The 72,089-nt window shown below is 42.0% G+C and overlaps 2 protein-coding genes across 2 annotated transcripts; one reads left to right on the plus strand and one right to left on the minus strand.

Annotated features, from left to right (window-relative positions):
* Nucleotides 1-10,046: 10,046 nt before the first annotated feature.
* Nucleotides 10,047-38,583, plus strand: tomm34 (translocase of outer mitochondrial membrane 34). Its single transcript, XM_034231659.1, has 8 exons — nt 10,047-10,351; nt 15,497-15,646; nt 16,302-16,401; nt 21,207-21,359; nt 28,916-29,088; nt 32,077-32,224; nt 34,335-34,461; nt 36,907-38,583. Exons 2-8 carry the CDS (start codon nt 15,517-15,519, stop codon nt 37,003-37,005), a joined length of 930 nt encoding a protein of 309 aa, XP_034087550.1. The 5' UTR covers nt 10,047-10,351; nt 15,497-15,516; the 3' UTR covers nt 37,006-38,583.
* An 8,582-nt stretch (nt 38,584-47,165) lies between these two features.
* Nucleotides 47,166-68,686, minus strand: ywhaba (tyrosine 3-monooxygenase/tryptophan 5-monooxygenase activation protein, beta polypeptide a). Its single transcript, XM_034231647.1, has 7 exons — nt 68,527-68,686; nt 61,737-61,897; nt 60,092-60,232; nt 55,273-55,396; nt 53,597-53,760; nt 51,490-51,585; nt 47,166-50,277 (listed from the first exon to the last, which is right to left on the minus strand). The coding sequence occupies exons 2-7, from the start codon at nt 61,887-61,889 to the stop codon at nt 50,221-50,223; spliced, it is 735 nt and encodes a 244-aa protein (XP_034087538.1). The 5' UTR covers nt 61,890-61,897; nt 68,527-68,686; the 3' UTR covers nt 47,166-50,220.
* Between the last annotated feature and the right edge of the window lie 3,403 nt (nt 68,687-72,089).

A 72,089-nucleotide genomic window follows, 5' to 3' on the forward strand; every position in this document is an offset into this window, starting at 1 on the left:
GGTGATGTTAGCATAGCAACCGAAGCTAAACTGACTACTTGCTATTGCTATCCTATTGTGGCATAAACCGTTTTCTACAGGCACATTTTACCGGCGTATTTTTATTATGATTCTACTTGTGATAGTCGGACACGACAACCTGTGCAGCTCATGTATTGATTCCATCCGATAGCTGCTATAATACAAAACAACACGTCTGCCTCTCTCCACAATGATCAATAACAGTGAACGGATGGTCAAAGTAAGGTACAAATAAACAGAATCACACGAAGCCTGGTTAGTGTTGCCTGACTTTATAAAGTGTGTTTACAAGCACTACTGCTTGTAGGCAGGCATGACAGTCGACCCATGTTCAGGGGAGGTGGGTTTAGTTTCCTGCACGCCTCGACGTAAGAGAGACCTCTTAGCTCCGAAGCTCTTGCCTCTAGACCGACAATTTTTTGGAGCTGGAAGTGAACCGGATTCCGGAGCTAAGAGCCGGCGCCGCTGCGGTGTGAACAGGAAAAAACCGGCGCTTTTCAGGCTCCAGCTCCGAGCCGGAGCTGAAAAAGCGCTGGTGTGAAAGGGGCATTGGAGAGAGAGGGGAAAAGGAGGTCAGTGTGTGGGTGAAAGGAGGGTCTGGTGACCCAGCGGTGAGTAGAGGTGAGTCAGAAAAAGAAGAGCGAATATCATCAACCTTTTTTTCAAAGTGGTTAACAAAGTCGCTTGACAGAAGGGAGGAGGGGGAAGGGACTTTGGGGGGGTCCAGGAGGGAGGAGAAGATGGAAAATAGTTTTTTGGGATTGGAATAGGAAGATTGGATCTTATCTTGAAAGAAAGTGCTTTTTGCCTGAGAGATCGAAGCAGAGAAAGAGGAGAGGAGAGCCTGATAGGTTAGGAGGTCGTCTTGGTGTTTGGATTTCCACCATTTCCGCTCTGCTGCCCGAAGGACGGTTCTATTAGCACGCAGTGCATCATTCAGCCAGGGAGCAGGAGGGGACTGACGAGCCTGCCGAGATGTGAGAGGACAGAGAGAGTCCAGAGAGGATGAGAGAGTAGAGAGGAGAGTTTCTGCAGCAGAGTTTGGAGGTAGGAGTTGGAACGAGTCAGAGGAAGGGAGGGCTAAGAGCACCGATGAGGCAAAGGTAGAGGGGGAGAGGGAACGAAGGTTACGGCGGACAGGTGCAGGATGGGAAGAGATTAGTTTGTTATGTTTGGAAAGGGGTAGAGAGAATGAAATGAAGAAGTGATCGGATGTGTGGAGCGGGTTTACAGAGAGGTTAGAAGTAGTACAGTTCCTTGAGAATATGAGATCAAGGACATTGCCAGCTTTATGAGTTGGTGGGGATGGAGACAGTGAGAAAGCAAAGGCGGTTAACAGAGCTGTTAGTTTGTCTATCTTCCCCGTCTGGAGGTTGAAGTCTCCGAGAAGTACAGCGGGAGGGCCAGTTTCAGGGATGTGTGAGAGGAGATGATCTAATTCCTCCAAGAAGTCCCCCAAGGCGCCTGGTGGACGGTAGAGAACAACAATGGTTAATTGTATAGGATGGGTTACTGTGACGGCATGGAATTCAAAGGTGGAAGGAGTGAAGTTAGGTAGCTTGAAGAGGGAAAAGCTCCATTTGGGAGAGAGCAGGAGACCAGTGCCACCTCCTCTGCCAGTGGGTCTAGGTGTATGGGAGAAGGAATATGCTGTGGAGAGAGCTGCTGGGGTGGATGTGTTGGATGGAGTAATCCACGTCTCAGTGAGAGCAAGGAAATCCAGAGACTGCAGGGAGGCGTAGCCAGAGATGAAGTCGGCCTTAGGAACAGCTGACTGGCAGTTCCACAAGCCGCCTGAAACTAGATGTTGGATGTCAGTGGAGCATGTGGGATAGACGAGAGCAGGCCGGTTATATCGATTACGAGATACACGGGGCCAGTGATAATTGCGAGAAGACACATAAACAGGAATGGAGAAAATACACATGATTATAGCATGAGGGGCTAAACAACCAAAGAAAATAAAACACCAGCGATACTTAGCTCAATCAGAGTAGGATTTGCCTCCTCTTTGCCTCCCTCGTGACTCCAGCAGGACTCTAATGTCTTTGCCAGTCTTAGCCTGTCTGACATTAACATGTTTAAATGCAGGGCTTTTGTAAGAGAGTGTATGGTCTACTTGACTTATTTAACCGAAGTGATCGTAACGTTACTTTGCAAAACGTCATCTGGACGTTGAATTTTATACACCGAAAATGTTGACGTCAAAAATAAAAATTCGGAGCAAAACAATTCAGATACATGATTTTCAAAGTAATTATTTTCAATGCTATAAATTCGGTGTTTAATACAATTCAAATACTTCTGTCTCTTGTTTGCTTCCATAGTTTGCTTCCATACTCCCCACTTCTCTGAAACCGAACAGCTGCTGCCGCCTGTCTAATGATGCGTTCAAAGTATGTGGAAAAGCAACACACTTCTAAAAATGTACTACTTGCTTCAAACCTATGACAGGTGTAAATGTAATTATAAGGGAATATAAATGTGTCTCACTATTAGATTATACAAAACACAATATTGTGGTGACACGTTATTGGACATAATTCACCTTGCTTATTGTGTTGCCACACGGACCCTTTAGTGGGGAACACCTGTAGCTTTAGCTGCCAGTCCTGCTAGCTCATCAGGCAGAGCAGTGCATGGGTTAACCTCTCTGAAAGTAATGGATAATAAAGATTGGAACTCCATTCTTAATACACCGCCTCCGACTCTCTTTTCACGGCACTACACTGGTGACCCTGACTTTTCCGAGAAAGTTTCCGGAAAATTAACGAACATGGCTGAGCGCGATGTTTTCATAAAGCTGCCGGAATTCTGGGAGCACACCGCGGAGGCATGGTTCGCACACGTGGAGGCACATTTCGCCTGCCGACAGGTCCGTGACGGGGACCTAAAATACTACCATGTGGTAGCAGCGCTGGGGAGCTCCACGTCGTCCAGGTTGGTGGGATTCATCGCAGCCCCCCCACATCATGGCAAATATGAGGCGATTAAGGCCCTTCTCCTTAAGACATTTAGCTTATCTGCTAAGGAGAGGGCCCGCCAGATACTTGACATTCAAGGCCTAGGAGACAGCAAGCCATCCCAGCTAATGGAGAAAATGCTAAATCTGCTAGGGGGGGAAGATCCCCGTATTTTATTCACGGAGATTTTCCTGCGTCACTTGCCTCCCCGGGTACAGACGGCGCTGGCCAACACGCCTGTCACGGAGCCCCGTGCTTTGGCTGAGGAAGCGGATCGTTTTTTCCTGGCTACGCAACAGCCCGGGGCAGAGACGTTAGCCGCGACGCTCAGCGGCCCACCGGCAGTCAAGAAAGCGTGGCGGAGGCCGGACACGGCTGTGGCTAGCCGGCGTGGAGACGCCGGAGAGTGCGTTTACCACGCACGTTTCGGGACAAGGGCGAAGAGATGCATCGCTCCGTGCAGCTACAAACCCCCGGGAAACGGAGGGGCTGGCGCTCAGTAGTGGCTCTGAGCGTCGGCGGCACGTGCAGGCTCCTCTTCGTCAGCGACAGCGTTTCGGGGAGCCTGTTTCTGTGTGACACGGGCGCTCAACGGAGCGTAGTTCCAGCGTCGAGTGAAGACGTCGCCCGTGGGGGGCACGGACCGCGATTGACGACGGCTAACGGCAGTCCCATTCGCACGTATGGCGTGAGGCCTATGTGTTTGTGCATCGGAGGACAGCGTTTCAGCTGGGATTTTGTGACAGCGGACATTTCTTTTCCCCTCCTCGGAGCGGATTTTTTGTGTGCTCATGGACTCTTAGTGGACGTTAAGAATAGGCGTTTGGTTGATGCCTTAACGTTTTCTTCCCTCGTGTGCACACTTGGCAGCGCAGCGTACGACGGGCTGTCAGGCTCGCTGTCAGGTGCAGACACGTTTCTCAGACTGTTGGCCGAGTTTCCAGACCTGTCGCTACCCACCTTCTCTGCGCTTACCACTAAGCATGGCGTGGAACACCACGTCACTACCGGGGGGCCTCCTGTCTACGCCAGGGCCCGGCGGTTGAACCCTTCTAAGCTGGCTGTAGCGAGGGCGGAGTTCGCAACCATGGAGCGCCTGGGCATTGTCCGCCGCTCCGACAGTCCTTGGGCTTCCCCCCTGCACGTCGTTCCCAAATCGAACGGCGGGTTCCGCCCGTGCGGGGATTACCGCCGACTCAACGACGCCACTACGCCTGACCGCTATCCGGTGCCGCACATTCTGGACTTTTCGGCGCATCTGGCCGGTACGGGGGTGTTTTCCAAGGTGGACCTGGTGCGTGGATACCACCAGGTGCCCATGCACCCCCTGGACATTCCCAAGACAGCAGTGATAACGCCTTTTGGACTTTTTGAGTTCCTGCGGATGCCTTTTGGACTCAAGAATGCCGCTCAGACGTTCCAGCGCCTGATGGATTCGGTGCTGCGGGACCTGCCGTTTGTGTTTGTTTACCTCGACGACATACTCGTCGCCAGCGCTTCAGGCTCAACGAACACGGATTAATCATCAATCCTGCAAAGTGCCAGTTCGGGGTGTCGGACATCGATTTCCTGGGGCACCGCGTCACCAAGGGCGGTGCGACACCTCTGCCAGCGAAGGTGGAGGCTGTTGCGGCGTTTCCTCGCCCGCTCACAGCCCGGTCGCTCCGTGAGTTTCTGGGGATGGTGACTTTCTACCACCGTTTCATCGCCCGGGCCGCACACATCATGCGGCCGCTGTATGAAGCGTTGAAAGGCAAGACCCCCGTCCAGGAGATCGACTGGACAGCAGAGGCGGACGGCGCTTTTGCTGAGGTCAAGACCGCGTTGGCTCAGGCGGCTTTGCTGGCACACCCATCATCTACGGCTCCCATCTCCATCACCACGGACGCGTCAGACTACGCGGTCGGCGCAGTGCACGAGCAGTGGGTGGAGGGCGCTTGGCAGCCGCTCGCCTTTTTCAGCCGCCAGCTGACGCCTAGAGAACGCAAATACAGCGCCTTTGACCGGGAGCTCCTCGGACTTTATTTGGCCGTGCGGCACTTCCGTTTCATGCTGGAAGGCCGTGAATTTACGGCGTTTGTCGACCACAAGCCGCTCACCTTTGCCATGTCAAAAGTGGCGGAGCCTTGGTCGGCACGTCAGCAGCGGCAGCTGTCCTACATATCGGAGTTCACTACGGACATTAAGCACGTGGCTGGCAAGTCGAACCTGGTTGCTGATTGCCTCTCCAGGGTCGTCATCGGTGCCGTCCAGTTGGGCCTGGACTATACTCGCATGGCGGCAGACCAGGTCACAGATCCCGGCGTCCAGGCCCTGAAGGTGGAGAGCGCGGGGCTGCGCTTGGAGGACGTGGTGTTCGGCGACGCGGGCATTACTCTCCTGTGTGACGTCTCTACGGGCCTGGCGCGGCCTGTCGTCCCTGCCAGCTGGAGGCGTCCTGTGTTCGAGGCTGTGCACGGCCTGTCACACCCCGGCGTTAAACCTTCGGTCCGTTTGGTAGCGGCGAAGTTCGTTTGGCAAGGACTGAAAAGGGACGTGAGGACTTGGGCCAGGGAGTGCGTGGCTTGTCAACGCGCTAAGGTGCACCGCCACACAAAGGCCCCGTTGGAGCGTTTCCTGGTGCCTGAGAGGAGGTTTGATCACGTCAACATTGACCTGGTTGGTCCGTTGCCTTCCTCTCAGGGGTTTTCCTACCTCCTCACCATGGTGGACAGGACGACCCGTTGGCCGGAGGCGGTTCCGCTCGTTTCGACATCAGCCGCAGACGTTGCCCGGGCCTTCATTGCAACGTGGGTGTGTCGTTTTGGCACCCCGTCAGACATTTCCTCAGACAGGGGCTCTCAGTTCACGTCCGAGCTCTGGAACGCTGTGGCAGGCGGTTTGGGGGTTAAGCTGCACAGGACTACCGCTTACCACCCTCAGGCTAACGGTCTCTGCGAGCGCTTTCATCGCTCCATGAAGGCGGCCCTCAAGGCCGGCCTTACGGACGGTAACTGGGTCGACAAGCTGCCCTGGGTGATGCTGGGCCTGAGGACCGCACCTAAGGAAGATCTGCAGTGTTATACAGCGGAGATGGTCTACGGTCAGCCGCTGAGAGTTCCGGGGGATTTCCTCCCAAATGCATCGGCTCCCTGGTCGGCGTCGGCCCAGCGGGCTTTCCTGCGTGACGCCGCTGAGGCCTTTGTTCCGATCCCTACTACTCAGCACGGTACTCAGGTGTCCCAGGTTCCCGCAGAGCTCCGCTCGGCGGAGCACGTGTTCATCCGGCACGATGCGCACAGAGGCCCCCTGCAGCCCCCTTATGATGGGCCTTTCCGGGTCTTGGAGCACGGGGACAAGCACCTGGTGGTCGACCTGGGTGGCAAGGCCGAGCACGTCTCGGTGGACCGGGTGAAGGCTGCTCACCTGGACTTGGACCAGCCTGTGGTGCTGGCTCGACCTCCGCGACGGGGCCGCCCCCCGGCCTCGTCCCCTGTCACGGATTTAAGACCTGTTGTTCCGGTCCCTCCCCTTCCGGGGGCCGCACAGGCGGGAGTCACTTTTCCGACTCCCGTGCTCAGGAGTCGTGGGGGTCGGCGTGTCGTTCCTCCCCGCCATGCTGATTTTGTTTATGTGTGAATTCTGGGGGGGCTTGTGTGGTGACACGTTATTGGACATAATTCACCTTGCTTATTGTGTTGCCACACGGACCCTTTAGTGGGGAACACCTGTAGCTTTAGCTGCCAGTCCTGCTAGCTCATCAGGCAGAGCAGTGCATGGGTTAACCTCTCTGAAAGTAATGGATAATAAAGATTGGAACTCCATTCTTAATACACCGCCTCCGACTCTCTTTTCACGGCACTACAATATCATGTAATGTTATTTAATGTTAGGTAATATACAATATAAAGTATTTCAGTTTGGTATTCAAAAAATATTGAATGCTTTTACAAAAAAAAGGAGGATATTGTACTAAAAACATTTTAGTTATCAATCTAAGACAATATGTTGGGTAATTAACAATTGAATATCATCTTTTATTTGATTAAACAACTTTTGTTTACCAACCAATAAAGCATATTGGATTAAATTCAATGTGTAATGGCAATTGTAATGTTCCAATGTCCTATATCCTTTTGCCATTACTTCACAGGAGGGCTGGAGAGTGATCCAGACACAGACACAAACAGATGATTTTCCGGTCCTTTGCTGTAGTTTAGAATTATGTTTTATTTTTGCGTTTTACATACCAAGGTTTAATTACAGTCAATACAGTTGTGGTGCATCTGCCGGCTGGTGAATTCAGTATGCTCTTTCCTCCTGTGTCCTCATCCTTTCCTGTCACATATGACCCCTTTCCCGGTGCAGCTAAACCCCGCCACCAAGTGTTCAAGATAGTATTGCACTATACACATCAATTAAATAAACTGACATGCCAACAACACCCATAAAATGGCTCCTACACAATGTCTATAATATGTTTGACAAATAGCCTACACATAGTGCAAATACATGTTCAATTGGTAATAGTTAAACATTAGTTTGAGATGTTATTGGTTTGAACAGTAAAACAAAACAACAGGAACACAACAATAATAGAACATTATATTGTTATTTTCATCTATGAAATCCCACATCCATGAGAAGAGATGGACTGATTCCTGAGAGTCTTGTACTTTACATGAGTATTTACATGTTTTTCTACTTCGTACTTCTACTCCACTACAATTCACAGATAAATCATGTACTTCTCCTCCACTCCAGTTCAGAGGTAAATGGTGCACTTTTACCCCACTTCATGTATTTAATACCTTTAGCTACTTTACAGATTTTGATGAATGATGTGAAATATAATCAAGTATTAAATCAGACTTTAGTTCCACCTGGAGTAAATTCACAAGCTACCCTGCAGTATACAAAGTCATTCAAACTAGCTGCACCTTTACCAGCTTTGAGAACACTTTAATGATCAATCATTATAAAACATATCATATATATTATTCTGGAATGAACCAATCTGCAGGATGACTACTTTTACTTTTGGTACTTTAACTATATGTTGATGAGAATACAATTGTACTAATTGAATAGTATTTTGAATGCAGGACTTTTACTTCTAAACAGAGCCGCCGTGTGGACGGGCCACGCCCACGGCCCGTCCAGGGTAGGGGTTAGTTGAAGCTTCAACGCTTAGGTGACGTCACGCTTTGCCGAACTGCATTATGGGAGCGTTGCTTCGCTTTGATGGCGTTGCTCGCTTCAAAAGTTGAGCAATGTCCAACTTTTGAAGCTTCGGCGGATCAATCAAATCATATGCCAGTACAAACTCTAGCCAATCAAACTACGTGCTTGTGTGTCCGGGGCGAGAGATTTATATGGGCTCAGAACAGTCTCATAATACACACATGCACACAGAAGGATTCAAACTTGTATTTCCGGATCCATACTTGTGTTTTTCAATGCACACACAAATGTATTCCGATTCATATACATGTAAATAAAATCCAAATACAGACAAAAGTTTTACATGTGTATTTTTGATCCTCACTTAGTTTCCCGTTTAAATCCCCTGAACCTGCAAACACAAACAGCTTTCTGTGCACGGATCGCTTTGCATTCGTGTGTGGGTTTTTTGAGACTCCCCTGACGGTCAGCCGATTCGTACTTGTAATTTTTTCTATCTATAGCCAATCAGATGTCTCCTTCATTCTAAGCCAATCACATGAGCGCGCCCCCACGAGGGTTAGATTACTTCATATACGCATTTTGCGCAGTCCGGTCAGCTCGCTAAACAGAGGGCGGAGCATCAGCTGATCATGCAGAGCAGCGTGTCTCCATCAGACTCAGCAGCTGATCTGATCTCTCTCTCGCGTCCGGTTATACTTCACTCGCGTTTATGTCCATATCGATCAGATCCAGCTCTCCTGATCGGCCTTGATAGAGAGCACCGATCAAACTATTAAGAGTGAATATCGGCCGATAATGACCGGCGGACCCCCCGTTAACAGGTCTAGCACTGACTTCGTAGTGCACTGATCGATTAGGCTAAGCTAACCTGTAGCTGCTCCCTCCACACTCACAACAACTTCATACAGACATAAATAAAGCAGCTGTATTCGCCATACAGGAAACACACATTTAAAACGGTTTTGCCTGCCGTTTTTGTGTACACAAGCATTCATCAATGGTTCGGAAAGTGGCGCTGTAACTTAATAATATAAAGGCTTGTATTTGCGTGCATTTCCTGTTCGGAAAGTGGCGCTGTACTGAGAGTGGAGGGTGTCCTGAGATTAGCCGGACTGCGCAAAATGCGTACATGAAGCGCTACGTCATGAACGCAAGAAATCTACCCTCATGGGGGCGCGCTCATGTGATTGGCTTAGAATTGAGGAGACATCTGATTGGCTATAGATAGAAATAATTACAAGTACGAATTGGCTGACCGTCAGGGGAGTCTCAAAAAACCCACACACGAATGCACAGCGATCCGTGCACAGAAAGCTGTTTGTGTTTGCCGGGTCAGGGGATTTAAACGGAAAACAAATATGTGAGGATCAAAAATACATATGTAAAACTTTTTTCTGTATTTGGATTTTATTTACATGTATATGAAACAGAACACATTTGTGTGTGCATTGAAAAACACAAGTGTGGATCCGGAAATACAAGTGTGACTCCTTTTGCGGATCATGAAATACAAGTGTGAATCCTTCTGTGCGCATGTGTGTATTATGAGACTGTTCTGAGCCCATAGGTTCATGTTGGTCGAGTTTCAGACAAGCTTATCGACAAGCTTCAACGCACGCCGCCGTGTGGACGCTGCGTAATCCTACACTCTGGTACTTCTACTTGACTTTTAGTAGGCCTACTCCTTCCACCTCTGCTGATTCCAAACCGGTAGTTTCGGGTTTGCTGTTTTGTTTATTGTTATTGTTACTTTGTGCTTGCGGTCTTTGTGGGAACAATTATTTGTGTATTTCATGTTTGATTATATTTATACCGTATTAAACCGTTATAGATATTACATCCAATGTGGCAACCAGGGGGCGCACTTTGCTGTCCAAACTCCTACAATCTCCCTAGCACTTGAACGCAGCATGTAAGGGGAAGTGAAAGCAACACTGCTGCAGCTCATATTCATCCATGCTGTAGCTCAAGAAAAACCGATAAGTTACTACAGCTAACCGGCAAGTTTTATTACCACACCCAGTGTATAAACCCCGGCACCGGCAGAGGAAAACCCCGCTAAGACGAATACAAAGTTTAAAGAGTAATGTCAGTATTAATAACGCGTTCAGATAGTTTCGGGTACAGGTAGTCGCTTTTTCTGTCATTTGTGTCGTGAAGAGGAGAACTGTGTCGCTTTTTCTCCGAGGAACCGAGAGCAGGTAAGAAGTGAGCGAGCCTCCTGACGTTAGCATAGTTAGCTTTGGTAGCTTGTGCTAATTTAGCCATCTCCAAATGTAGCTTGAATTAGCATAATGTAGCTAGCGCGCTAACTTGGTAGTTAAACAACAAAAGAGTGCTAGCTAAAACAGAAACATATCTTTGGGATACAAATTCGATATATTTTCTCTTTATAAGTGAACTTTTAGTGCTAGTTTGATCAAATTGTCATTCTGCGTTTAGCAAATATTAGCAGCTACGTACAAGGCTATAACAACTTATTTTTTAAGCTAACATGTCATGTCATTTTAGGTAAGTGACATTTCCGGTATGTAAAAAGCTGGAAACCTCACTCGACCAACATGTTGCTAACGTATTTTTCGGACAAGCAAACGTTACATATTTGTTAGGCCGACATTGCGTCTATTTTATAGCTACAGTTTGTTGGTTCCACCTAGCTTATACTAACGTCGTTTAACACCCCTGAAATACACAATACTTGTATTTAGTTTTAATTGTTCTATATATGAAACATATTAACGTAGCATTAAATGTGTTACAGTTTTAAAACATGCCTGACGCACTTTTAATTGGTTTGCTGCAGGTTCCTGTTCTGCAGCACTGCCGAGTCGTATTACCAGCAAATTAAACAAAACAAAAACCCGACAGAAAAATTCAAGGAATTAAAAGGAAAACAATGTAAAAAGAGAGTCTTGGAATGAGATTTAAATCTGTGGCTGCAAATGTTGATTATATACAAGTTTGAAATATAATTTATATAATGTTTGCTTTAAAGTCATATTAGATTCAGATTAGAAATACTTAATTTAACCTAATTTGGAAAATTGTCTTTGTTAAAGCAACATGTTAACAAGGCATTGCACGAGTTAAAATATAAAAAAATAAACATAAAGAGTAGATGTATTAACAGTTGAAGGATAAATATCTTTAGAGTATCTAAAAATGCCAATCGCGAGAGCCGATCACATGACGTAAAATAATGACGTAAAATACATTACACTTTTGCTATGCTAACATCACCCATTTTATACCAGAGAAACTTTAATAACAGCGTTGTGATGCCAAACAGCGTCAATTCAGACTGACACACATTCACTTATGGGGAATTGGGGATATGTATCAGCTGCTTGTGTGACAGTCAGACAGTGAATACTTTAGAGTGGCCGCTGCCATGTGAGCTAACCCGGAGCTAACGGGAGAATAAACTCCAGTGGAAGAGCAGCACTGCAGCGGTCGGTAAATGCTGCTGAAACACATTAATAAACAATTAACCACGGCACTCTGGAGAACAGTATATGGTTGGAGAAGTTGCTATTTAATTTAATCTGGCTTCGTATATAATTAAAAGCAACACGATCATCGACCCAACGCAGTCCCCCATTGTTGTTGTAGTGAGTTGGGGAGAAAATCGTAAACGGTGACGTCATGATGATGATGCAGCAGCGGCAGCACCAGTCGGGTTCTGGGCGGTGTGAACAAAACGGGGGCTGAAAAGAAAAACCGGTTCCGAACCAGAAAAGCTCTAGCACGGAGCTAGAACGGGGACCGCGTTGGTGTGAAAGGGGCATAGGAGTTAGACCTAACACACTTGGCTATTTTATCTACCTCTGGAACAAGCTAAACTAGTTATAAATATATTTATTCTTCACTGTCGGGTCACTCATTACTGGATCAGTGAGCTGCATGAGATACTGACGGGCTGTCAGGAGAGAGAGAGTGGGAGAGAGGAAAAGAGAGCGCTTCTGCTAATTTCTCCCGTGTTATCATCCAAAGTTAATGTAAACTTGAATAATGTACTTCATTTGAATGTAATAATGATCAGGGGTAGACATTAAGGGTAAAAATCTAGATTTTCATTATCACTGGCCCCGCCATTGTAACCACTGGCCCAAGAGAATTCGTCCAAAAAAATCCACTCTAATAATGAACAAAATGAACATATTTGTTGCAATAGTAATTTATTTACAAACTACATTACTACTATACTACAACATTTCAATCGTCAGTTCTTCCTCATTTTCCTCCTCGGTCGGTTGATTTTGCCGTCCTCCTGATGACCAGGCTGTAAATCCTGGACGTCTGGCTCTTGATCCCGACTGCCACCACTGCAAAACAGCTCTCTTAGCATCAAAGGTATCCAGACTAGGCCCTTCAATGGTCAGGAACATGAGACGAGTGAGATTTTGGGTTGACAGTGAGGACCTCCAGTCGCTCTTCACCCTCTTCATGCAAGAGAAGCCTCTCTCACATGCTGCTGTACTGACAGCCATTGTTAGGTAGATCTGGGCAAAGATGCCTAGGTTCTTAAACTTGGTCTGTAGATCACCTCTCTGGAGTATTTCCAGGAGAGTGTCTCTGAGGGGCCCATTCCGCATTCTTGCCCAGATTTTATAGAGCCTGTACACTCCCAACACCTCAGTGACTGTGGTCCCCTCACGCACCAGGATGCTCTGGTAATGGTGGCACAGGGACTCAATATTTGCTCGTCCATGGAGGACAAAGGCTTCTTTGGACTCATCTGAGTTGTCCAGTTTTGGCCACACATTATGATCAAGAGCTGAGAATGTTTGCACAATGCTCTCGGTAGACAGCAGGTCTCCCAGACGGCTCTCAATATGTTTGGTAAGCATGTCTGTAATTTTCTTCCTGTCTGTAGCCAGTGTGTCTGTGGTGGTGTTTTTTTAGCTCTACCCCTCTATAGGTGCCATTCATTGCATCAACCAACATCTTCCTTTGCTGCTCTCCGGGCTCCAGACACAGCTCTGTAAGGCCAATGAGGTAGGCCTCAATGTACTGCACTGCTTCCCCTGGCGTCAGACTATCCTGCTGAAACTGGAGGCTCAGTGCCTTGAGAAAGTCCAGTGTATCCAGCAGGAAGTGCATGAACTGGACATTGGTGTGGCTTTTGAGGTAGTGGAGGATGTTCTTTGCCCTTCCCATCACTGCAGGTGAAGGTCGGGTTGTCCTCTCTGGGCTGACCTGGTCCTCAAAGTGGGCCACAAAGATTGCATAGCTATTACACAGGATCTGTGTTGCCTTGTGGATGTAGGGCAACCACCTGGACCCCTTCAGGTTTGTAGGCTTGAGGACCTTCTCCTCCATTGCATCTGCCAGCATCCTCAGCTCCCTCAGTGCCTTTGGAGAGTAGTGGTATTGCTGATGCAAATATTGCAGCTGCTTCAGCCTCTGATTCTCTTTTATTGAACACCTAATTCCAGCCTGTGTGCCACACATTGTATAGCAAGCAGGTGTCCAATCTCTTCCTTCAGCTTTGCAGCCACACCATTCCTCTTCCCCAAATTGACAGCCGCACCATCAGCGCAGAGGAAAACCACCTTTTCCTTCCAGTTATCCAGACGTGCTTTTTCAATCACTGTCTGCACTGCAGAAAGTACACCATCTGCATGTGCGTGTTTGACATCCTCAATGCCAAGGAAGGACTGAACCACTCCTCTCTCCTTATTGAAGAACTTGACATAGACAATCTCATTCTCAAGGTTCCCAGTATCAGTTGCCCCGTCAATCATCACACTGATATAGCCTGCATTCTTTAGGTCAGAAAGCAGTTGCTCCCTCTCCACATTGTAGATATCAATTGTGAATCTGAAGGTAAAAAAAAAAGGGAATTTCATTAATAATGAAGGAATTGTAAAAAGTTAATTAAATAGTAAATTTGGAATGTACAGTATTAATGTATTTGTGATTCTCACCTTAAACATGCCTTGTCTGACAAGTAACAATTGGTCATGTTGGAGCCAGTCCTACTGTTGAGCTGCACCAGGTCCGGAAAGTCAGTAAATGGCTTTTCTTTCTTGACAACATAGTACGCTGTATGAAACATATTCTGCATTCTATCCTGGAAACCTGCATCTATTTCACCATTAACATGAATCCCAGCTAACACAGCGGGTGTTTCGATTGCTGCCTTCTGCCTCCTCACACACACCTGGTGTGAGGTGCTTTTTTCATGCGGGTCAAACCCTGTGGAGCGTTCTGCTACCTGGCCCTTGAAGAGTGGAGAGTCCATAAACAAGCAAAACAATCTGCTGCTTATATATCATATGTAAATAGCCACTAGCTAGCCACTAACTAGCTAGGCCTACTATACATTTATATAAAGCAATTGTTCATATTTGGTTTATTAAAATAATTATATTGTGGTCATTTTTAAAATAAAATAAAAAGGATGGTGACATTTCTGCTATGAGTATTATTATTTGTATAATGCACTTCTGCCTTCCTGTCATTATCAGGAGTTAGACATGTAATGGCTATAATATATTAGCCTCTAGCCTTCCTTGTCCTAAACTGCTGGGACATTTCCCTATAGCGAATATACCATAATATGTTCTACTCTTCACTTACTTGTCAGCATAGGTCGGCATTGATTTACAGAGCCGACAGAAGACCTTGTTTATATTGGCATCATATTCAAGCCAACTCCAACGATGAAGCCAGTGTGCCTGAAACTTTCTCTCCCTCTTCTTCTCGTACTCCCTGTCACTCTCCTTTAACTCCTCCGGTGACTTTCTTTTATTTAAGGACTGTTTTTTGCCCGGCGCTTGGCCGGTTACTGGTGGTTTTAAAAACATTTTGCCGAATGGTTAGGTGCCGCGAAAGTCTGTAGTGAGCGTGCAGCGCGAGCACGGGCCTACTCCCGCTGCACGCGAACGAGAGCCTGCTCGCGCTGCGCTCTACTCCGCAACAAACAGCTGCAGAGTAGAGCGCGATGTTGTAGCGTTAATAAACGGAACAATCTAACAAAATTGCTTGTCAAAATACCAATATCACAGAACAATGTGAATGTATGTCTTACTGTTTTTAGTGGCCCGAGCGGGCAAGTGGAAAGTACGTTATGCTGGCCCGGGGTGTCTAAATAGTGCCTCCGGGCCAGCGGGCCATTTATAATGTCGAGCCCTGAATGATGTTGGTTGTTGTTTGTGAAAGCGCCAGTGAATGAGCCCCATTAACTGAGTTTTAAACATCACTTTAAATTGAAGATCCCCATAGGCCCCGCCCACTCGATCGGATCGGCGATCGGTATCGGCCGATACTGATTCCGGCGATCGGCCTCAAAATTGGCGATCGGAGCATCCCTAATGTTAACCAGTGTTTAATCTTTTCAGGTAACATTTAAAAAGCAGAGATGCCTCAGAAACAGAGGTCCAAGTCCTGGACGGAGCTGAAACAAGCTGGAAATGAAAGTTTCAAGACGGGCCAGTATGGAGAGGCCATCAATATCTACAGCCTGGCCATCAAAGAGCTGGAGAAGTGCAGTAAGTGCTGCTTATTACCGGTTTGGATACATGCAAAATATCAGTTGGAACTTAAACATGTTTAATACAAAATTCAGAAGATGGATGAACAGCACATATGCAGTAGATACAAGGCTATTGAACATTAGAGATGCTACCATAAGTTGAATAATGAATTATCTAATCAACAGAAATATAAATGCAATTTAATAAATAAATATATATATATTTATGTCACATAACATTGGTTTAAGTAATTTTTTCATGCAAAGCAGGAGATACATTTTTGTCACTATTTTTTCCATTTTATAGACAAAACACTTTAAATGATTACTAAGAAAATAATTATCTAGGAAATAATTTGCAGATGAATAGTTATGGGAAATAATTGTTGAATAATAAAAAAAAAGTGTCAACCGTTTTTAATAAAAAATATTTCCCATCAACATATATTTCACATTGAAAATACTAATAAACATGCCTACTTTGATAACAGATATATTTGAACTGACACTTTTACTAAATCTTATCATAATAACTGTCCATCTCATCACTTGGCATTGCTATTCTTTCTCTTTGTGTCCTCAAAATGGGAATTGCAAAATGATTATTGACTGAGATTACAAACCCAGTTTGGCAAAATGCTTCTCCTAAAAACTCTAATTTGTCTCTTCAGATAAAAAGGAGCCAGAGGATTTGGGCATTTTGTACTCAAACCGTGCAGCCAGCTATCTAAAAGATGGCAACTGTGCTGAGTGTGTGAAAGACTGCAATATGTAAGTGTAATCATCTGTGACTTATTAAAATGTTTTATGTTGTCTGTAGGGTTGGGTACCGATTGGATTTCACTGGGAAAAAATTGTATTAATGAAAACATTTGATCTAATGAGTATTCTTATTCACAAATCACTCTATACAGTTTAATTATTAATATAATTGCTGTTATTGTAATTAATATTATTGCTGTTATTGTATAAAAGGATTTAATAATCATCTCCATTGTTTTCGCATTAACAAGTTAGTTCTAAGTGGTGCAATATAAGAATTTAAAATTCCCTGGGTCTCCTCTGCTGTTACACTGCAACCTGCCTGTGTGACACAGTGTGTGTGTGTCCAACACATGTCCTGCAATACATATGCTACATAATACTGTCATTTTAAAGTAAATAAATCATATTTTCATGATTTGAGGAGCGCGCAGCAAAAGACACGGAGGCTGGTTTACTTAATAGAGAAAATGGTGGTCAATGTTAACAACAAAGGAGCTAAAACGCTTAATACCCTTCATTACGTGTTAGAGAAAGAACGTACGACGGGTTGATAAATATGAAGGTGTTTAACGGGCAGCGGAAACACTGTTTTTTTAAAAATTAATAATATGATTATTGATCAGAAGTAGGATTGGGGCGGTATGATAAAACACTTTTGCACTGTAGTTTTCCAAATCAAAATGGTTTTGCGGTCTTTATGTATTTTTCCATGATTGGAAATATTCCTACATTATACTTATTGGCCCCACAAACAATTTACGGCTGGTGGCCCTCATGAGTCTTATGTGGTGAAGGATTAAGAATGCATGAAACAACTCCACAATGTATGCCATTTTTTTATTTTACAAACTTTGCGAAACAAACTACAAACTAGTCCCTTTTCCATGGAACTGTAAAGTGCACATTTAGCACCATCTTGGGATGGAACATCAGACATGATGATAATTGTTCAGTGTTCCTTTTTTACGTCTTATTTTCCCGGAAAAAGCTGTGTGGGTTGTGCATAAAACAATCCTTGTCCAGTGTAAACAATCCTTAATCCATGTGATGATTATTCCTATGGTCCAGTTTCAGTTGCAGAGCACATTTTTACAGTGTCATTGTCTTCAGTGTCTATTTTTGCATTCAGCTACACATATAATGCTAAACACTTTGTAACTGCCGCGCTCTTGTGTGTACCCCAGCATGCATTTTTAGTGGTGCCAGTGTGAGAAAAAGTTTTTAGAGAGTACTTGTCCATGGACAAGTGAGTTTGTCAATTTACTTGTCCGAATACATTTTTCACTTGTCCAGAATGTACAAAAATTGGGGCCACTGAAATCTTCTTCTTCGTCATCGTGCATCACACATAGGGTTGGGTATCGTTTGGATATTAACGATTCCGGTTCTGCTTTTCGATTCCGGTTATTTTCGGTTCTCGATTCCGGTACTTTGAGAGGGTAAAAATAATTCAAACTGGGAGAAAAATATATTTATGAAAACTAGGGGTGTAACGGTTCACAAACATTTCGGTTCGGTACGTACCTCGGTTTTTTGGTCACGGTTCGGTTCGGTACGTTTTCGGTACAGCAGAATTTTTTTTTCACAAAACATATATATATATATATTTTTTATTATTGTTAAACTGTGAATAATGTATTCACTCAAATAAATACAAAATATAATAAAATAAACATTAAGGTGCAGCTTTTCGATGAACTGAAATAATCTGTATTTGAACTGTACTGTACTAGCACCTAAGCAGCCAGTTTGACATTAGGACTTGCTTGTCATTGTATTTTCATGTTGTTCTAAAGAGAAAGGAACTTGTCCACATTGCTTGCCGAAAGGGCAGATCTGCTGGCACTAACAATGTCTCCTGCTGTGGAGAACACCCTCTCTAGGGACAGAGGTAGCAGATACAGCCAGGTAGCGCTTTGCTAACATGGCAACATAAGGATATTTGGCGTTTGTAATAGCTTTGGTTCGGTCTGAACTCTCTGCGAGTGGTGGAGGCTTACATGCTAGTGGGAGTTGGGTTTGCACTTCAGTCTTTTTTCTTTTGGTACCGGTGATATTCACGTTCGGGTGATGCCTTTTCAAGAGTGTGCAAGTTTGATGTATTGCCAGCCGCGTAACCAATTTTAGTTGAACAATGCCGACAAACAGCTTTGGTTTGGTCCACCTGTCTTTGTCCTTCATCCTTGTACGTAACTGCGAAACCAAAATGTTCCCAAACCGGAGACTTCAATGATGCTGGAGGATTTTCGAGCTCAACTTTATCTGCGTTCGCCATTAATTTTCGACAGTTCCTCAAATTACTGACTACATTTGAACGCATCCCTCTGACCAGTATAGTATGCCTCTCATCCAATGAAATGACTTGGTCGCTCTATGACGCGTTGAACCCAATGTGAGCAAATTACTCTGAATGCTGCGACGCAGCACCTGAGATTACTTCCAAAAAGTTGTTCACGTTCTCAATTTTTTACGTTTAACGTTATATTCGTTCGGTACACTTCGGTACACACCTGTACCGAACCGAAGGGCCCGTACCGAATAATTTCGGTACGTGTACCGTTACACCCCTAATGAAAACATTAAGTCAAATCTGTATTCCTATTTACAAATCACTTCATACTGTTTAATTTCTTACGGTTATTATATACAAATAATCTCTGCATTGTTTAGTTCTAAGTGGTGCAGTTTGAGAATGTACAATTGGCCCAGTCTTCTCTGATGTTACACTGCAACCTGCCAGTGAGACAGAGTCCAACCACACATGTCCAACACATAGGACATAACCTAATAATAATACATTATATTTATAGCCTATCCTTGCGCTTTTCTATAACTCAAAGACGCTTGCACGCTTACACATGTCCTGCAATACACATGCTGCAGCTGCCCAGCTGCTCACTGTTTGTAAAAGTAAATAAATAGTATTTTCATTTCAATAATGTAGCTACTTTCTATACCCTGCTTCATAAACAATACTGACATCCCTGTGCTCCTCCGAGTCTGGGGTTCCGGGGATGTGAGGACAGCGCGAGGACACAGACAGGGAGGCTGCTTTACTTCATAAAGGAAATGGCGGTCAATATTAACAACACAGGAGCTAAAACGCTTAATAACCTTCATTACGTGTTAGAGAAAGAACATAAGAAAGTTTGACAAAGATGAGGCTGTTAAACGGGCAGCGGAGCCGCTGTGTGTAGAAAGAGAGAGAGACGCTGAGTTGCACCGTGCAGCGATCAGCTGATGCAGAGCATAGAGAGAGAGAGCTGCAGTCCGCGGGGCTCGGCCTCGCCTCCTATCCTCACAACTCTTATTAATCCCGGGACCGGACAATTGTTATTTGTTCCTACTCGGAACCGAGTTTTGTTCCCCAACCCTGCCACTGTGCTACACTTCCCGCCCCGCCCCCGTCTAACTGTACAGAAAGCGGCGAGATGCATTTCCTTAGGAATCGACAAACGGAACCGAAACTAACATTTCTAAACGAACAATGGCAGACACGTACAATTTGCGAATGAGTTCTGCCTTTTGTAAACTGAATGTATCAATAATTTGTCAATAAATCAGGGCGATAAACGTCACTTGTCCGCCGGACAAGTCAATTGAAAGATCTACTTGTCCGATATTGTATATAACACGTCCCGGACGGTGGGACGTGTACTTTTTCGCACACTGGGTGCAGAAGTGAAAGGAGTCCCCTCATAACCTGTTAAGCCGCAACATCTTGCAAGAAACAGCATCTGAGGGCTTCTTAACATTTAACAAACTATGAATGTGTCATACCCACTTAACGGGAAGAAACTCAGCTACCTGATGATATGAAAATGTTTTACCGAAACAAAACACAAGTCTAACGCAGAGCCTCTGAATTAGCACTAAGCTAACGCACTTAGCACTTAACTCACGGTATAAATAAAATATGTTATACTTCATCAGAGCTGCACAAACTAGATATCATATGAGATTCCACAGATTCCAACGGTATAAGTATCATCACTGAGCGACCAAAACTCGCGAAAGCAAAACCAGACAACACAACTCCACTTTACCTAGCCAAAACGGCAAATACTTCTTACCTTTGCTGTTTTCTGATCAAAAGTTGTGTTCAATGGCATTAAAACGCATATAAACGCTGCTGAAGATTAATCCAATCCCTTTGAAATTATTACTGATAATCCATCTTCATATTTATGGCAATAAGCCTAGTTTTCAGTTTTCATAGCGTGACATAGCTTTCGGTTTGGGCAAGTTGCGTGCGCATCACTCACTCCTCAATGGTAACGTGTAGGTGGATTTAGGAACTTCCCCTCGATTCTATTGGCTTTAACGGTTAAAAAGAGATGTCAATCACCAATTGTTTTTGGACGGACACTATAATTTACATTTTTTTACTATGTTCAATCTGAATTTACTTAAAAATAAAAACATCTATATTGATTCTGACTTTTCTACATCCAACTCACAGGTTTATCATTGCTTTGAGAAAAAATATTATTAATTTACCCCTTTTTAGAAGTGAAGATATACTCATTTGTTCTGGGCATGTCATTTTCGAGCCTGAAACCTGAAAAACAGGCTCAGGGCTTAACAGGTTAATAGAGGTAAAATTCCGGTATTTGGTATGATATTGTATACCGCCCAGCACTAATCGGAAGCATGTTTGATTTCATGCCAGCAGTAATTTTGTTGGAGTAAGGATGTTTTCTTGTGCATTGTCTCTTGCAGCTTTGACTTTTAGCGGAGATAGAGCCTTTTCTGTTTTCTTGCTTATTATGGATCTGACCTGTAAACTGTTGATATTTTTTTTCTCTCAGGTCTCTGGAGCTGTTCCAATTCAATGTGAAGTCCCTGCTCCGTCGTGCTGCTGCCTACGAAGCTTTGGAGCGCTACAGGCTGGCCTACGTCGACTACAAGACGGCTCTGCAGATCGACTGCAACATCGTAGCGGCTCATGACGGCACCAACAGGTACCTGGGCATTTGTTCAACCCGTTCTTCAGGGGATTGTTTGTATCCTTTGACGTGGGGATGTATGAGGTATATCTATAGTCAGTGTTTTACCTAGAGTAGATGGTGATTGGCATACCCCTAGTTTGAAGAAATGGACATGGGGACCAGCAGGAACCCTAACCCTGGACGGGGGCAGAGGCAAAACGCAAAAGAGACCTAAAAGATGGCCCACATAAAACAATATAAATTAAAGTATAGATTATATTCATAATTTTTTCACTGCTTCACTTGCATTAAGACGTACCTTTTTCAAATGCTAACTGTAGTTATCTATGCTATCTTAAAAGCCACACCACTCCATAGAGAAAAACCTCACAGATCCCTGGAGTGACTGGTTTAATGTTATAGTTTGGATTCCTAAAGCTTTTAGTCAACTATCCCATCATTCAAGGGTGGATTTCACTATAAGAAATGGTTTTCCTTTGGACGGACACAATCATTTACATTTGTTTTACTATGTTCAATCTGAATTTACTTTAAAGGTCACATGTCATGCTTTTCCGGTTATTACCCGTCCCCTTGTGTATTATGAAGGTTTTTATGCATGTAAACGGTCTGCAAAGTCACAAACTCTCAAAGTACACCCTGTAGGGAGTAAAACTCTAAGGGTGCATTCACACCAGCCTTTTATAGTCCGGTTGAATCGAACCCTGGTGCGTTTAGCCGCTTGGTGTGGTTCATTTGGGTCGGTGTGAACACAATCCGAGACCTCGTAAGGCGAGACACCCCAGGTGAATAGGGTAATTTTTGTAACTTAAAGGTATCAGCTAGAAATGTATCCAGTTAATTACTTACAATAAGGCAATTGTTTTTTGTATTACAAGTTTTCTGAAATAGCATGTTTAAATATGCAGATTATCCATTATCTCATTAAATATGCACATATTTTAACACATTTCAGGAATCTAAATCTGAACTTTGGATATAGCCAGATTCAAAATTATTGTTTCATTTTGTAGTCATATTAGTATCTAAGGCTTTTACAGAAGGGATATTGGATATCTCTTTTTATCACTCCATAAATCAGAAAATACTGTCAACAGCCCTAAAATATCCATTTTCGCCATGTTTTTAGGTATACAATGTTGTATAATTCAGGCTATGAATTATATATGAACAAACCCTTCTGTAAAAGCCTTCATAATATTGATAGGAATATAACTGGAAGGTTTGGTGTATGTACGTGCTACTGAAGTTGAAATTTCGAACTCAGAGTAGGAGAAAAAACTCATTTTGAGAAAACGACCTTTAAAGATTGCAGTGAGGCGCTAGCTAAACCCTCCTGTTCTTTGGATGATAGCTTGCGCCTCGACGCACTCCGTGAAGGTATTTCATGTTCGGGGTCATTTGTGTTTTGTATAACCTTGCTTCGTGCAAGTGACAATTGTTGTTGTCTTCAATGTGAACGTTTTTTTCGCCGTTCTTTTGACATTTTGAGATTTACATTTCTAGCGGAAAGCTAACCAGGAAGTGTTTTAGCACACCACGTGACGCATCTGAACGAATCACGTTGTCAGAAATTGACACCAGCCAATGAGATTTCGTTTCTTGTTTTAAGACCCCTTTGTGCTTTCACGATTGGTTGCTGATACAAAGGAAATGACCATATTTGGATCCGATGAGATTGTGCAGGAGAGACACAGCTTTCCAGCGATACCTCTGTTGACATGGTGCACACAGCGGTCACGGTACTTTATGTTACGTTAGAATGCTAACTTTTGGTGAATTTAGGAGAAATCTACAGACGCAAATAGACAAACTATAGTAAAATAAACACTTAAATGTGTATTTTGTACGTTTTCCTTCCAAAAGCCTGAAAGAAAACATGTTATGGAATCAAAATAGCACAAAATCTCAAAATTGACCAGTACTTGAAAAACGATGTTTTTGCCTGCCGTGTCTCGCCTTAAGTGAACTAAACAACCGGACTCCGGTCCGCTAAAATAGGTGGTCTCAGAACGCTTGCGAACTCTGGTGCGGTTCATTGCTGGTGTGAACGCAGTCCGCACCAAAACATAGGAAGCGTAGTATTTACATATCACAAGAATGTCTTCAAAAATCTTTAACAAAAGAGTCTTTCAAGACATCCGCGGTTGTTTAGTTAAAGAGTGAAGCAGAATTAAGTGTTGAACAGTGTGGTGTAAAGTAGGGCTGCAACAAACGACTAATTTGATAATCGATTAATCTATCGATTAATGAAACGATTAATCGACTATTCGGACTATTACTATTGCTCGTGTTACCGCCCTTACATGCTAAACTCTTATTGCACTTTTGGTAACGAGTATTCTCCACATCGAGACGGGTAAAGTTTAACCACACCTCGGAGCGCGTTCTCTCCGCCATCTCCGCAGTGTGTTGCTGCATGTAGCAGCTGCGTGTGTGTAAACTGCCCCGCCCCCTCGCACACAGACGGGGGAGAGAGATCTCGTCTGATCGAAATACATCATAGACGCATTTGTTTGTCTTTTTGCATATTAGAAACGAGTTGGCGACACTAAGACTGCGATATAATGTTTTTGTAGCAATAATACGTGACATATATTTTTTAAATGTCTCCAGTACCGATAAAAAGACCAATAACGTTGGAGCTTAACGGCGCGTAAAACACATGTGATGACGTCACCAACGAATCGACGACTGAATTAGTTGGCAACTAATTTGGTAATCGATTAAGTCGATTAGTTGTTGCACCCCTAGTGTAAAGTAAAAATGCTCCGTCAACTACATACAATTAAGAACACCTGTCGTCGGTGAAACGCCCCTCCTTACTGCAGAACGTCTCATTATGTGTTATAATGGTTTTTAACGGACGTTGTCTGATTATATAATTATATGCGCGGGCCGCTAGTGTCCGTTGACCTCCAGATTAACAGCAGCATGAGAATAACCTGCCGAGAGTGCCGATGCTCCATGGCGGAGGCTCCGGTAGAAATTGCCGGGATTTGCGTTTTTACCCACTTAATGTTGAAAAAAATATTTTTTCCAATAACTTTTGGAAACAAATAAATACATGTTCAAATAAGTATAGAAACCGAGTCGAATTGGTCAAATGTATTGAACTGGTGATCACAGTTTGACAGCTATAGGCCTACAGCTTTCATGTGCGGAGGCGATTCACAATCAGGCCAGCTGTAGAGAAGACCCTCTCAGCTGGAACGGAGGTTGCGGGTATAGTATGTATATAAGTTTAATTTAGCATAGTTTGCACTCTACACCGCACTCACTAACCTGGTCGAAATATTTCCACACATTACTCCTTTTTGACGCCATGTCTGTTGTGTAGGACTCTTCTTAGAGTGTAAATAATTACCGGACTATGACCGGTAAAATATATTGAATACCGGCAAAACTAAATCTCTCCTGTAAAAATGTCTATGTACTTTGCCGCCACACACGGTTGCCAAGCAGCGCTTATTGTTGTTTAGGCTGGCCACTCATGTGTCGCGAGTGTTGACAGGGGGCGGAGGAGCACGCTCATGAACTGTTAGCGCCGGAACCTCGCAACGGCTGCGGAGCGCATTTGGGCATAAGATGAGGTTTGAGTCTGCGTGATCTGCGTGTAGGGAGGGGCAGCAGCCATATCATTAGCTAGAACTAGCTAGATCTGATGGATTTGGACATAAACGCGAGTGAAGTATAACCGGACGCGAGAGAGAGAGAGATCAGCACCTGCAGCTCTGCCCGCTGTGAGGGACCGGTGAGCGGAGCAAAACACACCTTTAGACGTCACCTAACACATTTAGCTATGGCACTGTTGTATACATTGAATTATTCAATTTGATAATATGTAATCAACTTAGGCATCCCTCCCCAAAAAAAAATAAAATGAATTACTCATATTCGAATACCTGAATAATTTTGAATATTCGATTAATCGTTCCCATCCCTAGTTTATAGTCCGTTTGAGTTTTGACCAATCCGCGGACTTCCTCACACACTCGATCTTTTCTCAGCTGCAGCTCCGCCGATTTCTCCTCCCTGAGATGACGGGATGTGGCGAGGCTGTGAGTCGGTGTTCGGGCTGGGTTTAGCTGTGTCTCGCAGACTCATAGGCTCATAGGGAGGGGGGGGGGGCAAGAGATCCAACAAGCCGTTTAGGACAGAGTGAATACACATACTATACAGAGATGCTGTATGAGAAACCAATGTGATTTTGGAAAATTGCACAATGTAAATCTATTTCAGTAGACCTCAACAATGGAATTATGATCAGTGGAAATGGCCATGACATGGAACCTTTTTAAAATAAAAAAATTCTATATTTAGTGCGAATGCTATTTACAGCATTCCACTATAGTTCTTCAAATCTTTATTCTTCCCCTTAAACTTATTATTATTTCAGCCAATACTTTGGCACTCCATAACTTCAGCTTATTTTCAGCTACAGAAGCCATTCAAATATTAAACTATTCAGCCTGTTCAGGAATCGATGGGAAACCTTCAACTTTTTAAAAATCTTTCATACTTTTTGAAATATTCAGCTTTTTAAACTCTTTTTTTAACATTGAAGTCAATGGGAAGAGCCTTCAAATCAGCCAATAATTTAGCTCTCCATAACTTCAGCTTACTTTCAGCCACAGAAACCATTCAAATATTAAACTATTCAGCCTTTTCAGCAATTGATGAGAAACTTTCAACTTTTTCAAAATATTTCATACATTTTGAAATATTCAGCTTTTTAAACTCTTTTTTTAACATTGAAGTCAATGGGAGATGCCTTCAAATCCTGTTTTCCTACACCTTGCGCCAAATGCTTCTCCTTCCACATACTTTCAGCTAGACACTTCACTCCAACTTTCAAATGATCACAAGACCTTCAGCTATTCAATTCCTATTCAGATTTTTGATATCTTTTAAACATTTTGAGATATTGAATTTAGTTTGGAGCTTGGTAGAGAGGCCTTTTTCAGATTTTAACATTAGAGTGGATGGGAGCAGCTCGTTAACTCTAGAGTGTTTTGATCTCAAAACAGAGTGCAGGACAGCTCGAAATTCTCCCCAAAAATGTTTTAAACTTGCCATACTTCCCAAACCCTACACTCCTCAGACATATTTTTTCATGAAAAACGTAGGAAAACCTCTCCTAGGTTAAAAAAAATAAAAATAAGAACAAATATTAAATAAAATGCCTCTTGAGGGCATGAAGAGAGAAAAAGTCCAGCTAGCTCCCAATTGATTCCCATGTTAAATTGTTCCAGATCTTTCTTCAGAGCAGAGAGAACTACACTTTAGACAAACTGCTCCCATCTCCACATTTCAAACCCAAAACCCAAAAAACAAACATATTTCAGTTCATTGGGGTTCCCTGATGCTCACGGTCTGGTCATTTTTTTACAAGACGGCAAAATGGTCAGATATAATCCCCAATGCATTCTTATGGGACTCAGTGCTGCAGTTGGTTGACATGGTGTTGCTGGGCAGATTGGAGCCACACACACGTGAGTGACATCATCCAATCAGAGCAGACACCATGGAAACCTCTGATCTCTGGGTTTACACACACAGGTGTTTGTAAACATTCAATCACTACTACTTACATTTAATATCTTTATTTAACTCCTTCAGCCTAATTTCAGCTGCAGGAACCATTCAAATATCAAACTATTCAGCCTTTTCAGCACATGATGGGAAACTTTCAACTTTTTCAAAATATGTTATACTTTTTAAAATATTCAGCTTTTTAAAGTCTTTTTTTAACATGGAAGTTATTGCAATGCATTTGAGCTGTAACAATTAACACACACCCACTCTCACACCCTCTCACACACACCCTCACACACACCCTCTCTCTCTCTCCTCTCTCTCTCTCTCTCTCTCTCTCTCTCTCTCTCTCTCTCTCTCTCTCTCTCTCTCTCTCTCTCTCTCTCGCTTTCTTCCCCCCCCCCCCCCCCCCGGGGAGCAGTTTAGGGAACGGTGCCTTGCTCAGGGACACCTCGGTAGCACTTGGTCTTGCCGGGACTTGAACTGGTGACCTTCCAGTTGCCAAGTCCCTATCGACTTTGCCACCACCGCCCCTAAACACACACACACACATACCTTGTGGAGGTATTTTCTGTGTTAGAGTTTACTCGCTACAGGGTGTACTTTGAGGGTTTTGACTTTGCAGACTGTTTACATGCATAAAAACCTTCATAACACACAAGGGGATGGGCAATAACCGGAAAAGCATGACATGTCACCTTTAAATGAAAACAGAGGAGCGACATTTCGCCACAACTGCGCCGAGCACTTGACTTTATGCAGGCAGCCAGACAGTGGGACATTGTACGAAAAGTCAGCACACTCGGCACGGATAGTGCGCAACATGATTGCAGCGTCCAGGCAGCTCCCGTTCGAGCATATGCCTTGAGTTGCACATAGCTCCAACGATCCATCACACACACACACACACACACACACACACACACACACACACACACACACACACACACACACACAGTATTGTATGAGAGAGGTTCCAGGTTGTTGTGTTTAATATTCATGAGAATATTTGTCATTGTTCAAATGATAATAAACATTAGCATAAAGCATATTTGTCCACTCATATGTTGATAAGAGTATTAAAAACTTGAAAAATATTCCTCTAAGGTACATTTAGAACAGATCAAAAATGTGCGATTAACTATGGACAATCATGCGATTAATCGCGATTAAATATTTTAATTGACTGACAGCCCTACTAATAACACATTCAGCTTTTTCTGCATTTTCAGCTAAATTCAGCCATAAATGTTCACAGTTTACAGCATTTACACGCATTTTCTGCAGGAAATGCATTTTCTAGTGATTCTGGCTTTTCTACATCCAACTCACAGGTTTATCATTGCTTTGAGAAAAAAGATTATTAATTTACCCTTTTTAGAAGTTGATATAGTAATTTGTTCTGGGAATGTCATTTTCGAGTCTGAGGCCTGAAAAACAGGCTCGGGGCTGAACTGGATGAATTCAAACATTCCTTTTTTAATAACTAAAAAAACAACAACAAAACAAGTAACATATTAGCGCAAACGAACAAACCCATCGAGGCAGCGGTATTCTCCTGTGTACTACAAAGTAAAATGACAATGGAGTCTGGTGGCTTTGAGTAGAGCAGAACATATCTTCAGTTAATTCTAGAAACAGCCATCTCAGGGTAAAGTTATCAGTTAAATATAGTGTAAACTTTAGCTAAACAATGTTTAGCTTGTGCACCGTTTTACTGCAGTATATTGTTGGTACTCCTGTCGGTTTCTCCAAAATTGTATCTGCTGTTGGATAAATATGTTTCTTAAGGTTTTTCATTACAGAACCAAAAAGTTGTATTCACAATGTAGTGTGTTTTGTGCTTTTACATATCTTATCTATCTATATTTCAGGTTGTTTTTGTCAACCTGTTGTAGCACATGCTACTTTTTGAACTGCACTTTCTGATGGTGAAAGAAGCCTGGATTGTATCTTTACACCTAAAGAACTAAATAATATGATTCAGATTATTTTCCCATCCTTTTTACATTTCTTCTTTTATTTGTTAGGATGACGAAGGCGCTCACAGAGGCAGACGGTCTGTCATGGAGGGAAAAGCTTCCTCCCATCCCCGCCGTTCCCATGTCTGTCAGAGAAAAACTTGCTCAGAAAGCCCAAGCCAACGCAGCGCCACCAAACGCTACACCCACACAGAACGGCACCCAACAAACCAGCAAACCTGGTGAGGACATTTAAGATTTCTGTTGTGTCCTCTCATTCTGCACAATTCAACCAAATCCCAATATGGCAACTACACGTTTATGCAGCTCCTTCTTTATGCCCATGATCACAAATATGATTTGTCTTTTTATGTATCTAAAACAGGGGTGGGGAACCGTTTTCCTCTCAAGAGGCGCTTTCACACCAGAGTACTTTTCCCAGTAGAACTAGAACTTAGTTCATGAGAACCTTTCCACCCCCTTTTCCGTCCCTGCTAGAGAGCAGGTACTTTCATAGGAGAAAAAGGTTCCCATTTCTGATTGGCTGGGCAGATTCCAAACCACGCCCCATAAAACTCCCAAAAAGTTTTGTGATGCCGCCATTTTATTTGCTTGCATTATTAGCATTAGTCCAGCGCACCAACGGAGAGACTAATTTATGGTAATACAAAATAAAACATGGGAGCGGTGGAGTGATGAGGAGGTGTTGGCGGTCTGGCGATTTACTCGGAAGGCTTCAGTAGAAGCTGCTGGGAGTCCCAGCAGCTTCTACTGAAGCCAGTCCCCAACGCCGGGGACTTCGGGTGGCAGTATAAGCCGTGAAGTTGTTTGCAGCCTGCCAGTAAACCCAAAGCAGAAGAAGTGACGTCAGCGGCTTAATTTGCCTAATCCTCCCTCAGGGACTTATTCCGGTGTGAACGCGATCTGTACTTAGTTCATGAGAACTAAAGAGTTCTGATGAACTGCAAAGTACTTCGTGTGAAAGCGCCTAAGGGCCATTTCAATTTTTTCAACATTCTTAGAGTGCCGTACAAATTATTGACCTCTGCTTAAAAATAAAAATAATGCTGTGCAAAGAAAAAGCAACCTCTTAATCCAGATATCTTACCATGACTCGAGTATTCACGTGCACGGTTGTGGCATGACCACCAAAACAGAAAGATATGGACGCAAATGTATTTAGTTTCCTATCCATGTGAACATGATTTAAGTGGGGGGGGGAACCTAACATCCTCTAGGGCAGTGGTTCCCAAACTTGTTGTGCCAAAGGCACACCAAAGGACAAGTAAAAATCTCAAGGCACACCTATTGTGCAAAATAGCCCTTATAACACGTGTTATCACTCATATCATGTAAAATATCTGTAAATGTGCATAATTATTTACTAATGCCAAATAAAATGTGACAAAGACAACTATATTACTCATGAAATATTTATTAACGAAATATTTCAGAAATTATATATTTTTTATCCTTGGTGGCGCTGAGGAGAGGGCCACTCGCAAGTCCTGTTCAACAGAGAGCCGTGACCTCCTGTTGTTCTTCATGTAAATCAGAGTAGAGAATGCCAACTCCAGAGATGGGGTTACTATTTTTTTTTTAATATATTACATATTACTTTAAAAAAAGTAATATATTACACTACTTCGTTACTATCTACATAAAGTAACTCGTTACTTTACTCGTTACTTTACTCGCCGAGCACGTACGAACTTGCGCATGCGTGAGTGGCAATAACTCTCCTTACCAGCAGGCGGCGGTAGTGTGTATGTGTCATTCAAAACAGGCAACAACCGGAAGACAGAGAAGAAGAACAGACTGCGTGATATAAACAAACAACAAATAGCGTGTGCGGTAGCTTCACCTTAGCATGTGTTCTTTGCAGGTGCTTGTTGAGGTTTGACCACGTGGTGTTTCCAGCAGTGGATAACAGCTTCTGGCCTGGACACAGTTTGCACCTCACCGTCACATTCCTGTCTATTCTTCGGACGAACTCAAAGTAATGGGCAGACCTCCACCCCTCGAGAGTTATCGCTGACTCAGCCATGTTTATGCAGCACTGCACGTGGAGATGTGGACGCGCAAGTCGCGCAGATTACGTACTTATAAACCTACAAAGTACTGATATTATAGTAAATAAAAAAAATATTATTTTTGTGTAGTTGTATATTGCAATAATAACGTATGGTTGTCACAAAATCCCACGGCACACCCGGACTTGCCTCACGGCACACCGTTTGGGAACCACTGCTCTAGGGGGGTCCGGGGGCATGCTCCCCCGGGAAGATTATTATTTTTAATATTGAAGTTGAAAGCATCAACAATCTGGTGCACTTTGAGAGCAACATTAGTAGATCTATGGAAACATCTCTCAACATCCATATGAAACAGAACTGTAAGCAGATTTATTTTTCTTTATGGATATTTTACAAACCACTCTCCTTCCAAACTGTATTCTTGTTTATTAATAACAACTTATTTTTACTGTCATATAGTATTTTATACCTGTTTACTTTATTCTCTTATTTTTTTATAATGATCATATAAAGATGTGCCTTTACCTCACTGGTTGTAGAAAAAGCTTCTTATATTCGTTAGCATAGCTAGCTAACCAGATGCTAATAACAACAAAGTTATTGACTGTATGATCTGTATGACAGATCGCCACTGGGCTTTCAACTAAAGACACAGCCACGCAAAAACTGCGGCATGTGTACAGCTCCTTATGGGTACTGCAATTTATGAAGTGCCGGAGCAACGTTCTGGTGCTCTCCGTCAGAACTGCACCCCTGTCAGACGAGACATATACCACGTGATGACACGTTAGGCTCGTGTTGTGTTCAAGGACCCTGACCGTGGCCAGGAAAAACAGGCACTCGCTTGTTTAATTTTTTTGCGGCCTAGATTTAAAAAAAATAATTTTTGCATGTGTTTATAAATTACCTCGAAGGCCGTACCAAATGGTCTCGTGGGCCGTATACGGCCTGGGGGCCGGTGGTTCCCCACCCTTGATCTAAAATGTTCTTCTTTGTATAAGAGGTAGTTTGAGAAATTGATTTAGATGTTAATGCATGTTATGGCACTTTTTCACATTTGAGCACAATACTGCCACTTTAAAACTGCACAACTCTTCACCTTTAGAATTTAGATAAACTTCACTTATTTTCTGCACAAATTCTGAATTGGATCTTTTTCTGATATGACCTTTTGTTCTTCCCTCCTGTTGTCAGCTCTCAGTGATAAAGACGTGAAGAAAGCTCAGCTCCTGAAAGAAGAAGGCAACTCTCTGGTGAAGAAAGGCGAACACAAGAAGGCCATCGAGAAGTACAGCCAGAGCCTCAAACTCAACCCCACCGAGCCCACCACCTTCACCAACCGGTGGGTACCCAGAGTTTCCGCTAAAAAAAATGTTTTGCCGGTCAACATGTCCGTTAAAGTTGAAATCTTCCGGACAAAATGAGAAAAGTGCCGTCTTCTTTGTTATTTATTGAGCTTTAAAACAAATTGATATGATTCGATATTAAACAAACTAATTATAGTATATTAACTACATTATTCAAAAGTGTGCAGTAACTTATAATAACACGGGAATAATAAACGGAGCCCTCTCTCTCTCCTGATAGCCCGTCAGTATCATGCAGCTCGCAGATCCAGTAAAAATAAACATATCTATAACTAGTGTAGTAGTTTGAGAGGTAATTAAAATAGCTAAGTGTGATTTTCTAACCTGAAGTGCATGTTTTGCTCCGCTCACCGCTGCAGGTGATCATGCAGAGTTGGTGTCAACTCGTCAGCAGCAGCTGATTAGACTTCACTCACGTTTATGTCCATATCGATCAGATCTAGCTAGTTCCAGCTAATGATATAACTACCTGCTTATCAAGACACCTAAACAATAAGCGTCGCTATGCAACCGGGTGAGGCCGCAAAGTATAGCGCAGAATTATGCATTTGTTTACATGCCCACCGGAACCTCGAGGCATTGCCAACAGATCAACGCACAATCAACCCATACAGGATCTCTTTCTCCACATTAAGTGTTAGACATTAGAATTGACTATTCTTGTCTGTCACATATAGGGATGGGTACCGAGAACCGGTACTAAGTCAATACCGGTACCTGATTGGACGGTATCGGTATACCGTTAAACCGCTGGACAAACGGTGCTGCCATCGGTATATGTGTTACGTCTACTTCCTTAGTTTAACTTTAAACCATTCTGGTTGGTTGGGAACCCTCATCCCGTGTGATGTATCCGGTTTGAGACCCCTCTGATTGGCCACCGTAAATAAATAATAATAATAATAATCCTTATATTTATTATAGCGCTTTATCAAAGACTCTCAAAGCGCTTTACAAATACACATTACACATACAGATCGTACATGTAATGGTCCTCTACTGTGGACAATACCCACAGGAGCAAATTCGGGTGAAGTGTCTTGCCCAAGGACAAAACGGCCTGACGCAGTGGGGCGGGAGCGGGTTTCGAACTGGAGTTCCCCAACGCCCCCTTGATCTGATGATCAAACGCACAGACCACTGCGCCACCCGTCCCAAAAATGCCACTCGTCATCTCTCTCAACAACGTTCTTATTATTGTTGTGAGACTCCCGCAGGCATGGCGGACAGAGCGAAGCGATCGAAGGTCTGGGTGTACTTTATGTAGTGGCGATAGTGCAAGGTGCAATCTATGTACTCAATTAGTTGCTTGTAAAGGGGGTAACACAAGCAACTTAATGAAGCAGTTGCAAACGAGACACTCAGTGAATCTAAAACGGTGCAGCGTATTTGACATGTGGCTGCTAGCGATGCTGCTAGTTCTAATAGTGCTAGCGGGCTTCAGCCGCGCCGTGTGTAAATGTGACCTGAGCGAAGGCTCGCATGCAGGTTAGCTGCTGCGCACGGTTAATATGTTTACCTGAGTAAAGTCTTGCAGGCACATCGCCTTGTCTTTTTTTAGTTTAGTAACACTGACAGTGTATTAATGTGAGCTCCTACACCTACAATAATTTGGCCTTTCATTGAATGCTTTATAAACCAGTTAAACTTACAGATGTCATTGTGAATTGGAAAACTGCATTTAAATGTTGATAAAGGTCAACGTTTCAATGTATGGTTCAGCAATTGTTGGTCGTTTACTAGGAATTTACATATTTTAAGCTCAAACTTTGTTCTATGTTTAAACCTTCAGACACATTTTGACGAGTTTCAGTTCAGCACATCATTTATTTTGTGATGATTTAAAAGTGCAATCCAGAATAATATACGTACTCGCCTTTATTTGTTTGCCATCTTAGCCTTTTTACCAATGTATTCATATCACAGTTTTGCATGATGTCACTGTGGGACAATGTTTTAAGGATCTCTTGTCGAGCTAGGTTGTCAGTTTGAAATGTCTGGATGAAGATGTAACTGATTTACAAATGTTAATTTTTTTTTACTGTAAAACAGTTTGAATAAATTAGATTTTGTGTGTGTGATCAGGGCGCTGTGTTACGTGTCGGTGAAGCAGTACAGAGACGCCATCAGAGACTGTGACGAGGCTCTGATGATGGACAGCAGGAACATCAAGGCGCTCTACAGGAAGTCTCAGGCCTACCTGGGGCTCAAGGTGAGCGCACAACCTTCACACACATGCACAATAATCACATGTTGGTTTTAAAGGCGCAGGGGACACATTAAAAGCATATTCCCCCCTTGATATTTCCTGTAGTTTCTCCTCCAGCAGCTTCTACTCATCAGTATTCAACACTAGGGATACTTATCGTTAAGATTTGAATGGTACTACTACTCTTATTCGATCCGGTACTTTAACAGTATTTTAATCGGTACTTTTTGTTATTTTTTAAAGGGAAAAACTAAACAAATTGTAACCGAATTATCGTTGCTTTATTTAGATCTCAAATAAATAAAGTCTATATTATTATTATTTTGTATTGTACTTCAGTACAATTTCGAGGATCTATACTTGAGTATTTCAAAAATGTTGCTACTTTGTATTTCTACTCCACAATAATTCAAAGGTAAATCATGTAAGATAAGATGGTACTTTAGGGTATGTACTTTTGCTCTGCCACATAGGCCTGTCACGATAAGCAATGAATTGACTTATCGTGCGATAAATAAAAATGAACTCGATAACTTTTCTGACCTCGATAAATTGCCGTTTACATGCGTGTTTGTTTACATAAGGATGTGACCAGCATTTTAGCCAGGCGCGCTGTGAGGGGCGGGGCTCACACACAGCCAGGTCAGGACACTCCTCGTGCAACAGTGTAGCAGTCACATTAATAATATAGAGACAAGCGGAGACAACGTATGACTTACTCGAGGGGAATTTTAAGTTAAATGGAATTGTTTGCAAAACCTAATTCCACATCTCCGGTGTGGGAATATTTTGGATTAAAGACAAATCCACGAGGCAAACTTACGGACTTGAATGAGCTGGTATAGCTCATTCAAACACGGCAGCTGGTGATGAAGAGCCCCCACCTTCCCGACTTACTTTATTTTAAAAAACAAAACATTTTTACTACTGCATTTTCACAAATGCAATTGCGTGTTTTGGCCACAAGAGAGCTCTGTTTTCTAGCCTGAGTCTATTTAATGTATTGTTTTGGTTGTGTATGATTTATTTAATAAATGTTTTATAATTGAATTTATTTATTATATATCATTTAAATATTATTTAACATTTCATTTGCAATGTTGAATGTTCAATAAAAAAGGATGTACTTGAATTATTTTATATTATTGCCCACAATATTATCGTTTATCGCAATCATTTCTGGGAAAATGTATCGTCTAACAAAATGTATTATTGTGACAGGCCTACTACCACATTTATATAATCAAAACGTATAATATATATTCTCAAATTGGCCAATCTGCATAATGAGTAATTTCACTTTTGATACTTTCAGTATATTTTGATGCTCATGCTTTTGTACTTTTATTGAAGTACCATTTTGCAATGCATGACTTTTACTTGTAACTTAGTATTCATACACTCGGGTACTTCTTTACTTAAGTACAAGATCTAAGTACTTCTCCCACCTTACACGTAACTCGAAACAAAGCTACGAGTTATGGCAGTCGTTAACTGTGCAATTTTCCGTCTGAATATGAAGCCTTTGTGTATATTTTTTATTTATTTCTCCAGTACCAATACCGGTAATATCGGAGCTTATCAATATCAGTCTTTAAAAATGTAGCCCGGGGCCGTTTAATACCGGGTTTCGGTACCCATCCCTACGGAAAAGGGTACAGCTTATCAATAAGTGTATTTATCGATAGTTTTGTGCAAAAAATAAAGCCATTGCATGAAAAGATCAACAACTTGTATTTATTCTCTTTCATAAATGTCAACAGTTCTAGATTTTAAAAATAAATAATAATCTTGACGCTCCCTGGAAATATTTGAGATACTCGACTGATCTCCCTTGTGACCTCTGACAGCCGGGAGCTTCTGTCTTCAGCCAGCTGTGGGGGGGCTCTGCAGAGCTGCAGACAGCAGGCACAACATCTGGAAGCTCAAAGTGTGTCTAACTTACCTAGCAAGCAAGTTAGCGGTTTATGCTGTGCCAGCTATTTGCTAACGAACCTACCAAAACAAACTGGACTCTGTAGTAGTAAAGCGCTTTCAATCTTTTACAATAAAGTTGGATACGGCACGGTGACACTCCGCTGCATGTTCCTGTGTTATTGTCCCTCGTTGATGATGAGAGGCTGCACTGAGTCGCTCCAGAGCATAGACGGCACGTGAAGTGTAACTCCAGCATTAGCAGCCACTTAGTTCAACAAAGAAGAAACGGAATAGAAATAAAATAGTGCAAGATTATGTGACAAGACCAATGTGTAAGTAATGCAGAAGTGATATATACATATGTCAAATATAATACATACAAATGTTTACTATAAATGTAATCCAGAATAAGAGGGAGTAAAATGTCTAAATGTGTGGTAACACCTGCAACTAAATGTTTGATTTGAGTGTTACCGCTCTCCTCAGCCTCTTTCAGTTCCTAACCCTTAATGTCCTCTTGTATTCCTGCAGGACATCCGAGCCTGCGAGGACAGCATCAACGTGCTGCTCCGAGTGGAGCCCAACAACTGTGCTGCCATGAAGCTGCTGGAGGAGGCGCACAGGAAGTGAGGAGCGTCAAGGGGGGGGGGGGGGGGGGGGTGTGGTAGTAAGAGTCGCTCACTGCACTGCGTCCACAACCAAGAGGAAGCAAAGTCACTAGTTTCAGAATAAGAGCCCGGAAAACAGCCGTGCAGCGACACCATTCAGTCGCTTTAAGTCAAAGACTCGACCTGCGTTTCCCACAAAGCCTCACTCACATCGAGCACACGTTTGATCTGTTTACTGTCTTTGGAACAAACGCGGTTTCAGTGTCACTGAGTATTTATGGTTATTTAAACGAGCTGGAATGATTGCATTATAATTCTAAATCAGAATAAACCTTTACCGACATGATTTGTTAAAGTGGAGCTCCTGCTTAATGCAGACACTTAAATGTGAAAAGTCCACTTGTATGACGTCTTACATTTAGGTCACATGATCCCAGTTCCTTTTGCTGATGTCTGAGGCATCAAGTGCAGCTGGTTAGGTTCCAGGTAGGAGGGGGTGAGAATAAATACCATCTTATTGTGGTATTTATTACTTTATATATTGTGATGCAGTAAAGGTTAGGACATCCAATGTACAAAGGTGTGAAACAATCACAGAGCCAAAAGTACTGAGACGAAGTAAAAAGCACATTGGAAACAGTTGGACCCATTGTCTCTCAGTATAAACACCGGGGCTTTTTTCATGAAATAAACTCCATATTGAAGCCCACTTTAGAAAATGTGATCAGTAAAGGTTTACTCTGTTTAAACTCAAAGTTACGAACATCTTTTTTCCACGGTGTTCTTCACAACGCAGGATGAGTAAAGTACCTGAGGCTTGTGAGTGTGTGTTTCTCAGTGGAATGATTGCAGAGATTCTTCATGTTAGGGTTTAAAATACTTTGCCTTGGCATTATAGCATGTTTTATTACCTAACACCACACTTCAGCGTCCATGTTTGCTCTTTCTCATGTACTTCTGGATTATTCTGGCAAATTGACTTGAACTCTACTTAATCAAACTGTTAATAACGATAACCTCGATTTCACTTAAAGGCAACATAACATGTTTTTACATGAGTTTTGAAGCTTTGCCATTAAGTTTCATACTTGTCAGCCCACACCTTATCTCCTGTTTCATTTCAGACTTCTGAGTCGTCTGAGTCACTCCACTGAGTAATATTTGTTTGTTTTTTTGTTCAGAGCCTCAGTTTGTTCCTCATGAAAGACAACAATGTGAACCAAGTAAAACGGTCCTGAGGGGTCATTTTATAAAAGTACTATCCATATCGTTCCTCCGATTGTTTTATTGTGAAAAATAAAGGTAGTGAAATGTCTCATGGGTGATCCTGCTGTAGCTCGGCAAACTCCATCTTGCCTGAAGTGCCTGTCTCATCCTCCGCCTGCTCTGCGCCTCTCTGCTGACGCGTTAGTAAGAAAGAACTCCTCCAGTTAGCGTAGAGAAGGTTTGTGAAACACATCTAACTTACTTCTGTCTGCCGAGTGACCGCAGCCCCACTCTGTGATCGGAGTTCCTTTTGTTTTATCACGTTTTGGTAAATTGCAATTTCTGTCAGCCTGCTTCTGTTTTAACGTCAAATAAAAGTAAGGAATAAACACACCATGTTTTGTTTGCTTATTTGCTTTCTAGTAGACAGAGGTGTAAAGTACCACTGTACTGAAGTACAATTTTGAGGTATTGTACTTTGAGTATTTTAATGTTGTGCTACTTTGTACTTCTGTTCCACTACAATTCAGAGGTAAACAATCAACCTTTTACTCCACTACATTTACCTAGCACCTTTAGTTAGTTTACAGATGTGGATGAATGATGTGAAATATAATCAAGTGTTGAATCAGACTTTAGTTCCACCTGGAGTAAATCCACCAGCTACCCTGCAGTATACAAAGTCATTCAAACTAGCTGCACCTTCACCAGCTTTGAGAACACTTTCATGATCAATCATTATAAAACATATCATATATATTATTCTGAAATGGACCAATCTGCACAATGAATACTTTTGGTACTTTATATTTAGATGGAAATACTCTTGTACGTGTAATGTATGCGAGTAACATTCTGACTAAGGACTTTAACCTGTAACAGAGTATTCCTACTTTTACTTAAGTACAAGATGTGAGTACTCCTCCCAGCTCTGCTAGTAGATGAGAAGATTGAGACTTTTTATATATTTTGGTTCCATGTCCCCATATGAAGCACGATGGCAGAAATACCAGGGTGTCTTTCCACATCTGCTGCGTTCTAACATGTTTCTTGTTCTGATCCACAATCTTTTTGCGCAATCAAAGTTCAAGGTGCAATGTAAGGATGAAGTAGTCCCAATTGTATCCTAAAGTACATAATTGCATAACAGCATTTTACATTTGACAAGATACTATACATTTAATTTATTGTTTTACACATTACTTTTATTAAATGGTATTACTAATTGAGACACTACATTGACATTTATGACATATGACTTGACAGTTTGATTAAATGCTGTACTACGAGTCTTGCATACTTTACATTTGAGTACATACTCCAGCTGCCCTAAAAGAGTACTGTAGCATGCAGTAAGCATCACATTGTGACATACAGTGGGGCAAAAAAGTATTTAGTCAGCCACCAATTGTGCAAGTTCTCCCACTTAAAAAGATGAGAGGTCTGTCATTTTCATCCTAGGTATACTTCAACTATGAGAGACCAAATGAGAGAAAATCACAATTTAAAGAATTTATTTGCAAATTATGGTGGAAAATAAGTATTTGGTCAATAACAAAAGTTAATCTCAATACTTTGTTATATACCCTTTGTTGGCAATGACAGAGGTCAAACGTTTTCTTTAAGTCTTCACAAGGTTTTCACACACTGTTGCTGGTATTTTGGCCCATTCCTCCATGCAGATCTCGTCTAGAGCAGTGATGTTTTGGGGCTGTCGCTGGGCAACACGGACTTTCAACTCCCTCCAAAGATTTTCTATGGGGTTGAGATCTGGAGACTGGCTAGGCCACTCCAGGACCTTGAAATGCTTCTTACGAAGCCACTCCTTCGTTACCCGGGCGGTGTGTTTGGGATCATTGTCATGCTGAAAGACCCAGCCACGTTTCATCTTCAATGCCCTTGCTGATGGAAGGAGGTTGTCACTCAAAATCTCACGATACATGGCCCCATTCATTCTTTCCTTTACACGGATCAGTCGTCCTGGTCCCTTTGCAGAAACACAGCCCCAAAGCATGATGTTTCCACCCCCATGTTTCACAGTAGGTTTGGTGTTCTTTGGATGCAACTCAGCATTCTTTCTCCTCCAAACACGTCTAGTTGAGTTTTTACCAAAAAGTTCTATTTTGGTTTCATCTGACCATATGACATTCTCCCAATCCTCTTCTGGATCATCTAAATGCTCTCTAGCTAACTTCAGACGGGCCTGGACATGTACTGGCTTAAGCAGGGGGACACGTCTGGCACTGCAGGATTTGAGTCCCTGGCGACGTAGTGTGTTACTGATGGTAGCCTTTGTTACTTTGGTCCCAGCTCTCTGCAGGTCATTGACTCGGTCCCCCCGTGTGGTTCTGGGATTTTTGCTCACCGTTCTTGTGATCATTTTGACCCCACGGGGTGAGATCTTGCGTGGAGCCCCAGATCGAGGGAGATTATCAGTGGTCTTGTTTGTCTTCCATTTTCTAATAATTGCTCCCACAGTTGATTTCTTCACACCAAGCTGCTTACCTATTGCAGATTCAGTCTTCCCAGCCTGGTGCAGGTCTACAATTTTGTTTCTGGTGTCCTTTGACAGCTCTTTGGTCTTGGCCATAGTGGAGTTTGGAGTGTGACTGTTTGAGGTTGTGGACAGGTGTCTTTTATACTGATAACAAGTTCAAAGAGGTGCCATTAATACAGTTAACGAGTGGAGGACAGAGGAGGCTCTTAAAGAAGAAGTTACAGGTCTGTGAGAGCCAGAAATCTTGTTTGTTTGTAGGTGACCAAATACTTATTTTACCGAGGAATTTACCAATTAATTAATTCAAAATCCTACAATGTGATTTCCTGGATTCTTTCCCCCCATCCTGTCTCTCATAGTTGAAGTGTACCTAGGATGACAATTACAGGCCTCATCTTTTTAAGTGGGAGAACTTGCACAATTGGTGGCTGACTAAATACTTTTTTGCCCCACTGTACTACCTCATCCTACCGTCCTGAACTAGGACCCTTCAGTGGTGACTCACCATTAGGAGCACAGCCTATTGTCAGCATAAAGTGATTAAAATAATAATTCCAAAAATATGCAAAAAGTATATTTCTTAAAATATATTTAAAGATCATGTTTAGTCCTCTGATTCGTCTCTACATTGCTGTTTTAGTCTGTGTTCTTCTAATTAGTGTCCACAGTGTGCCTATTGAGCCGTGTTGAGCGATGTGGGGTAAGCCCCGATCTAGCCCCCCTCTCTCGCTGTAGAAATGAATGGGTGCTGTAAAAACTACACTGCGCATGCTCAGTCTTTTTCTATTCAATGTGTGCGGCAAAAAAAAAATCACCAGTGGGGCAAAGTGCTGGCAACCCCACCAAAACGTCATCTTATATTTCAGAGCTGATTGGCTGTAAGTACTTGTGCCGCGAAAATTCGTCAAATGTTCTGTCCATCATTTGATCTGAATGTATGTGGCTGGTGATTGATACAAGTTATAAGACACCCGCCCGTGGGCACCACTTAACAGCCAATCAGAATGAGACTGTTGTTGCATGTTTCACATGCGACTTATTTAAAATGTGAGTGATTGAGTTGTTAAGGTGAAAATGTCGGAGAAGAAAAAGTTTGAGAGTGGCGCTCGGCAGAGGCGTTTTCTCCTGGAGGCCAAGGGAAGCCAGGCTTCCCCTGTTTTTTCGGATTGTAGTTATAATTTTTTATATAAATTTAAATAAATAAAACACTTTGTTTAGTTTCGGTAATTCTTCTTTGCTGTGTGTTGCTGCCGGCCCATCTCTCCCCCATTCTTATTGAGTATTTTACAAAGAGTGAAACTGCGCCCCTCTTGAGGGATTGACCAATCAGACGAGGCTCACGTCATGCCCCTGCCAACCTGTGATTAGTCAGGGCCATGCCAAGGGAAGCCAGAGGCGGCTGGCTTCCCTTGCCTCACAATCCAATCAAATCGCATCAACTTAGTGGTGCAGTGACGCATCCTAAAACCCGGAAGTAAGCTGCGCTTGGGTTCCCTCGACAAAAAAGCAATGGGATTTCTTCATTGGATTTTGGAAAATAGCTCGAAATAAGGTCAGTGGATAACGAACCTGTTTGATAAATGCACGTTTTGTTCAGCCGGATAATATCCACATGTCTACCCTACTTTTATAATTTTTTAATCATAAATCTAATCGATAGATAGTCACTGCACCACTCTCACCGCCGTTAGAAAGTAGAAAGCAACTGAAGCAAGTGCAATTATGGAGGGTGGAGATTTGGATTTAATCAAAAATAATTGTACTAAACTTCTGCTACAGCAGCAACAACAAATACAATCTGATGACAGGCCAATGCCCAAACTGGAGCTGTGTACAGCGAGGAACAAAGGAACGAATCGGACGTAAAACGTTAAAGGTCTCCTGATTTAGTTTGTGAATGAATGCTTATTAGAGTTTGGGCTGGAGAGTGCGTGCGGACCTGTCGGTTAGATAACAGGCGTGTCCTGCATCTGTATGATACAAATGTGTGTAAAATGATACCGGGTGCTGTAATCACTCATCTGGTTACGTTATTACATTGACCACCACACACACACCCCACCTTTGAGGCCATATGTTGCTGTTCATGGTGCTGAATTAGGTGTGTGTGTGTTATTCACAGAGCCTTCCGAGGCTATAAATTACTTTGATTTGTTGTTTAAATAGGGGGCCTACAAAAGCCCCAGGGCCTGATGGCAGGTTAAGGCGGGCCTGCTCACAGTGTTGCTCCGTGTTCTTCATTCACCGCTTCTCTGACAGTATGTCATTTGACACTCTCCCCCTGCCGTGGAGGGAGTTTATAAACCTGGTTAAAGAGTAACCGGCCGCCCTTAAGGGACGCTCTAATAAGTTAAGCGAACACGCCAGCAAGACGACACTTCGCCTGGCCTCCTATTGGTTGAAGCATTTTGAAATGGTTGTTGCAGAGAAAAAATCCAAGCTCAGAGCAGAAATCTGAGAGCAGACATTTGACGAACGCATTCAGCGCACAGAAGCAGCCTGAGTGCGAGGAGAAGGTTTTAAACTGGAAAACAGGAAATATGTGCAAGCAGCAATATATCTGAGTGCAAGCGTACAGTTTGAGCAGAAGCAGAGCAAAAGGACAGGGTTTGACTGAAAGAAATACAAAATCTGAACGTGAAATCAATAAATTATGCTCTCAAATTGAAAGAACACGCTCTTGAATAAAGATAGGGAATAACCTCCATACCCTTACATAATCATGGGTCAGAATAGATTTTTTGGTATGACATACTATGTTGTTTTTTTAGTGCTTATAGGAGGATTTTTCTACCTGTGGACGGAGCCAACGTGTCTGTTAGCAGTCCATGCTAAACTACGATAACCAACGTTTATATTATGTAAGATTTTTATAAAATCTCTCCAAAGCACATTTAGAAATTCTGACTTTGAAAAGTTCATAGCAACTTTTGCTCCTGGAACATCAAGAAGTGTTAAAAGCAGGACAATTCTAGAGACACATTTCTGGGCGTTTCTCAATGTCCAGGACGCTTTCTTGGTAGGACATGTCTTCTGAGTCAGGTCCTTCAGAAGCGAGGCAAGAATCCTTCCTAGCCTCGGAAAACGAAGAACGGTGGAACAGGCTAGCAGGGGTGTTTCTCAATGTCGAGGACGCTTGCTTGGTAGCACATGTCTTCCGAGTCACTTGCTTCAGAAGCGAGGCAAGAATCCTTCCTAGCCTCGGAAAACGAAGAATTGTGGAACAGGCTAACAGGTGTGTGTCATATGCGAGGCCCCGCCTTAAATGGAGTGCGATTTCCGCCAAAGATTTGGAAATTGGTCCATGCGCAAGCATTGTGGGGATTTTAAGACCGCGGAGTCTACACATGTGCAGCCTCGAAATTTCTCGCTACGAAGTACGCCGGCCTCGGTAGAATTCCAAGTATGCTGGACATTGGAACAGTCCTTCGGCGGCACTCGATGACGTAGTATGCTTGAAATAGTGGCTCTGGAGCAGCCTTCCTCGACATTGAGGTGTGCGTCAGGGTTTCCCTTAGCCGGTAATTACCGGTTATTAGCTGGTAACATTTATAAAAAAACGGTAAATTCAAAACCTGCCGGTCAAAATGTCCGGTAATAATTAGGGATGCTCCGATCGATCGGCCGCCGGTCATTATCGGCCGATATTCACTCTTAATAGTTTGATCGGTGCTCTCTATAAAGGACGATCAGGAGAGCTGGATCTGATCGATATGGACATAAACGCGAGTGAAGTATAACCGGATGCGAGAGAGAGATCAGATCAGCTGCTGAGTCTGACGGAGACATGCGATGCATGATCACCTGAAGCCCCGCCCACTGTTTAGCGAGCTGCATGAGAAACTGACGAGCTGTCAGGAGAGAGGGAGGGGGGGAGAGAGAGAGAGAGGAGAGACAGAGGGGAGAGGGAGGGAGAGACAGAGGGGAGAGGGAGGGAGAGAGAGAGGGAGATGAAGAGAGGGGGGAGAGAGAGGAGACAGAGGGGAGAAAGAGAGGGAGGGAGAGATAGGGAGAGAGAGGATCCGTTTCTCCCGTGTTATTATCCAAAGTTAATTTAAACTTTTGAATAATGTACTTCATCTACTACAAGTTTCTTTGAATGTAATAATGATGTTTGTTGAATCATTTTTTGAAAAATGAATCTGAACTTTTCGATCTGTTACGATTATAAACTGAAGCAATATACAGATGACTCCCATTAACCCTTCTCTTGCGTTTCGGGTCAAAAGTGACCGAATGTCTTTTGTTTTAATCAAAAATATTGTGTTTTTCATCCAATTGCCTCAATACCTTATGTTATCCTCCACACTAGGCCTCTGAACATATACACTTGATGATCACCACTTGCATTGAATGTTGAGTGATTTATTCAACAGTGAAACACCCTTGATGTTTTCGGTCAGAATTGACCGCCATAGAACGAATGGGTTTGAGTGTATTATGTTCATTTTGCAGATGGAAAACATCTATATACACACGCGCGTTAAGGGAACCTCTCCCTTTCTCGGGCTGTATGATACAATGTATCATACCTTCTCACAGGTGCAAGCTCTGTGCCCCTCGAGAAACACAAACCTCTCACTTTCTCGCGCTAAATGCGCGAGAAAGTTTGAACCACATGAAGAGGAGATTGAACCAGATGAAGAGGTCTCAGAAATGGAAGACAACAGCGATCCAGACTATTATATTACATGTCATTTGTTAGACGCTTTTATCCAAAGTGACTTACTTACATTCAGTACTGTGGACAATCCCCACAGGAGCAATTTGGGGTGAAGTGTCTTGCCCAGGGACACAACGACATGCTGACTGCAGTGGGACTCGAACTTGCTACCCCCTGATTCGAAGTCCAGCACACTATACACTGGCTGTTTTTAGTAGTATAAAACATATAAAAATGTCAACATTTTACACATATTTGTGTTGATTGTGTAGGATGATATTGAGGTGACTATTACATGCAAATGTATCATTGTAAAAAAAAAAACTACCCTCTGCTTTAGTTATTGGTCCTTTAACAACATCAAAAAGATCTTACTTTAACATTTTATTTCATCAGTGAGATTTTATGGTGATTTACATATTTTATGTATAAAGATGTCTGTGGGGGGAAGGTTGGGGTAATGTTTTATTTAAATGGTTATTTAGGTTGTAATGGCAATTTTCTGTTTCAATGTCCTATATATTTGTCATTACTTTACACAGGAGGTTTTCAGAGTGATCCTGACGCAGACACGAACAGATGGATTTCCGGTCTTTGCTGCAGTTTAGAATGATGTTTATTTAGCTTTACATACCAAGGTTTAATTATGCTGTGTCAAAGGTTGTGGTCTGAGCATCTGCTGGGCTGGTGCCGTTCTGTCGTTCTGTGCTGGTGGAATCGGTATGCTCTACCTCCTGTGTCCACGTCATTTCCTGTCACCTGTGACTGCTTTTATACACCCGGTGCAGTTAAAGCCCGCCACCAAGTGTTCAAAATAGTAGTGTAGTATAAATATAAATAAAGTAAACTGACATAACAACAACACCCCTAAATGGCTCCTACATAGGTAGTCAAATAAGATACCTAAAGCACCAGAGACATACATTTTGGTTAAAATTGGATTATGATCATTGTCTTGAGTTTTAAACTACTGGGGTCAAATTGACCCCAGAGGATAAAGGGTGTAAAGTAAATCTGGGGATAACAGGAGGGTTGCACTTTAAATATGTCAACGTTTCCCTCCTCAGGAGGGAGGTTTGTGTTGGCCGTGAACCAGACATGACTCACAGATCTGCTTCTAACAAAGGGAAGGAGGGAAGCTAGACAACTGTTTAAATAAGGAAGGCACTATTACAGTGCGTCTTCAGTCAGACTGTCTGTGTTCTGATTTAGATTAGTCAGAGGTCTTTAGCATGTCCCTCCCTCCGGCTTCAGTAAAACAGCCGCTTTGGTTGAAGCATCCTGAATTAAATCCAAATATTACCAAACGAAAAGTTTCTCGTCTTCTCTCTCACTCCAGATTTCTACTTTGGGAGCTGTTTAAATTACGTTTAAGCAAACAATTGATATCCATTTCTGGAGGAAAATAAAATACAACAAAGCAGAGTTTTTCTAACCCTTCAAGGAGTGTTTATCTGAATATGAGGTATCTGCATGTATTCTGCTGGAACCAAATGAGAATAAAAGTTAGCATCTTGCTACATTTGAATACTGCTGATTTGAAAGCAGAGATGATCCAGCAGAACTCGGCCTTCCCGTTAAATATTTGCATTTCTCGGGAAAACCCAAAGCTCAATAAAACTGAGTGAATCCATGGACAGTGATTTAAAGCATTTCCTGTTCCTTCCAGACACACTTCCTGCATGCTGTGCATCTTAGAACCAGTGAACCTCAGTAGAAGTTTAAATACATTATAGTGGTAATAAACAAAGCGGGGCTGATTCGGAACTGATAAAACCTTTATTTCACTTTAAATTGTCTTTCACATTTTGTCCTGTTTATAACATGTAAGGTGAAACTAGAGCTGTTTTTTTTTTTTTAAAAAGACATACACAAATCTAGTATTACTTCAATAACCGGGGGGGAGGCGTTGAAGGAATTTTTTTTGTGTAATTATTTTTTTTTGGAGGGTGTCCTTGAGCTAAGTCTAAATGTTCACAACCACGTGCGCGCTAAGCAATAAAACCGTCACAGAAGCAAACTTTTTGTTGTTTTTTTGGGTTATTTTTTTTCTCCTTTTTATTTTAAGCATAATACTGGTCAGTAAAAACAAAATGATTTGAGATACCAGATATACAGACAGGCTCGGTGCCACATTCACTACTGCATGGGATCATTTTTTCCTTAGAAAGCGTAGAATAACTGCCTTTTTGTTCAGCTAACGAGAAAAAGAGCGGCAGGGAGGAATTCTTTTTTAACCTTTTAAACTTCAGTGCATGAAAACATTTGTCCCCAGCAAAGGAAAAAAAAACATTGACTTTTCTTCACCTAAAGAGTGGAATGTCGAGATGGTTAGTGACAAGGTTATTGTGACACTGAGTGGAGAAAATATAGATTTAAAGAACAAGAGGGGCTTTTGCTTTTCCAAAATCCGATGTTTCTCAAAGTTTTAACCGCTTTTGAACACGTACAGTATCTCGCCATTTAAACAAGAGAAACTTTAACAGTTACATCGACACAATTGTATAAGATCAGATCCAGAACATGTACCGTCAACAGCCGATTGAGCACTTTTCGCAGAGTTTAATCTAAAAAAAGGCAACGCATGTTTATGACCTCCAGCCTGAAGAGTTTAACCAATCCGACGACAGGCTCTCTCCACTCAGATGATTGACTGATCGGCTGCCAGGACATGTGGCTCCTTAACAAACATACCGTGTGAACTCAAACTGCGGCGAGGGAAACCCCCGCTTCCTCATTTATTTAGTTTTTTAAAGAATCACATTGTTGGATTTGGTTACACCCTTGTCTCTTCTTAATCAAACTTCCAGCTCTAAGATTTGTTTTGCCTGTTTATTCAAGCTCAAGAAGGAGCTACAAATGTATATTTATTTTAGCGCTTTACATATAGACATGTAATACTGGGGGAATACCCAAAGAAGCAACACGGCCACATGCTGACTGCAGCAGCGGTCGAGGAGGGATTGAACGTGCTTCCCTGGTCTGATGATCGGCACACTCACCACAGCCCTCATTAACGCTAGACTAAATGAATGTTTTCAGGCAGTTAGCTGATTCTAATCTTGATCTCTTTAGAGGAACAATCGCTAACTGCTGCTCATATTTAGGATTCTTAACGCTAAGAGAAAACGCTGTTGCCTCATCCATTTGTATCGGAGGAATGGTTGCTCTGGATCGGGTTACAGCTCGAGTCATTCTGCGGCGATATACCTGGATCAAACAACCCCAAAACTCACCTCTTTAAAGCAAGGCTGAATACTTTGATTTTCGCCGCTGCCTTTTCATAAATCCAACAACTATTCATATCTTAAATTGTAACTACATTTTTAATAACTTTATTATATTGTTTGAGCTTGTTTAAAATAGAATTATCTTGCCCTTTTAATGATAGTTCTTTTAGGCGGTTCTGTAGCACTACATCTGAATGCTTTTAATGGTTTTGCAAAGCAACTTTTATTCGTCAGGCTGATGCTCTTATCTTGATCCCTTTAGAGGAACAATGCCTAACTGTTATTTCTATTTTGGAAATGAGGAAGCAGGAAGTTGTCGATCCACAGACTGTTACCCTCCCACCCCCTCCATGGTTGCGGTACATTTACACGGTGATAAATGACAGCTTGCATCTCGCCGGCTGATCAGACTATTAAGCAGCGAGTGGAACTGTGTCAGTGACGGATATAAGAAGAGTTTTGGGGTTGAAAAGGAGACAGAAAAGTACCAAATAAAGTTCTGTGGGCAAGTGTCCAAAGCAAGCGGCGGACTGAAGTGGCTTCACGTTAACGGACAACATCGACCAACCGCTCTCCAAAAAACAGATTTACAGTTACACTCGAAAAATGTTTTACAATTTTACAGTTCTCAAAAAATGGAAAAGACGAGTTTGAGTTGTTACACACAGAAAGAGGAAGAAAATAGGCAATCAAAAATGAACTTCAGGGATCCACGGGAGCAGGCTTCTCCAACGTCCAGGGAATGTTTTTAATACGTTTTCAGATCAGTTTCCGGACAGAATATAAATGGGGTTAGAAAATAATAAAAAATGCTTTACACAGCAGGTTCTGTTTTAGATGCGTCAGTGTCACAATACAGCCTTGTAGGAGGACCCTTCTGTATAAACCTCAGCAGAATGGCACTGCTGCTCAAACACCCCCCCCCCCCCCCCACAGATGTTTTATCCCCAGGATCTGGTGGCAAAGAGGAGGAAAAACTAAGCATCACAGTGTTTGTTGAAAATAAACAGACAGTTTAATAATTTCTTTTGTTTTGTTTAAAGTGGAATAAAACCAGCCATATGCCGATAACACTAAGAAAAGCCAAAAGAGAAGGGGGGGGGGTGACTACACGAGAGCGTTAACTCACTATAGGAGGGGGAGGAAGAGGGGGTCACTAAGTGCGTTAACTCATTAGATTTAGGGGGAAGGGGGGCAGGGTACGACTATATATGTGCATTAACTCACTGGGGGGGTATTTGAAATGTTAGGAAGGGGAAGAGCGGAGGAGGAAGATTAAACGAGGGAGGGGAGGAGGTGGGAGTCTAAGAGATTCATTTATTTCATCGTTTTTGGATAAAAAAAACCTCCGTGCGTGCTATAAGGTTTACCTTGGAGTGATCGGGGGAGGGGGAGATGGAGTACTTTCTCTTAGCCCACCACCCCTATTTTTTGGATTTAAATATATATCTGTCTGAAGGTCAGGTGCTATTCATGCTGTTGGTTATACAGAAGGAGGTCGGGAGGCCAGGGGCTGAAAGAGGGGGGGAATGAACGGGCTGTATGTGTACGAAGAGAGGAAGAAGAGAAGAAAAGAGATAAAGGAGGAGGGAGAGAGTTGGGGGGGGGGGGGGGGGGGGGGGGGTAACAGTGAAGTGCGCTCTAGTTCTCTCCATCCCCGGCGTCGGCGTCGTCTCCCTGGTTTTCTGATGTCCACAGCTGCAGGACAGAGACACATTTGAGCCAATCAGAAAACGCCACGTCATCATTTACTCAGACAATTAAGTTGTACTTTATCTTATTTTCATCAAGATAGGACTCTTTATATCCCATGAGAAGACCAAAACCAAGTAGTGTGTGTGTGTGTGTGTGTGTGTGTGTGTGTGTGTGTGTGTGTGTGTGTGTGTGTGTCCATCATATGTTATTCCTCTGTGCTGAAGACCTCAATTGTTGATCAAAAACTTTTAAACCACATCACTGTTTCACCAGGTGACGTGCTCCCTAATACCAATGAGCACACACAGGAATGTATTTAGGATTAAGTCAAATACTCACTAAAGCAAGCAATGTGGATTAATCCGCCGCTGAAAATAGTCCCCGACAAATGCACTATTTGTGCTAGAGCAGCGTCTGCTTTAAACTCAAGTGTCCAGCTGTTTGAAGAATTACTGAGCCCTTTTTAGGATGTGACTACACATATACATACATACATACATATATATATATATATTAACATCTTCATTGGGAATCAGTGGACTTGGGGCTGAGTAGGAACATTGTAAAACAGTTTATTTACGTCTTATAAAGCAGGCTGTTCCTGTCATCTGTTCAACAAACTGTATTCATTATTACTATACCTAATTCATTGCACAGTCTGCTAAGTATTAGCACCAAACACTTTACTCTAACTGTTTACATGTACACTTAAGGTACAGCTTAAGATTTGTGTATCATTTGTGAATGTGAATTCATTTTAGAGAAACTAAACACTACTAAAAACTAGAGCGTGTATGAAAGAGGGAACATGTGGGTTGTAGAAAATAAAGGTTATGTATACTCTATATCTGGTTACCGTGTTATATATGTGGATGTCCACATACTGAAAGAGTTACAGGCCAAACTGGCTCTTCACACTACAGGAGATGGTAAGAGGAATAAGCTTTAATGACATTATGTACTCATTGTGTGTTTTGTTTGAACATGAGAAAATGCTTAAACGATATGTATTAATGTAATAAATAAATGTTTATAGAATGAGCTTATAGGGTGATTTGATGAAAAACACTGCAGGAAACTGAATCCACCCACAGCTCGATTGAACGTTATTTGTACACAACATCCCCTGTATTCTATACTTGAGGATGCAGCCCTGTCTTCACTCCGTTAAACACATGTTGTGGGACTGTATTACGTGTCAGAGTGTGTACTCACAGTGAGGTTGTCCCTTAGTAGCTGCATGATCAGCGTGCTGTCTTTGTACGAGTCCTCGTTCAAGGTGTCGAGCTCAGCGATCGCCTCGTCGAAGGCCTGCAGAGGAACAGAGGCGTTAGAAGAACATAATGCTCATTTCTTTATGTAGTCCATATGGCTGGTTTGATGCTAATGTACCTACAGGATTCCAGCCATTTGTTTCTTTATAGCTCGTCACACTTTTGTATGTTCTTTAGATCAAAGATGAAGCTAAATGTGATTTAAATCCTCTAAACAAATGTACACGGGTTCAATTAGAGTACTGAGACAACAGAAGATGAGCATCTATCCTGCAGCATTAGCATTAGCATTAGCCCAGTGCCCCAACGGACAGAGACTAACTTATGGCAACACAAAAGAAAACATGGGAGTGGTGGAGATGAGGAGGTGTCGGCGTTCTGGCGATTTACTCGGAAGGCTTCAGTAGAAGCTGCTGGGAGTCCCACTAAGTACTTGGTGTGAAAGCGGCTAATGTAATCCCTTTATTAAAAACTTAAAAACGCAGGTATGTTTGCTCCTATGAATGTTAACCAATAAAAGTGACGTTTATTTTTCTTTACACCTTGTTGCCTTTTAAGATGTTTTTTTAAATACTAGCAATTCTTTGATTAAGTTGGATTTTTGTATTACGGTAAAAAGCAACAAAAAAACGTTGCACTCACTTTTCCATTTATCGGTTTAAGACATCAAATTGAAACAAAGGCACACAGACGCTTATAACTTCACATTAGTTACATGTGTTCCCCTTACACAGAAATAAGTCCTTAGAGTGAGCCCCGCCTGAGCATTTGAAGTAATCCCTTTTCCGTGTGGGGCTTCTACAGTCTGACATGTTCGACCGCTTTGCTCAGCTGCTGGCGGAACATGGCTCCTCCTTTAATCAGGGTCTATGCAGGAATCCTGAAGTCAAATGTAATACCTTTCAAGACCTTTTTTAAGACCCTTTCCATACATTTTAAGACCTCATCGCAACTTCGAGTTCTAACCGGTTACATTGGCGACACACTTTACCTCACATTTACTATATTGATTGTAAGATAGCACAACTAAACAGAGTGCAGACAGACTACTGAAGCCTCCTCTCCACATGAACTTCAACCTCTCTGTGAAGGTCAGGTTTAATGCAGTATGCTGCTTTGTTGCTTCTGTACTCTGTGCTCTTTCATTCCAGTCAAACTCCTCAGAAACCATTAGAAACCAGTATTTGACCAATAAACAAAACAATTGACAAAACTTTGAACTATGAAATATATGAAACTTTGGTGAGCTTCAGCGGGGTAATGCCATATAGGAGCTCCCTCACAAATACCCAGGGGTTCAATTGGGCTGGGGCTGTCCGGGGCTAAGCCCGGCACATAGGACGATGCTCTGTCGTCATCACCCTCACACATTTGTCACATGTTTACAAAAAACGATATATATGTTAAGACTTTTCTCGTTCTTAATATAGACTATATTTAGGGTCGATATGTGTTGACCTTACTTTAAAATAGCAGATCTCTGTGACCGGATATAGTTCGGCTTAGTGAACGTGTGTCTCTTCCTCGGAGGAGGAGCATCGCCCGGACTCCGCTGCTCCTTTGCGGCTCCTCCGTGCAGAGAGTCTGCACTGCAGCGGTGTGTGTCAGCGACGTGCAGTCAGGGGAGGCACGGATTGGCCATCGGGAGAGTCGGGACTTAAACGCCGCGGCTTTCTGGCTAGCACTTAGCATGTGAGACCGGACAGCTTTGATCCCCATCGACAGACTCTTCCCCCTCCCCCCAACAAAACTTAAAATAAGAAGCAGCATTTTACGGCGCGCTATGCATGGGGCCGCCTTGAGGGGGTTTCCCGACATGTCGTTTCAGTCAATTAAAGGGAGTTTCATGTTGTCGTTGTGGACCTTCTTAATACCTTGGAAAATGCCGTTTAATACTTTTTAATTGCCTTCCTTTTCGCTAAATTGATTTATCAACTTTTAATACTTTTTAAGAGCCTGCGGACACCCTATTAATGCTAGCTGTGCAGGAAGGCCCCCCCACCTTCAGTACCACAAACATTAAAGCCAGGGGTCTGAGGAGCACCCACCTGCTTGGCCAGAGCGCAGGCCTGCTCGGGCGAGTTGAGGATTTCGTAGTAGAACACGGAGAAGTTGAGGGCCAGGCCCAGCCGGATGGGGTGTGTGGGCTGCATGTCCTTCTTGCTGATGTCGAAGGCGTTCTGGTAGGCCTCCTGAGAGCTGTCCACCGTGTCTGCACAGAACAACACATCAGCTTCACTTTATGCTCTCAAGTCATCACAACTGTCCCTACAAAACACTTTTCTGCAGGAGCAGTAAGAAACTGTAACAGGTTTTATAGCCAAACTTAATATGAATGTAAACAATAGTAAAAAAAAAAAAAAAGATGTCTTGGCCGAGTTGGACAATGTTGGAGTGTATTGGGGTTATTGAGGATGCTGAATCCATTTCTGACCATTCCAGGATCAAAAATGGCCATATATATGTACATATATATGTACATATATATGTACTTCAAATCAGCCCACAGTACATATATATGTACATATATATGTACATATATATGTACATATATATGTACATATATATGTACTTCAAATCAGCCCACAGTACATATATATGTACATATATATGTACTTCAAATCAGCCCACAGTACATATATATGTACATATATATGTACTGTGGGCTGATTTGAAGTACAATGAGAATTGTTGCGACCATTGGATATAGAGAGCACAAGATGACAATTATTATCTCTACTGTGGATAATTTTCAAATAAATAGGCAAACTGTCCAATCCAAATGATCCAGAGTCTCCTAAATCTTCCAAATCGACCCAAAATGTATGAAAATCAGCCCACCGAGAGTATAAATATCGGCATTTTCTTTAAAAGACCGACAGAAATAGACATATTATAGTAGCAGAAACATATATACACATAATCTATAGTGGTTTTTATAAAAAAAGGTATCCTAATACCGAGATGACATTATCTACTGGGCACCATTAGAGATTCTGCAATACTGATTTGAGCAGACATGGAAGAGACATATTCAAATCAGTATAATCTGTCAGTTATTTGTCAGCTTTTTGAAAATAAAATAGGAGAAAGACCTACAGTAAAAGTGTTTTATTTATTTTGTTAGGGTTTCAAATATAAAATAGTATAAATGAAAGACGAATATTTATTTATATCTGAACCTGGAACAATTACAATTATTGTTCACCGGCACCATAAAGCTGCCATTTAGATTGTTATTTTCTGAGGATTTTATTAATAAAAACTAAATAACCAAATGTGATAAGAAAGGGATGCTTATTTTAATCGGAATAACACTTTCTGCACCGCGATATACAGCGTAACCTTATAGAAAATGACAAGTCCTGTGATTTCAGATTTTTAAGTACTTTAGGAACATGTTCCAAGTGAAGCGTGAGGGTTGTATAAATGGAGCTCCTAGCTCTAGGTAATAAAAAAGCCACTTTACGGCGAGCAATAAAACTAGTTACCTTGGTTTGTTTATTAAAAAGGAAATATTTACTTTGAGCAACACAGCAACTGACTTTAGCCATAACAAAGGACTCTGGTGAGAAATCCTCCTTTAACTGGTTTAAACTTTGACTGTAGCTCAAAGGAGTCTCCTAAACGATGATACGTGCTCCTATAAAACATTGCTATGTTGCTGACAAAACTAAAGTAATAGAACAATGAGAAAGGCTTTTTATTAGTGTCAAACACTCACTCTTCTTTGAGTCCCCAGAGGCCACCTCTGACAGGTATCTGAAGTAGTCTCCTTTCATTTTGAGGTAGAACACCTTGCTCTCCGCCATAGTTGCATTTGCAATGAGGAATTTTTCGAGCAGATCCTGAAACAGAAGAAAGGAGCAGAAGGGAGTCACACAGAGCAGCCTGCCAGTGCACCAGTCAATGGGCAACTGGATTACAGACGGTGTTACTACTACATGTCAGGCCCTTCCTACAGGTTTAACCATACACTGACACGTGCACTTTGCATCGGCCAATCGCCTCACAGAGAATGGGGGTCAGGTCAGATCCATGATGGATAAAGAGAACAGAATACAAAGTTGGAGGCGGGACCCCGTTCATCCTTTGAGACGCTTGGTGGCACATGAAGCCAAAATGGCCTGACAAGCAAAAACACCCTCAGATCATCCGTGGACTTTGGTCTTATGAGCATGTGACTTGTATTGTCCTTTAGCCCCGCCTCCAATAACTCTGGGAAATATCAGAAAATAACTCAAGTTTTACACATCCCAGAAATCAGCACAACCTCAGCTAATGACATATGTCACTCATTAGAGACTTATATACAATATAGAGGATATTTGCCCATAAAGAAAAAAATGGAGCTTGAATTTTTTACTTATTTCATTGAAAATAACTGTTTACCAAAACATTGAAAGAAACATTCAATACAGAAAATTGTACACATTTATTATCAACTGATTAGAAGATTCTAACTTACTCTGTTCATTAGTTATGCCCTTCTTTTTCGGCAGTGTCCTTGGGCGTTTTTTTTGCGAGGAATTGTCATTTTTTGTCCTGCCAATTTTGAAGACTACACATGATAAGTGACCTGCTCCATCGAAATCAGTCGCATTGACCCGAAGACACATTCTGAGTTGTATACACTGCTGGAAAGAGGATATTCCTAGCTTTCTAATGATATCAGGATTGTTGTTCTACTCCAAATATCAAGCGAAATATGTCACATTATATAATGACCGTCACCAAGTCATCATTTTGAGAAAAAGGCCTTCAAAGTTTTCTCTTCTCTGGAATCCATCGATCTGATTGGTTATTAGCAAATGATCAAAATACTACGGAGGGAAGATATTTTCGTTTGGAGGGGAAGCTCGCGAGTGTGCGTGTGTATACGTGTGTGTGTAATTTTGCGTTTGTGTGTATTGTGTTTGTTTCCCGGGGAAAACTCTCAGGAGAAACACCGGCTGTTGTTATGCCTGCTCTGACGTTAAATTACTCCGTTCTCCGCTTGTAATTATGACGTTACAAGCTTCAAAGCTGTATTTATCATCTGAATTTGCCGAAACAAGTTTAATATTCTGAAAGCCAAGACTTTGTTTATTTGAAATCAGATGAAAACAAACTGTAACGGACCCTGCCGTGTTATCTATGATTACTATACTCTTACATTCATAATTTCAGCCGGAGGGAGGGGGAGCGGTGCTGTGGAAGAGCAGAGTGGCGAGTGAGAGCTGTAATCTTCCGTTTACAAGCTTAAAGAATGTATTTATTGTGTGATTTTGGAAATAAAAGTTTCATATTCTGAAAGCCAAGACTTTGTTTGTTTAAAATCAAACAAAACACCCGAAAAACAATTTTTTAACCCAAATCCATTTTTATTTTTGAAATGAGCCGTTGCGACTTCCGACTGATTTCGATAGAGCGGGTCACAAATATCATGGCAGTTCATGTCCACAATCACACATGGCATGCTGAGCAGATTCGTCTAAATTTTCATCGACATCGTCCCCTTGAAAAATCAGCTCCAAAGCCTCAGCTGTAGTAAACGTCCTTGCCATACCTCAGTCTACTTTCAAAACACTAAAACAACGTATTCCAACTTTTATTTTGTTTTCGCGCGTGGAATTATACCGGCTCTCGTTTCAGTACACATAACAACGGAACTGACTGAATCAGACTCCGATTGGCTGTGACTGCATCCACTCAGAGTGTCCGATTCAGAAACGTGACGCTTACACTCTTTACGTCACAAACAAAGATGGTGGATGAGAATAGATCTATAAAACGATAAGCAATGCGCCAGAATCAAGGTGAGACTATCCGCATCCTTTAAAACTCTACGCACATTCGTTTCACCGAAATAAGTAAACGGCTCTCAATGAAAAACTTAAGAGTTGTTTATTGCCGTTTCTGTAGTTTAAGAGGCAACACACAGCATGTCTCTGGCTGAAACAGATGAGAAGTTATGACGCTTTGAACACAACGTGATATTTGGGATCGTATACGGCCCCGTGGGTCTCAGAGGGTTAACGCACTGGGTCCTTGGTTAACCTAAAAAATGTAATTCTATGCTAATTTACAGACGTCTCTTTCCCAATGCAAATCAATGGGAAAATGTTTTTTTTGGCTTCAATGATATCACGGTGTAACATGGAAGTTGTAGTACTACCGTTTGGCCACCACGAACATTTGCATCAATGTCCCACTTACTTCCTTGGGGCTTGGCTTCCCCCAACAGAAACACACCTGTTTGCTAATGAGCTCCCCATTGATATCAGGAAGTCTACACATCTTGCTTTGCAGACGCACCTTTCCCCACTGCATGTTGGCAACAACAATTCTTTAAATAGTTTGGCTTATCATTTTTTATTTGTTTATTTATGCTTTAAAACACTAATTGTAAGACGCTTTGTTAAAATTGCAGCTTAATGAAATGTATAAAAAGATCTTAGTATTTAATAGGCTGAAAACAGCATAACAAGAAAAAAGCTACTCTTCAAATAATTTCTACCCCATTACAAAGCAGAACTCAAATATATTAGGGGAAGAAATCTCATTTTAGCTTTCGGTCCAATCATCTGGTAATGTCAACCTTGATCAAGGTGACTGACATGTTTGTGTGCTGCAGATGAATCAGAGCTTCCTGCGGCTTTAAGGACAGCGTGTCTTCCCTCCCTTCATTCCTTCAGCATCACATCACTGCAGAGGCTTCCAGTTTGACCTTGAAGATATTATTAGAAGTTGGCACAGGCGCAAAAATTTGTCTGTTTTGACCTTGAGCAATTTCTGTGTGAGGGTTGCTGAGGAAGCTTCAATTTGTTCAAAAGGCATAAACTGGTCAAAAAACACAGAAAATATGTTTTCTACCAGCATCTTGAGCATAATGAACTATAAGCAGCGGAGGAAGACCTTTAACACGGTCTTACCTCGCATCTTTCAGATCCTTTTACAGTATGTTAAGGCAACACTGACCATAAACACTGGGTAATTATTGTTTAGCGAAAATTCAGACAAATCATACTTTTGGTTATCATTAAATGTAGAGCTTTTAGTTTACAGAAAACTAGTGCTAAACTGGGTGCAGGTAGGAGGTAACTGAATTGTTTAAGATAATCTTTTATTTGGACGAATATAGAATATGGAAGGGAACAGGTCTGCCTTGAAGGAAAAGAGTTTTGTTCTAAATCTAAAAGAGGCCACCTGCTGGTGTAGGGATTAACGTTTCTGCAAACCAGTGAGTCTTAAAACCTGTTTAAATAAGTCAGAATTTGAGCATACAAGGTTTTGGATTTTTTTTTCTCATTACATTCTCAAATCAATATGTGTTGCTTAACCTGTTCAGCCCTGAGCCTGGTTTTCAGGTCTCAGGCTGGAAAATGGCATTCCCAGAACAAAGGACCATATCTTCCCTTCTAAAAGGGTTACATTAATAATCTTTAATTATATATAGATGCCCTCAGACGCTGTTTCCTGCATGTGACGCGTTTTTCCCCCTGGTATCGGGGGTGCTGTGTAGAAGAGGTTAAGAGATCTTTACATTTTGTTTAACGATATCAAAAGCATCAGTACATCCCGACGGGTTAACATCCAGCTGCTAATCTAACAAATGATACGCCTTTCAGTGTTTCCCACAGATATGAAATGTACTTGTGGTGGTAGCCGGGCACGAGGGGCTGGCTTTGTGACATGCAACATGTGACAAACAACAAATACGTGTGAACTTTAACAACATTTCTGTTGGTCGCTTGTTAGCAGACCCTTCACGCGATAACAGAGCGAACAGGTACAGGAGGCGTAGAGCGAGGGATCATTGTCCACTAGTTAATCGATCACAGATGGCGTCCTGCTCGCGGACGGATACAAAAAGAAAGTCTATGTGTGGGAAACCCTGCCTTTAGTTTAGCGTTAGTGACTTGGAGTCATGCGTGCGGTAGTTTGTTCATAGACTCAAAAATCTAAAAGTGGAGAATATCCTGCTGAACTAAACATTTCAACATCAGAAATATTTGTTGGCCAAAGACCTTATTTTCTGCAATATTGGTAAAATTAAAATTCCCTGTTAGCTTTTTGTTAAAGATTACAGGGAGATGCTAACTTTAAACATATGTCATCCCTCGACAACTTTCCAACAGCTATTTAGGCCTGAGCTCAGAAAGGCCAGACTCACAGGTTCATTTAAGAAAACGTCTTCAGTCTCATGACTTCTGGAACCTTCATGTAAGCAGGCAGCCCACAGACACTCACTGTTGGCTGCGCCACTTGTGCTGCCTTACCAGCTAAGCCCTCTCCTCCCTCTGCACAAAGTAAAGGCACCAAATATACCCATGTGGGGCGGGAGGACAAGAAAAGAAGAGTGAGAGGGAAAGTAAAGCTTTGTTTGACAGACCTAACAGCTGCCAGTGCTGCTGCTAGCAACGTTATTGCATTCCATGTGTTCTCTCCTCAGCCAGGAGGATTCAGCTCTGGTGTTTTCTTCCGCCATTTTTATACCTTATATTCCACTTCATATATTTTCCCTCCCCCTCATTCCCTGCCTCCCCCATCCCTCTCCGTACCAGCACGTCGTTGCAGATTTCTTGGAGTTCAGTCTCGATCTTCATACGGTATTCGCGAGCCATCTGCTGTTTCTTATCGTTCCCGTCCGTCTTCTGCTCGATGCTGGAGATGACGCGCCAGGATGAGCGGCGGGCCCCCACCTGATGGCAACAACAACCAACACAACTTCACTAACGGACGACATCTGAGCTGCAAAGATACATATTTAGTAATAGAGTAACCACGATAGCTATGTACTTGACAAATAAATAACAGACATTATTTGAATAGTATTAAATATTTGAAAGAAAGGTGGCTGTTTCTGTTATTGAAATGTATAAAGACTTAAAATGTATTAAAACATGTAACTGAAGAGAATCCAACCTGACTCCATATACAAAGACTATCTTTCTCATTCTAGCGTTAGTATGTGATCAGGAGCATCATGTGAGAGGAGTGTGGCTCATGAACTACACAAAGGGACTTGCACCATGCTCATGGTTACAGCTAGGATGTACATGCAACAAGAAAAAGCACATCGTAGTCCTCAATGCTGGCAAACGGACGAAAAAGATCAAGTAAAGCTCTACGATAAAATGAGCAGCAGTGCTGGAAACCTGAGGCTCCGGTTACGTATTCTCTGCTTCAGAGAGAAGAAACAAAATCATGAAAAACGATAGAAGTGCAGCAAATGTCAGACTACACATTATTTAAAGAGAGGCTACATTTGAAGATATTAACTCCCTGTAAATGCTAAAGATACATCAGGGGAAGGAATATTTTTTGTAAGCTATAATAAAAATAGGCAAGTCCTGTAGAAAGACTTACTAAACAGTAAGACTTTGCTTTAAATAAAAACAAGGCATTTAATCAAGTGATGAGTCAAGAAAAGCCACATGGTACAGTGGTTGCCCCTGACCACAGCAGAGTTCTGAGAATGAATCTGCACAGGACCGAGGCCATGGCTTCAGACGCAGCTGTTTCTAGATGCTTTGGGTGTTAAATCTATCTCCTGAAATGCCTCATAGGTGATTATTATTACAACAGATCTTGGCGCAATAGAAAACAGTTATACATGTGATGGAGCTAATATCAATGGATTAGTTCTACTTCTTTCAACAAGTGTGCGTGGAGAGCGACTGAGTGAACTGCTGTATCACTTTGACCATTGACGAGCAGTCAATGGTCAATCTCCTCTAAACCCTGTATACTGCTCTGCTCCTTATTTATGCATACCACTTACAATAACAGTTCTCTACTTTAAACCCTTTCACTGGATATGCATGGTTGTTGGCTACGGGGAATCTGTTTCTATTTCCATGGACTTAGTTTGCATTCATTTGTCTCAAACTAATTGTGTTTCAAACTCAAACGGCTAGTTTGATGTTAACTCATTCAACCATGTGAAATTATTATTTTCCTAAAAGAGGATATTCATATTTGTTATTCTTTAGCTTAGATTTATGGAATAATTAACAGTTAAATAAATTGATTTATGAAATAATTTCAGAAAATGTTACAAGCCCTGTGTAGCAAAACGTTTTTAGACAACCATTAGCTCTATATTGGGAATCAAACCAATCCATGAGCTGACTGTACAGTTATAGTCTGAGCATAGATATAGGGGTAAAGAAAATAATTAGCGCCCTTAGAGGGATACCATACCACGTTCTTGTAGGCGACAGACAGCAGGTTGCGCTCCTCGTTACTGAGCTCTGGGACCTGCTCCGTCACCGCCTTCATGGCAGCCGCCATGTCGTCGTAGCGCTCGGCCTGCTCGGCCAGCTTGGCTTTCTGCACCAGGTCGTTCTTATCCATTTTTTAGGCTGCAGGGGGAAAGAGCAAAGGACAGAAAGATAGATTTAGCTTTTGGATTTCAGGCGTTAAGGTTCTTATGTTACCAGCGGGAATATGCTAAATAAGGAAGAACGACCAATAGAGAGGAAATGAGCGAAATGCAAGAGAAAGACCTGGTGTCTCTGAGGGAACATCATACAGGTAGAACAAGGCCTTCTATTGTGGCCAGCCTAAAGCACACCTGTGCAATAATCATGCTGTCTAATCAGCATCTTGATATGCCACACCTGTGAGGTGGGATGGATTATCTCGGCAAAGGAGAAGTGCTCACTATCACAGATTCTTTCAGATTTGTGAACAATATTTGAGAGAAATGGTTATTTTGTGTTTATAGAAAATGTTTTAGATCTTTGAGTTCATCTCATGAAAAATGGGAGCAAAAACAAAAGTGTTGCATTTATATTTTTGTTCAGTGTAATTACTCATCTACCACTGATGCAATCCTAAGATCACTCACAGAATCAATCACAAATAAAATGCTCCAGTGAAGGTCTAACTGCACTTGATCAAATGTCAAAAACCTTTTTAGTTCCAGCTCCCAGTTGTTTCATCCTCGAGGGCTTTGTGCTCGCCAGATGAATCTGAGGGTCTAAGTAGGCCACAGCCTCGCCTCCATCTCCTTTTTATCTACGCATCTCACAATGAATCCTCCACTATGGGCTTTTAGCCTCCTCATTTGCATATCTCATTTATTGGAAGAACGTGTAAATCCCTTATTTCTACACTTACAACTGCTTGAGTACAAACTCAAACATGACGAGGTTAACATGTTAATACACCCACAGCTGATTCAGGATTTACCCTCACATCTGGACACGTTCCAGTTTTAGATGCTTTGCGTAGTAACCACCCGTCCACTAGAGTGAAATTAACTCACCGCCCTATTGTGTTTAAGTATCTTTCGAACTTAACTGACCTCTAACCCCCAAGGCAGGGGTTGAGTATTTTTGCCTTCCTACACAGGGTAGGAAAAGGTTTATTCTATGATAAATACAACAATAAAATATAGTTTTTGCGATTTGTTTAGTTTTTGGTATCTATTACATCTTAGTATCAAAGCTCTTCCAGCATTTGCATTTTTTTTAGAGTAGGTTTTACTGGCAAACACACAATCTTGTATTTCTTCTTTTTTTTTTTTACAACATGGTTTTCAGTTTTGGAGTAATCTTAAACTGCCACGGATACCAAGTCCTAATTTTATGCAATATAATCCTCTGAAAGTGAAAAGAAAACCCAGCCAAATAAAAGCATTATTTCTAAGTAATATGAAAAAGAATGAGTAGCCTGTGGTCTGACTTCTTTGTTCAAATGTGCATCATGTGTAGGGAAACTGCAAAAGAGCATCAGATACAATGTTAACATAATTATCCATCATCAAATCCTTTTGTACAAGAATGAATGATTGATGCTAATTTTGTGACTACTAAATCTTAATTTGGGTAAAACAATTGTAAAAGGTATTCAGCCCCTTTGAGTCATCATGAAGCAAAAGTATCATCTTCAAATTGTGTTAGGGTTGGGTTAGGCGCTATAGGGAACCGCAGTGACGCGTCCTAAAACCCGGAAGTAAGTTAGCATTTTTACCACGTCCGGTTCCTTCCATAAAAAGCCATGCAATTTCTCCATAGGATTTTGGAAAATAACTCCAAATAAGGTCTGTGTTTGACACAAATTGAAGAGACAGATCACGTTTTGTTCTACGACATTAAATACATCAGCAGTGACCCCACTGGTGATTTCTGAAGAGTTTACGTGTCTGAAAAACGATGGTTGTTAACAAGTGGCTGAATAGGAGTACAGAAGTTGTCCAGGCCGTTGTACGTCATTACACCGAACACTTCCGCTAAGTTTGTTTGCCCTGTTCTGCTTGAAAGCAAGTACCTGCCTCCTGCAGACTGTTCAAACAAACACTTCAACTCGTACCATTTACAATCTGTATGTTTGAATATGGATCTTAAGTTGGCGTGACGTTGAAGCAGCGACCCTGCTGTAGTTCCTTTATAGCATAACGTTAGCATTTTGCGACTAGATTTATGCTTAGAAAATGATAAAAGTAGGATAGACATGTGGATATTATCCGGCTGAACAAAACGTGATCCGTCTCTTAAATGTGTCTCAACCACAGACCTTATTTCCAGCTATTTTCCTAAATCCTATGGAGACATTGCATTGGTTTTTGATGAAGGAACCGGAAGGAGTTTACATCCGGGTTTTAGGATCCGTCACTGCGGTTCTCTAGAGGAAATGAAATATCAGCACATTGATTCAAGAATACACTGTTGGGCAAAATGACTAAGTGGGAAAAGGCAAAAAAAAAATAGAAGTCAAGTTCAGAAAATCATATTTGTTTACGGCAATGCTGCTTTTAAAACCAGGAGATGAAACTCGTAAAGTATTATATTACGATTGAGGATTTCTAAAAGTTAAGAATATATCTAGTTTCATACTAGGATAGTGATATATTGCACAGCCCTAGATTCTGTAATTGGAGATGTCCATAACACCTTTTCAAATGGGAACACTGCTATTTTCCTGCCTATTGTTCTTTGCAAGAGGGCTGAATCTATTTTGTTTCAAGGGGACTGTGGGAACCAGCAACTTTCAAGTCCTGCCACAAATTATTGATTGGACGGAGGTATAATCTAACCACTCCAGGACATTTTTAGTTTTAAGCCTTTCCTTTATGGATTTGTGCTGGAAAAATAAATCCCCTAAGTCACAGTTCTCTAAAAAGACAGCAGGGACCTTTACTCTTGGAAATGTGTTTTATTGCATTCATATCAAGGTGTCTGCCTTCACACACAGCTTCCCCACAGCCTGGCAGGCCACCAGCAGGTGCCATGCTGATGTGCAGGGCACGACCCAAGCACAATGCTCAAAAAGCTACACTTTTCATGATCACTTTATAGATCCTTTGAAACATTCGGAAGATCGACCACCAAGACACCAAGTATAACAAAGATATTGTAAAAAATGTTTTTGCCAGAAGTAGCTTTTTCTTTAAACTATTAAAGCACCCATCAATATTGCACTTGTCTAAACATGTCTCTAAGAGCCGAGTTAGCGTCTTCTGCTAGTACTCTCCTAACACGAAAAAAGTATTTTGTGGGAATATTCACAGCTGTGCCGTATACATTTCCATTTCTTACTGATCCTAAAAGAAAAAAAGGCTATTTGGGGATTTTTTTTTTTTTAAATCACTTGAAATTGTTTGTTTGATATCTTTAGTAATATTTCTGTTTTGGATAACAGTGATTATATTAGGCCTGTCAAGTGTACATTGTCAGGTTTACTTCAAAGCCACTAGATGGCACAGAGGCTTGCGTGGCGATTATTACGCTTTCCAAATTCAAATACTTGTACTCATACAGCTTCTATTAGTTATCTTACGTTTAATTAATGGTGTTAAATAAGTGTGCATATTTTGTTCACTACATGTCAAAATATTGCTCAGTCATTCTTTTTGCTCATGCTTGTCAGCTACTTGTAATTATCAATAAATCACTCATTGGCCCCGAGCTATTTAAAAATCACTTGCCACTCTAGGGTTGAACAATATTTACTATTGCTCAATATTGCTCAATCAGCACAGGCTTAGTCATACTATTTATACCGTGGCATTCCTTTAATATGTCTGGTTGTAGCCAATGGGACATTTTGTAAACCAAGCAGGAATTATTTACTGACTATTTTTGTATAAATGTTTCATCAATGTAATTATTTGTGGTATTCAATTTGCTTGATTAACTAAATAGATACATTCAACAGGAGTGCGACTGATAGAACCGGCAAGTAGCAAATGTTAAAAAAGAACAAAAAAGTGTTCACACATTTGAACGTGCTGCCACTCTATTGCACTTCCTGTGGTGTGCAGGGACATTATTAGCCTCTCAGCTGGGAGCGTGCCAGTGGCACAGTGCTGATTCAAGGGGTGAATCGTAAAATCAATTTTCTGCTGATATTGAGTAGTCCCATTTGTTCACCAAAAAACTAAATGATGAGACCATTAGTGTATGGGACCATTATAAATGCAGATACCCATTTCCTCCAAAGAGGGACACTGATTAGGAAGAAACACCTAGATCGCTCTAAATCAAGGTTTTTTTTGGGTTAAAATCATCCAGATAAAGCAATAGACAACACAGCATTTTTTAAAGCACCACACCAGTTGAAATCATGGTTCAGTGGAAACATGTTTTACAACAACTGTTTAAAATAAACTGTGCTAAATGACTAATGGCTCTATGTTTTCTATAAATATTAATATAACAATCATTAAGACCCATTTAAGCTAAAATGCTAAACACTTGATAATTTGCTCACTTATCATGACAGAAATAATAATAAACCAAATGCATGGATATTAACTTTAGCCGAGAAAGGTGAGGCAAATTCAGCAGCACCTTTCCAATACACAGTATTTTATGAGGTATTGGTGCAAAATGGTTCACTTGCTGCAGCAAAAATCAAACCAACATGTTAAGTGTGCCATTAAAAGTTACAATATGCATGACAACATGATAGTCAAACAACCAGACAACATGGTGTTTTATTCTGTATGGAGTCATGGTCATGAAAACACTAATGATAAATAATGATGGAAAGCATGTAGGACGCTTTAAAGATTAACAGGGCACAATTTGAATCACTTGACCTGTTCATGTTCTCTCTGGTCTTTTGGCAGTCTCAGGTTAACTTACTTAATTCCTATAAAAAAAATTCAGTGTACATGATTCTATATGTGGTCATTGATTTAATAAAAGTCTCCCAATAGTATAATGAAAGTGACAGAAATAAGCAAAGTGTTAATACCAGGGAAAGGGTTATTCAACAGTGTTGAACAGGAAGTGAATCTTCAGCATGCTTCAGGCTGCATGTGACATTCATGCTGTGCTCTCATTTACACCACTGTGATTTACCACACATCATGGTACTATAATAGTAAAACACTTAATAACATTTATCATATATAATCATAATTCAACAAAGTATGTTAATGTGACATTGACTATATATATATATATATATATTCATTAATAGAGTACCATTAATAATATCATTATACGTTATCCTGGTGTACACTGTATACATACACTACTGCTGCTATACATCACATCACCGTCGTTTGATCATGTTATACGTCCAACAATTCATTTTTATAGCTTCCAACTTTTATTCTATTCCTAATTTAGTATTATTTCACTAATATGTTATATTTCTGCTACAGCCCATGTTGTACTTATGTCTCTATTGAATTGCCTTTACACCCGTATTTCCCCGCTGTGGATCAATACAGGTCCAGCCTTTAGTATGCGTTAGAGGCTAATCCGTTTCATTTTAGCATCCTGAAGTTAGCATTTAGCATCGTGTATAATGCCGCGTATTGCAGTCAGAAGTAATGAAGGGTTAGTTGACAGAAGCATCAATCCGCACAACGGTTAGAATGAATCCAAATTGGTCTCTTCGGTGAGCTAAAATCATCTGGCACGACACCAACATTATTCTCTGAATTACCACTGATGTTATACAGCCATCTAACGTGAGCTAACGGCTAAGGTTAACAGGCTTATGCGCAACGAAAAAAATGGGGTTCACCATCTTTAATAGACCCGAGATACACTGAACAGCCTAAAAAACAACCCCCGGTTAACATTTTCCCAATAAGCATTTAAAGCCCTCAAGGGGGTGGATATTCTGGTTTGTAATAGCGTTTAGTCGGCCTGCCAACAGCTACGCCCTCCTTGTCGCATTCCCCTGCGGAATTTTAAGATGGAGAGATAGATTACCGCTAGCTGGCAACTAGCATGCTAACGGAACGTCACAGTACGGCCGCTGGCTTGAATTGTTAGCTTAGCTGACCCCGTTACATTATGTGCCGACGCCAAGATATTGGCTTAAATAGCTGGATAGTTAAATATGGCATTTTCTACGTCGTCACCGCTTTAATCTGTTGGCAAAATGATATCGAGCGAATTTAAAATGGTAGCCGCATTTGAGGGGGAAACTCCCGGGAAATAGGGAGGGTGTGTTAGCTTCACTACGCCATAACGGACCCGAGCTAGAGCCATCGTTATTAATCACGCTGCTGTTCGAATAACGGGACCCGATGCGTCGATTCCCCGGGGTATAGACACATTACATTACAAGACTCTTGTAAAACATCGTGTTCTGAACTCGCTGTACTTTAGCATTTGAAGCTAAAAATGCTTCTTTCACGACGGCCTGGACACAGCCGCCTCTAAGCTGTCAAAATGGCCAAACTTGGGTGCCGCTCGCTTCTCCCTCCCTACACGGTCACCGCGCACCATCATGCATGGCATCGACCGGAGTCTGGGCCTTTACAACTCTACAATTCCCGTCACATTATGCAACACAAAGAGCTCTGGCAGCGCAACGCCAGGTGTTCTGTGTGTTATTTCTCGCTATTTTATCCAGTGGTCTCGGCCTAAATCCTCGCACCCAGCCCCTAACCACAATAGGCACCTTCCGCCGCAGAGGCAGGGGAATGGGGCCACCGCTGGGTCTGCTGCTCCCCTCTAAAAGAGTATCGTTACCCTGTATACAAAACAATAATCGAGTCATATGCAAGTGAACTCACATTTAGAGCGTGCAAGGAATCCCGATTGTATTCTCTAAACGATGGGAGTTTATCAAGCCGTCCTCCGCTCGCTGCTCAGGGTATTCAGGGCAGTACCACTTCCGCCTGCTCTGACACTTCCGCTTCCTCTAAACTCCACCCCTCCCCCCGCCAGTATCCATGGCAACCGAGCCAGGGGGTTTCCTGAGCATCTTTCAAGGGGCTTTGACGTCAGGAGGACCATGGCAACAGCTCCAGGATGACGTGCGCCCCGGTCTCCGTGGCAACTGTCTCCATGAGGCCCGCTGCTGCTGTCGTATCTGAGTTCACCATCGAGTCAGCTGACACAGCCTTGTGTGGGTTACACTGATTTCATTTTTCTTCATATATTCCAACAAGCAGGTATTTTTCTCCCACTGCACCACCTACACAACCACTGCAAACCCTGCAACACCATCAACCATCCTACATTCATCTTTACATTTCTCTTTGTGATTTCTACATGGTTTTAAGGTTCATTTATTCATCCTTTACAATCATGGTTGCACAATTATACGTAATTGGTTGCCCCTTCAAGCTACAAGCCTGTAAAACATATAGCCTACAAATATTACAATTTTAATAGCCATCATGCAAATACTTTGCTTTGACTCATTATTCTGAACTACACATTGATTGCACAATTTATGGCTGTGTTATATTGACATCATAATTGTTTAGATTGAGCCCACATCAGCCTTGCTTTCATTCTTGCATTGCTGCCTGCAACCGTGAATGATTCCCCAGGAAAATGAAGGCTCTATTTAATAATTCAATTCCTATTTCTTCATTCTGAAACATTTGTGAATTTTACAAGGTTCATTCATCTATCAAGGATTCAAGGAGTCAAGGCTTGCCTTGTATTGTCATGTGCACAGTGTAGATATGGCAATTAAAAACTTAAAGGTGGGGTATGTAATTTATTTCGGAAATACTTTTTGGTATATTCCATGGAATGCTCTTAACATCCCGATAGCAATGAATATATTAAATGCTTTGACAATAAATACATAAAAAAAAGTCATCTGTGGAAGACGTAGTACTGTGAAAAGCACGACCAATAACGGCCCGGCTAAAATAACTGGATGGCCTACCTGCCTGTCAGCCTTCCATCTGTGCACAACCTTATCTCGTACCCTCATTGGTCATGTGCGCGTTCGTGTGTGTTGGAGGAGGGGCTCTGTAAGGAAGTGGCAGATTTTTTCCAGCTGTGTATTTTCAAATTCTAGCGATCTCGAGCTGGTTTCTCCAAAATTACCTACCCCACCTTTAAGTCCCACGCTCCTCCAACAGTGCAACAACATGAATCATTTTACAACTCAGGTTTGCACAATGAAATGTAATGGGTAGCCTATTCACGCTTCATGTATATCAAACATATCTATACAAATATTTAAATGATCATACCCATATCATAATTAAAAGCAATACCAATATAAAAAGACAGCACAATGTACATCCTTTCACACTACTCCATCATAAAACAAATATACAAATATGTAGCCATATCATAATTAATGATGTCACAAATCATGTGTTGGGTAGACATCATATAAATACTTTTTGTTTAGGGTCTTGTCCCTTGTTCTACAGCATTGGATAGCTTTTTTGGATTTGGATTTGATAAATTCTGTCTTATGACTAGTTGTATGATGCTGATTGCACCATGTAGGGGTGATCAAATAATCACATCATTATTGTTTATTGTTATTAGCATTGTAGTGGTTCAATGTCTCTCTGTCGTGGTTTGTTGTTTCTTTGTATACACGTTGTATGTCTTAATGAATTTTGTGTGTCTTTGTAGTCTTTTTGTTAGTTTTTTGGTTGTTTTTCCGTATTTTTGGTCATTTGGTGTGTCCTATTAGTATTTATTATATTAAGATATATTTATTTAAGAAGGGACAATGCACATACATAATAATGAAGACATCCCATTATGTCACAGTGCCAGATTTAACCATAAAGACTCATTTCCATCTGCAGTCCCTGGCGGGATTTTGTCAACAAAAGAAAACATACAAGATATAGAGAAGAACTGGGAGGGATGAAACCCTCTTTAATGGTCACAGAGCACACACAGAGACATTTGGCTTCTCCTTTTGGGTAGCCATTGTACAGCGCTCGGGAGCAATGGGAGTGAGGGGGGAAGGGGGGTGTCCGGTGCCTTGCTCAAGAGCACCACGGCAGGGCAGGAGGTGAACTGGGACCTCTCGTAGCAGTCCACACTCCATATCTTTTAGGTCTGGTCGGGGACTTGAACCGGCGACCCTACAGCTCCCAGTCCAAGCCCCTATACTGACTGAGCCACTGCCGGACAGTACATATGTAAGCACAATTAAAACACATAAGCACATTTAAAACACAATTACAGCACCTATTATACTGTTTTTCATCAATATATTATAGGTCTCAGATATATACAAAACATGTCTCTGAAGTGTTTGGCTCCAAACACCAAACAGATCATTGTAGCATCCCATAATCCCCTCTGTTTCAGCCTTGTTTCAAAAGTGCTGATTCTCTGTCTGTTACTTCAGATGAAAATAAGGAGCCCCTCCCCACGCCCCTCTGAGAGATATTTGGTTAAAAAGAACACAATATAGTTGCGTTCACACCGGAGTACTTTTACCTGTTCTTTTCCCGTTTAGTTCCGATAGTGCCTGGAATTTTGCGTTCACACCAAAAAGAGTAATTAGTTCCGAGAACTTTTACCCCCATTGTTAGTGCCTGCTAGAGAGGTGGTACTATCCTGGGGAGAAAAAAATACCAATTTCGATTGGCTGGAAGAATTGCAAACCACGGCCCGTAAAACTCTGAAAACTTCTTTGAAGCCGCCATTGTATTTGCTGGCATTAGCATTATTAGCATTACTAGCATTAGCCCCGCGCACCAACGGAGAGAGAATAACTTATGGCAACACAAAAAAAAACATGGGAGCGGTGGAGTGATGAGGAGGTGTCGGCGTTCTGGCGATTTACTCGGAAGGGAGCCCCAGCAGCTTCTACTGAAGCCAGTCCCCAACTCCGGGGACTTCGGGTGGCAGTATACACCGTGAAGTGGTTTGCGGCCTGCCAGTAAACCCAAAGCAGAAGAAGAAGCAGTGACGTCAGCGGCTTCATTTGCCTAATCTTCCCTCAGGGACTTATTCAGGTGTGAACGCAATCTGTACTTAGTTCCATGGGGGCACTAAGTGCTGGGCACTAAGTACGGCAAAGTACTTGGTGTGAAAGCGGCTAATGGTGCTCTAGGACAGTGGTTCTCAACTGGTGGGTCGCGACCCAAAAGTGGGTGATGTGTGAGTGAAAAAAAAATTCCTTTTTTTTTTTTTTTTGGGAGAAAAAGTCAAACTTTTATTTTGAAGGCCCGATTTTCTAACGCTGTGCATGCAGTAGTCGTTGGACTGAAAGTACCGGAGACCACAGTTTTGAAAACTTCTGTCACGTAGTGATCATCATCTCAATAAAACATATTTGCTGATGTTTTTTCGAGTCTTCTGGCCAATCAGAATCAAGATTGTTGCCGGAAGTCCCCACGGAGAATAACTT

The sequence above is a fragment of the Gymnodraco acuticeps genome, unplaced genomic scaffold, assembly GCF_902827175.1.
Source record: "Gymnodraco acuticeps unplaced genomic scaffold, fGymAcu1.1, whole genome shotgun sequence".
Taxonomy (NCBI): Eukaryota; Metazoa; Chordata; class Actinopteri; order Perciformes; family Bathydraconidae; genus Gymnodraco; species Gymnodraco acuticeps.

What these genes read in the sequence shown, in the direction of transcription:
- tomm34 (XM_034231659.1), top strand. Translation starts at nt 15,517, where the DNA reads ATGCCTCAGAAACAGAGGTCCAAGTCCTGGACGGAGCTGAAACAAGCT. An exon ending in GCTCATGACGGCACCAACAG is followed by an intron (nt 21,360 to 28,915) that starts GTACCTGGGCAT and finishes TTTATTTGTTAG; the next exon opens with GATGACGAAGGCGCTCACAG. An exon ending in AGGCCTACCTGGGGCTCAAG is followed by an intron (nt 34,462 to 36,906) that starts GTGAGCGCACAA and finishes GTATTCCTGCAG; the next exon opens with GACATCCGAGCCTGCGAGGA.
- ywhaba (XM_034231647.1), bottom strand. Translation starts at nt 61,889, where the DNA reads ATGGATAAGAACGACCTGGTGCAGAAAGCCAAGCTGGCCGAGCAGGCC. An exon ending in AAATCTGCAACGACGTGCTG is followed by an intron (nt 55,397 to 60,091) that starts GTACGGAGAGGG and finishes CTTCTGTTTCAG; the next exon opens with GATCTGCTCGAAAAATTCCT. An exon ending in CTCTGGGGACTCAAAGAAGA is followed by an intron (nt 53,761 to 55,272) that starts GTGAGTGTTTGA and finishes TGTTCTGTGCAG; the next exon opens with ACACGGTGGACAGCTCTCAG.